Genomic DNA, 66,991 nt, shown 5'->3' with positions numbered 1-66,991 from the left:
GTTCTTCTTGTTACTCCTTCAGGTACGCAAAGGAACCTCACATTCTGTGAGTCATGCACCCGACGTCTGTTATTCAATTTTCTAATATGGTAACCGGGAATGCTACAGACCGAGTAAACCTCATGCGAGCAACCGTAGCTGAGAGAAACTCTCGCATAGGTAAAGATTGCAATCTATTCTACTGCAGTAGTGAGGTATCTTGAAAGATCACCTCGACCTCCCTAACTCCGAGTGACTGGAGGTCAAAGGACACTACAACTCCGATCAAAACAAGTGTCGTAATAATGACAAGTCACTCATGGTTGTACCATCCACCCTCTCCAAGGTGAACCGTCTGTGAATGGGGCGAAGCAAGTTTATCTTTCTTAGGCTCATAATTTAGTCATACTTCCTTTTGAGGAATTTGTGCCTCGTGGTCTCTGCGGGGTACGCAAACGCGGACTTAGCCTGCCCATCCACGTGGTCATCCTCACACGGCTAACAAGAGCACATCGCTCGTGAAAGCGATCATAACACCATATTATTTCTTTCATAATTAGGGTATAGACACGCGTGAGTTCACTCACGACCGAGGGGCCATTGCCTAGAGACTCCAACAGAGTCCAAACCAAATAATGCAACTCATACCCTATGGTGTTTAAGTTTTGTGTATCAGTCTTTTCATTTCATAAATAAGGTGTGCTTCATGCACTCCTCAATGCCTCAAGCATGGGTCTCATAATGTACCAGTCGAGGTACGCACTACACAGTACAAGTGTCAGGATGTGCTGCGCGCAAAGCGCGACTAGGTACCACATATTTTACGTCCATTGTACAACGTAAGAAACAGAGGCATGATACAACTGCATAATTGAGAAACATAATGCACTTATATGATAATGTGCGTGTGAGTGTACAATTCTTCAATTCCAAGAGGCATGCACATACTATGAACATATTTGCAAATTCATTAAGTCTGGAAATAGATGTCACAAATCTTTAACTCAATCTTTCAAGTAGTCGGAACTACACCATTAAGATCTTGACAATTCTTACGCAGAGGCCACTCACATCGAAAAGATCCATGATCTCGGTTCATTCAAATGTTAAGATGGAAATCAAAGTGATTTTCACACGTGTGTGACTCATATCATCGTTATACTGTGTGTCACCGCTCTGACAGATGAACCAAAGCATTTAAAATCACTAAAGATATGTGTAAGTATTTCACCTACGTATTTCGACACACTTACGTGTCAAATATGAATTCTGGAATATCCCATCTAATGGGGATTACATTAGCTTTTCCCGGTTTGGGTGCTGCTCCCACGGACCCGATACAACGATATGACACATCATCAACAACTTGTAACAAATGTAGGGCCTTATATACGTGGGGATTTGCAACAGTGCTCACCCGTTTACACATATAAAACTATTGAAACTGGAATCAAGGAAGTGTACGAGATTCACTACAAATTCGTAGTCGATTTTGGGCATCTGACTGAATGGTTACAAGGTATAACCCCTACGTGGCACAAACTCACACTGGAGTCTAAGGGTTATCGCGGGAATACTTGGACAAAGCACGAAGGTGCCATGTGTCTGGCTAGTTTCCCATAGGTAGTCGACCCGCATCGTCCAACCCTACTTTATATATATATATATATATATATATATATATATATATATATATATATCATACACATATATATATATACATATATATACTTAACATATATATGTATATATAATTTATATATTACACATGTATATGCATACATACACATGTGTGTGAGCTGATTGCTCGCCACCGCGATCCACACATACACAATACCTTAATCGGTTTGCAAATAAATGCGGAAAGAACGGGAGTTCGAGTATGGTCATTTGGGCCAAAACAAGGCTGCAGTTCAGCCATAATCGTAGGCCTTGACTTGGATCAAGTGGTCACTGAAGGTGACAACAGTCTAATGGGGCACCAAAACTACAAAGGACCCGGGTGCTGTTGACACCCGGTAGCCTATTGCAGTCATACTGCAACGGGCTAGGTGTGCAGGTCTGGTCCTCCAGACCAGACCACTAGGTCTGGTCCTCCAGACCAGACCACTAGGTCTGACAAGAGTCTTGGTCTGAACCCACGGTTCAGACCAGACTCTTAGATAGTTTGGCAAGCCCAAATCGGGCTACCAAAGTGGCCAGCACCCGGTAGGCCTCTCGGTGCCAGGGTACTGCTGGGGTCTAGTCGTGGGTCTGGTCCATAGGACCAGACCCCGCTGTCAAGGTTCACACAGGTCTAAACCCTTGGTTCAGACCTGAACAAAAGGGTTAGCTTGGGCGGCCAAGGTGCCTAGCACCCGATAGCTCGCACCCAGCTAAAAAGAAAAACTGGGCCAGGCCCAACACGCCACAGCCTGGTAGGGGTCTGGCCCCTAGGTCCAGACCACTTGGTCTGTCGTGGCACTGGTTTGAACCCATGGTTCAGACAAGTAGCCTAGGCCAAAACACAGGCCCGAATCTGGGCTACCAACATGAGCAACAGGTGACCCACAAAATGCCCAAACGCCAAAAAAAAAGGAAAATTATAAAGGGTTTGGTCGTTGGGTCTGGTCTGTTGGACCAGACCACCCTAACCCTAGAGCCTGAGCCCATGGGCTTGGATCAACATGCCAAAAGGGCTGGGTGCCTGCTACAGGCCCGCTCATCCGGCTAGACCATTCGGGTGCCTTTGGTACCCAGTGGTCGGCTACACGCCAAACACCAAAAGAATAAATATATATATATATATATATATATATATATATATATATATATATATATATATATATAATGTGAGGCCTCCCATGGCCAAGAAAACAGAGTGTCTCTGGTCGAGCTTAACTCAGACTAGGGAGCACTTAGTTGGTCGGTTCCAATAGGGGGACCGTCCAAGCGAAGAAACTAAAATCAAGGGCAACAACTAGTGACTAACCAAAACTCACTTCAGTGTGTGTGTGTGCACCAACTGCGATTAGGAGCAGACCCTCCATCATAAAAAAAAGAGATAAGGAAAAATTCTGGATGAGGCTTCTAAGCAACAAAAGAAAAAGAAATATCATCATGGACCCAGGCCAGCAACCCGCGGTTGGTTGAACACCCTTGATTCACATGGACTGGGAAGAGAAATGCTCCAAAAAAAATGAAAAACAAAAGTAAGAAATGAGCTATCTAACTCCGCCAAGGGATGTGCATGCATGGATGCCATCAACCCCTTGGCTTCATGCATTAATCGTATGCACAAGGAGGCATGCACTCCTTTTTCCAGCAAGAAACGAAATATGAAACAAGTTATTGGAGCTTCACCTTAGAAGCTTGAAAGAAAATGGATCGGCTGAAAAGGTCTTCCTCCAAAAATGGCTGAACCACACCTCACAACTAAAGAGTGTGAGAGAAGAGAGTGAGAGTGTGTGAGAGAAAAAAAATTGCCCTCTTTGGTCTCTCGATTTTTCCAAAGAGGGTTTTAATGGTGGTAGGTGGGATATGGACGGTGGGGATTCACTCTACCAAGATGAGGGGCTGAGAGTGGGTCACGATTCCCCACTGTCGCCCAGCTCCTCCAATCGTTTCTAAGAATTCGAAAATGCTCTTAAAATTTTCAAGGGTGCAATGGGGCTGCCGCCACATGCACCCAATGAGGTGTTTTAAATCCTCATAATGACCTTCCCCCTTGGGAAGTGTCATTGGGATTCTCTTGAATCCCAAGGAAAAGGCTCCCCAACGTCATCATGGTGCTCTCATGCACCCTCCAAGAAGGAAAAGGTCGACCCCTCCTCCTTCTCATAAATTCAATTTACTTTTTAGTTTTTTTTTGTTCTTGTTTTGTGTAGGGCCAATCGTGACACTCCCTTGAAATCCATCCTTTACATATTACAAAGCTGCCACCCTCCCAGCTGGTCAACTTGACCAGCTGGTCTCATGACCATGGTCGTCCCAAAACAAATCTCAAGTGGTCGACCATGGGCTTGGTCGACCCTTGACCATCTAAAAAAAAGAAAACGTTTTACAATTCTTTTTTTTAATGAATTTTAAATATACTTCATCATGTATATTTATTTTTATTTTATTTTTAATAAAATTAACATTTCAAAGCCTAATCAAGAGAAAAATCTCTTCTTCATACGAAATGGCTCTCGTTTGGGCCCTCGCTAAATCACTAAGCGGTCTCCCATAAATCACATGCACTGACCGGGGTTTTGAGTCGTTCGGGCCTCAAATTTTGGGACAACTCAAATATACGTATAATAAACTTTCCCTAAAAATTTTGGAGGTTATTTCGTCACAGATTTTGCTCAATTGCTAAAAATGAAAAGCTAGCAAATTAAACAAGAAATTTCCATTCACAACGACACTTCGCGTAATATTACTTCAAAATTATCGTGGACCTTACAGGAACTCTACATATATTTAAGAGAAAACTGTAAAAAATATATGCTAAAATTGCATATATATTTTTTAGATAATTGTCTCTGTTCTAAGGTCTATATCTCTCCACTCCAATGTCAAAAACCTATATTTTTGTAGTCGATAGAAAGCTTAGACATAAGCCTATAACTTTTCTGTTTTGAGTCAGAGAAAAAAACCCTTTAGGGTTCCCATTTTGAAGCTTCAAAATTAGAATAGAAGCATGCTTTGAAGACCGAAACAACCGAATAATCTAGTTTCCAAAGGATGTTTTTTTCTAACTGCTTATCAGATTAAGGTGATTTTAGTGACGTTGGAAAGCCAATGTCTTGATCTATCTCTATTATTATTTTTTATATTTTTTTTCACCCCATATGACTGAAAAATAGCATAGAACAAACATAAATGACAGAGTCACACCTGTTCAATTCTACAGAGCATGCTTCTATTTCATTTTTGAAACTCAGAAACGATGGTCATAAAGGAGTTTTAGGTTCTGACTTAAAACAAGAAAGTTGCCTATGTCTCAACTTTCTAGCGAGTATAAAAACAAATTTTTTTGCCATCGGGTCATAGAGATACAAATCTAAAAATAGAAATTGTTTTGCAAAAAACAGTTACATTTGAGAAAAAAATCACATATATTTAAGAAATCTTGTGTGCGAAGGGTAAAAATATCTTTTTAAAACACGATGTTTGTGATTTTGGACATTAAAAGAATATAAAAAATTGTAAGACATTTCAAAAAATGCATCATATTTGCTGTACAAAATAATTTTTTGTTTGTTATACTGAAATCAAATGGTTCCACACAATCTATACTGGAATAGTCCCAAACCCAAACCTACTCGAACATGAACCAAATATATACTCAAACCTAGTATGTATTTGAACTCACCTGAACCCAAATCCCACATGTACTCGAGACTGAACCGAGTATGTACTTAAACCCAGTATGTATTGAACCCACCTGAATCCAAACCCGTTTTCACATAAAACTATACCTTATCCAAACTAAAATCTGTTCGCTTTTGAACCATTTTGATAATGACACAACATTGATATCTTCATATTTTAACTTTGACATAATTGACTGGTTTAAAAATAATATTCTTTTTATATTTAGAATTTTACTTGCTTTAGAATAGTGAATAACCTTCTCGACTTGAGTGTTTATATCAAAATTTGTCTAGCATATAATCCTCCTAAAGAGTAGCTGACTTGGTGTATTTAAATTTTTACTAAGGGTACTTGAGTCTACAATATCAATCATATTTAGGCTAAAACTGAAATCCAAACCTGTTAAGACTCAACCGGATCGTAACCTAATTGGATAACTTATATGGGTTGATATTTTTCAGTTACACCCATACCTGAATCTGGACCCAAATCAAAATGGGTCGACTCTGGGTCTAATTCTTAAACCCCATTAAAACTGGTCTATTCAAGATCTGACCCATTTATACCTAACGGTCCTAACCCGATGTATACTCAAATCTGTTGACTTGTATGGGTATAATTTTTAAGCATACTAGACCATACCCGGATCATATTGCGTTGGGTTTGGGTCTAACTTTTAGACCCAATTCTCAATTGAGCTTGAAAGAACCCAAACCAAACCTGACTCAGTTACACCCCCAATCCATATATAAGTTTGAACTAGATCTCAAGGTACAAACGTATTGGCATTTTCCAAAATTTATATGGTAATATTGGATCTTCCAACCAATTCAGTTCGGATATACCCAACTCAGTTACACCCCTAGTGAATCCTCGAGTCTTCGTGTTAGAGAGCCGCACAGTAAATTTGTTGGTTTCCGTGGAAGGCATCCAAAAGCTACGCCCCACCACCGAAATGGACTTTCCACACGAACAACAAAAGGGACCCCACATTTGGTGCACTCACATCGCACACTTTGGTGTGCTGCCTCACCTGATACGCTATTCATCTTCTGTTGGGCCCCACAACTAACAAGTTTTTGTAGTTTGTACCCATTAGTTAGGCAGGGCAGTCAGGTGCAGCTGCACACTCAAAGTGTGCAATATGATTGCACCTGTTCTAAGCCCTCTTGTTTGCCTCTCCTTGGCCGGATCCTAGGAAATGCCTTCCACGGGATAGAAGCAGAAAACCATAAATTTCCCATGAGAAAAACTGCCACTAACATGCACCGTTCCGATAAAAGGAAGCTCCGCGCTCTTATCCTTGCAATGGGTTTCCTCCCAACGCTTCCCCTCTGGCTCAGTTCGTCTTTTTCTAGCAAGCTTGGTATATCAGTAGACGTCTTTGCGGTCACCCTGATCTCTGAATAAAAAACATCATATTTCAGAGGAAATAAGGTAGATGATGCTTCTCATGCCTACAGAGAAATTCATGTTCAGTTCTTTCTTTTCATCTTGTTCATAATTGATTATAACCAGTTATTGGTCTTTCTTCTTGTTACGATTCTTTCGTGTTTCATTATGATTAGCCTTGAACGTTGTTACGGTGTGACTCATTGGAGTAGCAGCTGGTTGAGTCAAAACGAAGGAGTTTGTGTCATAGTTCAATTCTTAAAGCCTATTTCTTGACGATGGTTCTTTGGAATCCCTAAAGTCTAAGTCTGTTTTGTAAAAACTTATGGGCTTCTTGATCTATTTGAGTGATTCCTCGTCAATAAATTAGTTCATCATCAGAAATAGCCCTGGCTAAACTTTGGCTGAACTGTAGCCTTATGTAAAACCCGTACCTAGCCAAACTAGGTGGGCTGGGAAAGTGGGGAGAGGAAGGGACTTCCCCTCCTGCTGTGAGCCACCCAATTCCTCTTCTCATGTACGGAGTGGTGGGGAAGAGGGAGAGCTCCCTTGTTAATGTTCGTTTAATGGGGGATGAAACCCCCATTTCCACGAGCCTATAAAAGGCCAGAAGGAGAGATCGAGAGGGAGGGAGTGCTATCCAGCAAAAGGTAAGCCTCCTCTTTCGTTTGTTTTGTTTTTCTTATTAAGGATCAGAGAAGAAGGAGGCGAGACAGAGGGTGGCTCCTCTGTCTCGGCCACCTCGATCAGCTTCCGGCAACCACCATGGTTGCTGGCAGGTTAAAAAAAAAAAGAGGCAGGGGCAAGGGGTGACACCATCCCTGCCGCCCTCCTGGAAGGGGAGGAGAGGGAGACGCCTCCTTCAGACCTCGCAGCCTGCAACCACCGTTGCCTGCAATACAATTATGTGAGAGAGGAGGGAGGCAGCCACCGGCAGGGGGTTGTGGGTGGCAGCCATTTCTGAGGAGGGACCACGGGCCCTGTCTCGGTTTTCTTAAAAGAGAGAGAGAGAGAGAGAGAGAGAGAGAGAGAGAGAGAGAGAGAGAGAGAGAGAGAGAGAGAGAGAGAGAGCGACTCAATCTGGGAACGTCAGACCGAGTTGAATCAGATGTCTCGGCCTGTTATCAAGACCGTCTCTGTCTGGGTTCACCAAGAAGGGCGAGACAGAGAAGGGCGCTGTTCACAAACGACCCAGACCGAGTCGGATCAATAAAGGGAACTCCTCGGTTTTTATAAAAAGCCCTAGACCAACTCGGTTCAGGTTCTAATCAGACCCAGTCAGCCAAAGTCTCTGGTCTGAGTTTGAACCAGAGCAAGTCAGGTGGGTCTGAGCCCAGACCAGCTTGGTCTGGGTGAGACTCCTATCAAGTGCGATAATAAAAATAATAATTATATAAAAAACAAAATAATTGGATATATATATATATATATATATACAGAGAGAGAGAGAGAGAGAGAGAGAGAGAGAGAGAGAGAGAGAGAGAGAGAGAGAGAGAGAAGGATTGTCTCAATTTTCCATCATGAACCGGATCTAGTTCAGATCCAGTAGTAGACCAAACCACAACAGGTCTGGACCAAACCGTATCATAATTTGTTTTTGATCCAGTAGGACCAAACCTGAGTGGATCAAGTTTGAGCCCAGTCTGGACCTAAACCCAAACTAGATAGATTGTGGGTTTCACTTTGTACCAAACTCAGAATGAATTAGGTTCGAATATGTGGTACCAAATCTAGATCCAGTGTGAGAATCAGAAACCCAATCTCTGTTCATTCTGAGATCCATATTAGGTTGGTTTTGGATCTGGAACCAAAAGTGAACCAGGGAGGTCCAGTGTGGATTAAACCTAGACCAGGCTGAGTCTGGGTTAGGTTTAATGTGAGGATAAGATTGAAACCTACTGAGGATGGGTTTGGGTTAGGTTCGATATTAGGTGGGTTCAGTTTAGAGGGTTTGGGCTAGGTTCAATAAGTCTAGAATTTGTTAAAAAGTAGATTGGATCTAGTGCGAGAATCGGAGACTAGATCTCTGTTCAGTTTGAGATCCATATTAGGTTGGATTTGGATTTGGACCCAAAACTGAACCAAAGAGGTCCAGTTTGGATTATACTTAGACCAGATTGAGTCTGGGTTAGGTTTAATGTGAGGATAGGATTGAACCCAGCTTAAGCTAGGTCTGGGTTAGGTTTTGTATTAAGTGAGTTCAGTTTGGTTAGAGCTTAGATCCGGCTAAGTCTGAGCTAGGTTCAATAAGTCCAGAATTTGTCAAAAAGTAGAGAAAGGGTAGGGTATGACAGGGTGTTTTTAGGGTTTTGAACCCCCCAACCTCTCATCTACAGGAAACTACTACTTACCAGTTGCCCAACTTGGGATAGTTTGTCAAAAAGCGCAAACAAAATGTATATATACTTGTTTCGGGTTGGATATTTAAGATTCAAATCCAGGTCAGATCTGATCCAGAATTTGAGAATAAGAGTAGAAAGTTAGTATGGATCTTTCAAGAGTTTTGTTATTCGAATCCCGATACGTTTGAGAGGTGAAAAGATCAATTTGCCTTTGTTATGCTCATTTAGTAAATTAGACATAATTCTTCACTCCAATATAGGATTCAGGTGATTTTTGGATCTCTGAACTTCTCTTCTCGAGAATGATCCATTGGCATGAGGCAAGATAACAAACTCTGAGAATGTGAGATAAGAGTTTGGCAATGAGGCTTAGGGGTATTTTCATAATTTTATATAAGATGGGACTTTAATGATATTTTAGTAATTATTGAGATTTCTGCTCATTTTAGATTAGGATTTGTAGGGAGACTAAGGTTGTTCCTTAGTTTGAGAATTGAGCGATTATGGTAAGTGAACATTTATAAATTTTTTCGTAGATAAATAAGATACATGCTTGTTCATATATGTATCTTGTCGTGCAATTTCATGTGTTATAAGAATGCTAGTTATTTCATGTTTTGAATAGATCAACTGAATGACATGCTTTGATTCTATATTTTTGATATTTTCAATAAGATGCATAAAGATTGTGACACATACTACATGCTTATTTTCAGTACTTGATTATGTTATGTAAATGTTATAAGATAATATGATTCATATCATAAATGTACCTTATTGTGGAAATGAGAATGATATTTTGAGACATGTAATATGATGCAAAAATGAATACTTGACTTTGAAAAAGAAAAGTAGAGTTTCAGGGGCTTTGTTTGAGGTGTGTATCTTGTTTGTACTCGAAATTGTTCGGAAATTTTTGGGTAACTCTTAAGGGTTGAAAATATTACCTATTAAACACATGTAGGATGTAACATAAACCACAAACCTTAGGGGCAAGCATAGCCTCTTGAGCTTTTCAGCTAGCTATTGATGGTCATTTTGGGGCTCTCGACTTGCAATCGATGAACAAATCTACAGCGATTGTGACTTCATAGTCTGGACTAGTTTGAACTATGTTGTTGTGAGTGGTTTATATGTCTGACTAACACCGTAGACTTTGAAGTTGTCTACATGGGTTCTTATACCCCACAAAGTTATTTTCGATATAGCTTATTGGTGTAGAGTACGCGATTGAGAATGATGAAAGATAATTGGTAGAGAGGGATAAAATACATAAACATGTGTGCTTAGTTAGCAAATTAAATTAAGAATAGAAACTTAGAGTTCACTACAATTGTAACGGTCGAGTCTTATTTGTATATAAAAACTTACAGAGTTGTAGACTCACCTTCACTTGGTTATAACTGTAAGTTCAGGAGCAACTGCAGACAAGAGGACTTGACTTGTGGACTTGGCATTGGCTACTGGTAGATTTAGAAGTATTTGGGGTACTTTGCTTTATTTCTATATTTTATTTGATGTTATTGACATGTAGTTTGATCCTTGAACTCGGATGGGCACTGATGATTATGTTGATGTTAAATAAATGAACTTAATGTTTATATAGACCATGTTATTAAATTTTTTTTTTGGCTTGGTGTTTGAGTTTGTTTTGGTAATTTTCATCAGGGAATTAATGTCCGTGAACTTGGGCTCGAGAGGGCCCGGTTCGGGTCGTTACTGTAAAAGTATCTTCAACAAGATACTTTAGTCGATAACACAATAACCTTGAGAATAAATGTGTGAACATACACACCCAAGAACACTTGTGCACAACAAGCACAACACACCGAATCACAAATGTGCAAATGCACTCGTAAGATTCATAAATCACTAAAGAGGTTGGGCTACAATCCCAAATCCCTTGAGAAAATACAAGAGAAGCTGCCCATATATATAGGGCTTGGAGAAGGCCTTGGGAGGGGCTCCACATAGTCGTTGGAGCCCCTCCAACGACTAGTGGGTTGGGCCCCTCCCAATGCAAGTACAGTGCATTAAATGTAAAAAGAAAAAGGAATAAAGAAAAAAGAAAAAGAAAATAAATACAAAAACATATTCTCGAAAAAGAATATGTGTAAAATTCCTAAACTACCCTTACTAGGAATATATATATTTTATATATATAATTGGTAAATACATATACATATATTATATATATGTATATGTATTACCTTATATATATAAAATATATATGCGAAGTTACAAGTTTGATTACATAATTTAACACCCCCCCTCAAACTTAGGGCAAGATGACCGAAAGTTTGCCAAGAAGGAAGTTGAACCGCGGAGCGCACAAGGCTTTAGTAAAGAAATCTGCCAACTGATATTCGGACGTGACATAAGGGAGATCAATAACTCCTCGGAGATATGCTTCACGAACATAGTGACAGTCCATTTCGATGTGTTTAGTCCGCTCATGAAAGGTGTGATTCTTTGCAATGTAGATTGCACTCTTGTTGTCGCAGCATAGCTTGGTGGGTCCTTCAATTTTGATCCCCATGTCTTCTAGCAGTTGATGAATCCAAACAATTTCCATAGTAGTAGTGGCCATGACACGATATTCAGCTTCAGTTGAGGAGAGCGACACTTTTTGTTGCTTCTTGCATCTCCACGAAATTAGTGAGTCTCCTAAGAACACACAGAAACCAGTGGTGGAGTGACGGTTATTTGGGTCACCTCCCCAATCTGAGTCAGTATAAGCAATCAATTTTAAGTCAGAAGAAGAGGATAGAAAAACTCCCTTATTTAGAGTACCCTTTATGTATCTTACAATTCGTAAGATGGCACTCATGTGAACGGATGTAGGCGCATGCTGAAACTGACTTACAGTGTGAACTGCATGGGATATATCTGGTCTGGTAATACTCAGATACATCAGAGATCCTACAAGCTGTCTGTAGGGTGTAGGATCCAAAAGGGGAACCCCGTCATCAATTTTCATCTTTGCTCCTACTACCGCAGGAGTTTCACAAAGCTTCTCATCTGTAATACCTGACCTGTCAATGATCTCAGAGGCAAACTTAGTTTGAGATAAAAAATATCCTCTAGGAGAGTATGCTACTTCAATTCCCAAAAAATAAGTTAGAAAACCCAAGTCAGACATTTCAAATTTATCTTTTAAGATAGATTTTATACGCTTAACCCCGTTAGAATCACTCCCAGTGATGAGCATGTCATCAACATACAAAAGTAAAATTACAATCCCTGCATTGGATTTTCTAACAAATAGAGCAGTGTCAGTAAAACAAGAGGAAAAACCATTCTCAATCATAACAGAGTTAAATCTATCATACCAAGCCTTGGGAGCTTGTTTTAGGCCATAGAGTGCTTTTTGAAGACGAAGCACCTTTCCCTTAGGAGTCTCCATTCCAGGAGGAACATCCATGTAAACTTCTTCACTTAAGTCGCCATTTAAAAATGCATTTTTCACATCCATTTGATAGATGTTCCATTTGTTGATAGAGGCAACGGTTATAAGACATCGAACAGTGACCATACGAGCTACAGGAGCAAAAGTTTCTTCATAGTCAATACCATATTCTTGACTATATCCTTTTGCAACCAAGCGAGCTTTATACCTTTCAAGGGATCCATCACTTTTAGTTTTTACTTTGAAGATCCATCTGCACCCTATTGTTTTCTTGCCTTTAGGAAGATTTTGAAATTCCCAGGTTTTGGCTTTTCTTAGAGCCTCAAGTTCATTGTCCATGGCATTAATCCATTCAGGGCACTTTCGTGCTTCTTCAAAATTTCTAGGTTCTATATAAGAGTGGATGACACTAAGGCAGACTCTATATCTTGGTGAAAAAGAGTCATAGGAAATGAACCTAGAAGGAGGCCTTCTACTTCTCTCAGTTCTACGAGGGATCACTTCATTCTGAGAGGCACTGGAACTGGCATCATTATATCTGTCAAGAGCACTCCTAAAGTTGTTTTGATCTCTATGAGAGTAGGTGATAGGGTCTCTAGGTAATTCAATCGGTTGATGTGACGAAAGAAGCAAGAAGATGTTTTCCTCGGTTTCAAATTCATTTGGGTTACTTTGATCTGACTCATTATCACTAGTATCATCGTCCTTATTCAGTAAATCAAATAAAAAAGAATAATCCATATTTTCATCATGGGGGTCACAACGTTCAAATCCACTAATATTTTCCAAAAAACTCACGTTTCTGGACACATACAATTTATCACTTTTGATATCATAACAACGAAACCCTTTTTGGGTTTCAGAATAGCCAAGAAAGGCACAAGGAATGGCTTTAGGAGAAAGTTTGTCATTCTTATCAGTGAGAACAAAACATTTACACCCAAAGACCCTTAACCTGCTATAATCAGGTTTTTTATCATACAGTTTTTCAAAAGGGGAAATTTTGTTTAAATTTTTCGATGGGAGTCGGTTTATGAGATAGACAGAAGTAAGGGTTGCCTCAGCCCAAAGATTTTTTTGAATGTTTTGAGAAATGAGCAGAGTCCTAGTTGTTTCAATGATGTGCTTGTGCTTTCGTTCGGCTAACCCATTTTGTTGAGGGGTTTTCGGACAAGATTTTTGGTGAAGAATACCAAAATTTTCAAGATAACTCTTAAATTCATTTGAGAGGTATTCTCCTCCAGAGTCAGACCTAAAGATTTTCAAACATCCATTGAATTGATTTGAAATCATCATGTGAAAATTTTTAAAGGTTGAAAAAACTTCATGTTTATGTTTAAGGAAATAGATCTAACAAAACCTAGTATAGTCATCCACAAAGATCACATAATATGAAAATCCTCCTTTTGACATTACCGGAGCCGGTCCCCATACATCGAAATGGACAATTTCAAATGGTTTTGTCGTAAACATGGATCTTTGAGGAAAAGGCAAACATTTCATTTTCCCAAGAATGCATTCATTACACAAAAAATCACTTTTACAAAGATGTTTAACAAAAGGCAAATAGGAGATTTTAACTATATTGGGATGACCCAATCTCTTATGCCATACATGAATATCTTTGTTTTGGACGACGTTGCAAAATTGACTCTTGGGAACTTGAAGAAAATCTACGTAGTAGAGGTCTCCTCTTCTAGAGCCTTCCCCAATCAATCTCCCGGACTGGCGATCCTGTATCCAACACTTATTAGAAGAAAATTTTATATCGCAACCATGGTCCGAGAGTTGGGAAACAGAAAGAAGATTTAGGTTAAGGTTTGAGATAAAGCGAATTTTTGGAACAAAGAAGTCTTGTTTTTCAAAATTACCTATTCCTTTAATCTCAAGAGATGTTCCGTCCGCGGTTGATACGAAGGATGAAAAAGAATTTTTAGAAAAATTTGAAAGAGAGCAATAGCTAGGGGTCATGTGAAAGGATGCCCCGGAATCTAAAAGCCAAGATGACTTACCGGGGGAAGAGGATGACATAGCGGCTCCGGAAGTACCTCCCTTGAGAAGAGGTTGTAGTGCTTCTACGATTTGTTGAAGAGAAAAAGACTCACTTGATGAAGAAGGTCGTTTTTCAACTTGGGATGTCATAGCCGTTGCAATCAATTTCTTCCATTTAGGACACAAAGGTTTGATATGTCCGGGTTCTTTACAATGATAGCAAGTCACTTTACTATAGTCTCTTTTGCCATACCGATCATTTCCTCCTTGACCTTGATTCTTGAAATGAGGAGGTCTATAGGTCCTCATGTTATTTTCCGGTCTTGACACGGCATTAGCCATTTCACCATCTTCTTGAGTAGAGGAAGTAACAAGAATGCTAGGATTATTTTTGCCAATCCCCATACAGGTTTCTTCACCACTTAGCTTGGTGATAACATCTTCAAGTGAGGGGGATGTGAAGGCGGAGAGAAGAGAGGACCGAACTTGTTCAAATTCGGGTCTAAGGCCATTTAAAAAATTGAAGAACCGGTCTTCTTCAAGTTGTTTGTGCCTTAATTCGATTGCCTCACCACTCCATTTAGGTTCAAGGATTGCGAGCTCGTCCCAAATAGAGGATAATTCGGCAAAGTACTCCCGAATGGTCATGTCATTTTGTTGGAGAGTCAAAGCCCTCTTTTGAAGAAAGTACTTGTGGGATATATCTCTTGAGGTGTATATTTTCTCAAGATATACCCAAGCTTCGGAAGCCCTTTTAAATTTGATGATATTGACGTTTATCTTGGTCTTAACGGATGAAAAAATCCAAGATAAGATCTTGAAGTTCTTCATTTCTCAATCATCATGTTTCTTAGAATACTCTTCAAGGGCCATTTGCCTTTCATCCCCTTCAAGGATCTTAATATCCCCTCCTTCAATAATGGTAATTTTGGGTTCCGGTTCCGGTATGGATGTAACGACCCCAACTCATCCCCTTTGAAAATGCGGATTTTTTTTTTCTAAAACAGTGCGGAAAACTTCCCAGAGACCCGGGGTCCTCACAGTTCCAATTCCAACTGGATAGCCATAAACCACAAAAGAACTTGCAATTAACATCCATAACTAACCATTACCTTTATTCATGAATTAAAAACTAATCTCAAAAATAAAGTGTCTGACTCAAGTAACCACTGATGACAATAAGCAAATAACAAGACACTAGACTGAAAAACTAAATAAAGAGCCACTCTGTCCACAAAGAAGACTGTCAAAACTCGTTGTGACTCCTGCGCCCTCCCAGTAGCTGTCGACTTCACTGATCACCTGTTCCTGCGAAAAACCAATGAAGTAGGGTGTCAGAATCGAAATCCTGAGCACAACTACTTCTTAATGAAACAAGTGAGATAAAGAGTAAGATGAGATATCATGCAACAATTGAGGGAAATACATACAAGACAGTTTATAGCATTTGGAAATTTATTCATGCAACAATCATAAATGCTAAGCATGCAAAAACAGTAAAGCAGTAGCATGTACTAAAACTTCAGCATGCAACAAGAGATAACCATTCAGCACCTACCATCATGTATTGATTAAGGGAATCATTAAAGGATGCATGATCTAATGCATAACAGGAAAATGCATGACTTTTGTGCAATGCATGAATCATTTTATTATCTTCCATTTAGTCTTTTGTTTCCTTATTCATGCCCTATTAAATGCATACAACTTTAAGTTTCTCTTTTTAATTATCGTTGCCCGCGGATACACCAAACGGGTACAAACCCCGAGGTTAAGTTAGGTTCTCAGGGTAGCTTAGCACACAATTTATATTTTATTACTGGGTTCCCAACTTAGCCCTCGACCGAATCACCTTCGGAACATTAGACCTCCACATCTAATGTCGGGGACACAAGGGACACCCCACGCCCACAAGTGCCACTTTCTTGGTACCAAAAACAACAGTTGTGTCAAACACACCACTCCCGGGTAAAGTGGCGGACTGTCCCTAAAACCGTGGCCAGGAGAAGGAACCTAAATATCGGGTTCAGGGGACTAAAATTAGCACACAGAGTTTTGTATCCTCACAGTCTCCCCAAGATCGGATTTCTAAGATCCCATTCTCCAGATGAGTGATCCCAGAAGGTTTATTACACTGTGCTTTATTATTACTTTTTATTAAGATTTATTTTCTTAAGTTTTGCAACATCATATGCAAAAAGAAAGACAAAAGCTCGCATCTACCTCGCGAGAGCCATCACAGGACTCCGGCCTGCGGAAACATATAGAACAGTGCAATAAAGCTGAAATATTTATGAAGCATGATCTTTGAAATGCATTGAAATGAGTAAGGGAAAATATTCCCACAGCTCGGGTTTACCAAACCCTCGATGATTCATTTTGATTACCGGGACAGTAATACAGGGATCACAAATTCAATACCATATTTAATTTCTAAGACATATCAGAATTAAACTATGGACGAATTATCATCTCATTCTAACCATTCAAGTTCAAATAAAAGATGCCTATTAACATGAAAATTTTGATGCAAGACTTTATTAAATAATATCAACGTTATTCTGACCATTCCAGTTCAATTAAAAGATATCTATCAACATGATAATGCTGATGCAAAACTTCATTAATCAATATCAACTTATTCTAACCATTCAAATTAAAATAAGAATGCCTATCAGCTTGATAAATCTGGTGCCAAATTCCATTAAACAATATCAATTTATTCTAACCATTCAAAATAATAAGAATGCCTATCAGCATGATAAATCTGATGCACCACTTTATTAAATAATATCCACAGTATTCTGACCATTCAAATTAAAATAAGAATGCCTATCAGCTTGACAAATCTGATGCCAATTCCATTTAAACAATATCAATTTATTCTAACCATTCAAAATAATAAGAATGCCTATCAGCATGATAAATCTAAATGTTTTTCCATAAAATTTCATATCGATATATGAAAACACAAAATGGGTCAACAAAGATGGATCAGAAGCTAAGAAAATATTTATGTTCATAATGGAAGATTAGGATAGATCACAAAGAGAGTTGACTTGATTTAAGTTGAAATAGAAACATACACTGTATGTATCACAGATACGTACATGCATCATAGTGATATATTCATGTATTAAGAAAAATACAATTGAGACTTGTTATTGCTAAAAAAAAAACATGATTAAACATGATGTGTAGAAAAACAAATCAGCCCAGAAGGCTTGTAACTTCAATCTCATCCTTCTCTTACTGTCCATATCTTAATCCAACAGCTTAAGCATCTTTTTTTTTTGTAAAGATGAAAACACCAAGCCCAACCCAGCCGACCCTGTCGGCTGGGTCCAAAAGCACGCACACAGGTCCAGTATGGACCTGTGTATGCTGTCAAAAGGACAGCAGAAGCTACCCCACCAAAACTGGGTTTTTTTATACTGCATAAAGCTCTATTTCATTTATTGAGAACACGAACCTGCCCAGCCGAGCCGACCTTGTTGGCTGGGCTTAACAGCATATACACAGGCCCAGTGTGGGCCTGTGTATGCTGTCAGTCACCAACAGCATAACTAATTTTTGCACAACTGAAATTTCTTCTTTTTTTTTTGTAAAAAGATACCCAGCCCAGCCGACTGCATACCTGGGCCCCAAACCATGCAGGAAAAGCTTTTTAAAATCTGTCTTTTTCTTCAATTCAACCAGAGCACAGAAGGTGCAAGGGAGTAACAGTGGAAACTATCCTCCATGAGATTTCCATCGACTGCTGCATGAAAATCAGACCTCCACCGATGCCCCATTTGAATCAAAAAGAGGTACCCGTACCTTTTTGAAGGGTATTCCGGCTATCGGATGCTGGGGACGCGAAGACACGGTCGGCTGGGGTTGCCCCTTGCTGATGCCGTGACAGGGAGCTCGCTGGAGGGCTTTTGGTGGCTGTCACAGCTTTCCGGCGTGTGCGCACAGAGCAAGCGAGAGAGATGGGGAAAGATGGGGAAGAGAGAGCCCGAGTGAAGAGGGCATAACCCTCTCTTCACCCCCCTTTTATCGACCCCAGGCCCCCTCCTTCCTCGCCGAGATGGGAGGGGGAGGTCGGTTACGCCCTGCGTAACGCCCCCTTTCCTTTCCTGTTAGGGTTTATCGGGCAACCCTTATCGGGTTGCCCTTTCTGTTTTAAAAAGGCTGTTAGTTGGGGTGGGGCTCGGGTCCGAACCCGGGACCCCCAACCCGGCCCCAAACAAAATGGGTCCACAAGTGGATCCTCGATTTAAATTAAAATTTTAAATTAGAAAAATTTTCATTTATTTATTAGTACCCTTTAAATCAAGATTTCAAATAATCAATCCTAATTACCCCCCCCCCCCCCCTTTATGGGTCCTGGATCCGTAATGTGGATCTAGGCCCAAATTGAAAAATTTGAAATATTTTCAAATAAAAATTCTCGGGTTTTACATCCCTACCCCCTTAAAAGAATTTCATCCTCGAAATTAGAACGTACCAAATAAAAGAGGATAGTGTTGACGCATATCCGCCTCAGGCTCCCAAGTGCATTCATCTAGCCCATGATGCTGCCAACGCACCTTTACAAATGGAATCGTCCTACTGCGTAGTACCCTTTCCTGGCGTTCCACAATCTCTATCGGCTTCTCGTCCATTGTTAAGTCTGGTTGTACCTTGATCGCCTCATAGTGAATTACGTGTGAGGGGTCAGGCACGTACTTTCTCAACATCGAGACATGAAAAACATCGTGAATCTGCGAAAACTGAGGAGGAAGGGCTACTCGATACGCAGTCTCTCCGACACGTCCAAGGACTTCGAAGGGTCCCACATACCTAGGACTCAACTTGCCTTTCTTCCCAAACCGGAAGATACTTTTCGTAGGCGAGATTCGAACGAACACGTGATCGCCTACCTCAAAACTGAGCTCTCTACGCCGCTGATCGGCATAACTCTTTTGCCTACTTTGAGCTGCAATCAACTTTTGTCGAATTAAACGCACCTGATCCGCATAGTGCTGGACGATTTCTGGAGACTCTACTGCTCTTACTCCAACCTCATCCCAACAAACCGGAGATCTACACGGTCGGCCATACAGTGCCTCATACGGGGCCATACCAATACTAGCATGAAAGCTATTGTTATAAGAAAACTCTGCAAGCTTCACATGTTTGTCCCAATCTCCTGCCCAATCCAAAGCGCACGCTCTCAACATATCCTCGAGCGTTTGAATCGTTCGTTCCGACTGCCCGTCTGTCTGTGGATGGAAAGCAGTACTAAACTTCAAGGTAGTGCCAAGGGCTTTCTGAAGCTGGCACCAAAATCGAGATGTGAACCTCAGATCCCGATCTGACACTATCGAACGAGGCACTCCGTGAAGCCTAACAATCTCCTCCACGTAGAGATCGGCCAAGCTTTCCAAGCTTTGACTAATCCTGATCGGAAGAAAATGAGCACTCTTTGTCAAACGATCCACAATCACCCATATGGCATCTCGTTGTCGTCGGGTCTTAGGCAGTCCTACGATGAAGTCCATCGAGATATCATCCCACTTCCACTCTGGAATCTCAAGAGGCTGCAAAAGTCCACCCGGTCTCTGGTGTTCAATCTTCACTTGCTGGCAAGTAAGACACCGAGATACGAACTCCGCGATATCCTGTTTCATCCCATTCCACCAACAAGTCCTTTGAAGATCTTTGAACATCTTGGTGGAACCAGGGTGAACGGAATACTTCGACCTGTGAGCTTCACTCATCAGCTCTTCCCGTAACGCTTTTGGAACCCACCATCGGTCCCCGAACATAATGGTTCCGCTCTCCTCCCGGCGAAACTGCGCTTCTGGCTTCTGAGCACTTTCGCACAACTTTCCAAAGTCCGGATCTTCTGATTGGAGTTCCTCAATTTGATCTATGATCTCTGGTCGGGCCTGCATCCCGGCACAAAGGATGCGCTCGGAGTCATCAGAAAAAGGTTGCCATCGTACGAACTCCTCGACCAGATTCCAACCGTGTCCAATCAAGCTAGCCGCTGTGACTGACGCCTTTCTACTAAGCGCATCCGCCACCACATTCGCCTTACCCAGATGGTAAGCGATGGAGAAGTCGTAATCCTTTAGGAATTCCAACCACCTACGTTGCCTCAAATTCAAGTCCCTCTGGGTGAAGATATATTTGAGGCTCTTGTGGTCAGACATGACCTCAAACGTTTCCCCATAAAGGTAGTGGCGCCAAATCTTCAGCGCGAACACTACTGCTGCTAACTCCAAGTCATGTGTGGGATAATTCTTCTCATGCACCTTTAGCTGTCGGGAAGCGTATGCTATGACCTTTCCATGCTGCATAAGAACGCAACCCAGTCCAGTCCCCGACGCATCACTGTATACCACAAAACCACCTGTCCCGGAAGGCAATGTCAAAACCGGCGCTGTGGTCAACCTCTTCTTTAACTCTTGGAAACTGTCTTCGCAGCGAGAGGACCACTCGAACTTCACTCCTTTCTGCAACAACCGAGTCATCGGAGCAGCTATACGCGAGAAATCTTGAATGAATCGACGATAATAACCCGCCAGTCCCAAGAAACTTCTAATGTCTGTCACCGTCTTCGGTTGTTCCCATGACAAAACGGCTTCCACCTTGGCTGGATCAACCTCTACACCTCTCTCGGATATCACGTGACCAAGAAACATCACCCTATCGATCCAAAACTCACACTTTGAGAATTTAGCATAAAGTTGATGTTCTCTCAGTGTCTGCAGCACGAGTCGCAAATGCTCTCGGTGATCTTCCACACTCTCCGAATATATCAGGATGTCATCTATGAACACGATGACAAAAGAATCCAGCCACAACTTGAAAACCCGGTTCATCAGATCCATAAATGCCGCAGGGGCATTTGTAAGTCCAAATGACATCACTAGAAATTCATAATGCCCATATCTGGACCTGAACGCTGTCTTAGGAATATCTTCGGTTTTAATCCTCAGCTGATGATATCCTAAACGAAGATCGATTTTCGAGAACACCTTGGCCTCTCTCAACTGATCAAACAAATCATCGATCCTAGGCAAAGGGTATTTGTTCTTCACCGTTACTTGATTCAACATGCGGTAGTCAATACAAAGTCGCATTGAACCATCCTTCTTCTTAACAAAGAGGACCGGGGCACCCCAAGGGGATACACTCGGTCTAATAAATCCTTTGTCAAGAAGCTCCTACAACTGCTTTTTCAGTTCCCCTAACTCAGCAGGTGCCATGCGATACGGAGCGCGAGAAACTGGTGCTGTACCAGGCACTAGCTCGATCGAGAACTCAATTTCTCGATGCGGAGGCAAACCCGACAAATCCTCGGAAAAAACATCCGGGAATTCGCAGACAACGTCTAACTGCTCCAAGGACGGCGCCCGACTGTCTTGAGCAGAAACACTAGCCAAGAATACCATGCAACCCTTCTTGTGGTACTTGGAGACCTTCAAAGCTGACACGATTTTCACCCCATCGGTTGGTCTCGTCGAATGGCACAACAATGCAGACAATTTGGGGTGCTCCAAGATTACCTTCCTGCCCCGACACTGGAGGGTCGCATTATGCTTGGACAACCAATCCATGCCCAAGATGACATCATAGAATGTCATATCCAAAATGACCAAATCGGCCGACAACTCATGGCCTTCTATCACCACGCATACGGACGGAAAATACTTCCCGCAGGAAGAGGATGCACCCATTGGTGACATCACATCGAGAGCCCTTTCGAGGCTAGATGAAACTAAATCGAGCAACTTTGCAAACGAGGAAGAAATAAAGCTGTGTGTTGCACCCAAATCAAACATAACACGTGCAAAGTGTTCGGCAACTAAAAATATACCTTCGATCAGATCAGCCTGATCATCCTGGGAGGTTGCTGTTGCTGCGTAGACCCGTCCATTAGTCTTGCGCTGACCCTGCTGCTGTTGAGGCCTCTGCTGCTGTGGTTGTTGCGGCTGTCCACCCGGAACCGCAGGCTTGTTCGGACAGAAGGGGGCAATGTGCCCTGGCTGCTGGCACTGGTAGCAGACCCCCTTGAACGATGGGCAAAAACCTAGTGGATGGTTCTTGCCACACCTGCGACATGCCGGCTGAGCCTTCCCCTGTTGTCTCCGCGGCTGAGGTCGGCCCTGTTGCGCGCCCTGCTGTCGCCCGTCCCAGGTCCGCTGCTTCTTCCCGTTCTGCACTCCCCCTCCTGTTGGAGGATTCTTTCTGGTCCCGCCTGAAGAACCTCCTCCGCTGCCACCCTTCTTCTGAAAACCACCTTTGGATCGTTCCCAGTCCTCGGTCAGTACGGTGGCCGACTCGATCGCCTCGGCCAGGGTAGAAGGACGACCCCTGAGCACACGAGTCCGTAACCCGTCCTTCAGTCCACACACGAATCTAGCCACCCTTGCCTTCTCATTCTTGAAGAGGTTTGGGCTATACTTCTCAAGACTCCGGAACCTGGTAGTGTATTCCACGAGACTCATGGTCCCCTGAGTCAGATCGAGGAACTTTTGTTGCATCTGCTCCTCGGCGTAAGGGGGAAAGTAGGCATCCAGAAACTCCTCCCTAAACGTCTCCCAAGGAATCTCATCCCAATCAACAAATTTCACCCTTCGCAGGGTGTCTCACCAGTTCATGGCATCGCCCTTTAAGCGGTACGTACCAAAGGGTGTCTTTCTCTTCTCAGGGACAAGTAAGACGTCAAACACCCGCTCAATCTCCTCGACCCACCTCGCAGCAGCCTCTGGGTCTGCCTTTCATGAAAAGGAAGGCGGGTCCAACTTCAGAAACCGCTCGAACGAAACGCCACCTGCGTTGGGAACAATATTGACTGGAGGGTCACGAGTCGCTGCCTGCGCGACTGCCTGTGCAGCCTGTGCCGCTTGGGCCGTTTGTGCAGCTTGTGCCGCCTGAAGATTCTGAGTCGCTTGTAGCGCCTGCGCTGTCTGTGTCGCTTGAGCCGTCATAGTCTCTGTCAGGGTATGGATGGCCTCCATCATGAAATCTCTTTGCTCCTGCCAGTTCGTGGGAGCAGCAGTAGAAGACGAAGTGCCTCTACGGGTATAGTGCGACATCTACAATGCACCACCTTTTTCAAATTAGACTATTATTGATACTACCCCCTTTTGAATGGTCATGTCATTTTGTTGGAGAGTCAAAGCCCTCTTTTGAAGAAAGTACTTGTGGGATATATCTCTTGAGGTGTATATTTTCTCAAGATATACCCAAGCTTCGGAAGCCCTTTTAAATTTGATGATATTGACGTTTATCTTGGTCTCAACGGATGAAAAAATCCAAGATAAGATCTTGAAGTTCTTCATTTCTCAATCATCATGTTTCTTAGAATACTCTTCAAGGGCCATTTGCCTTTCATCCCCTTCAAGGATCTTAATATCCCCTCCTTCAATAATGGTAATTTTGGGTTCCGGTTCCGGTATGGATGTAACGACCCCAACTCATCCCCTTTGAAAATGCGGATTTTTTTTTTCTAAAACAGTGCGGAAAACTTCCCAGAGACCCGGGGTCCTCACAGTTCCAATTCCAACTGGATAGCCATAAACCACAAAAGAACTTGCAATTAACATCCATAACTAACCATTACCTTTATTCATGAATTAAAAACTAATCTCAAAAATAAAGTGTCTGACTCAAGTAACCACTGATGACAATAAGCAAATAACAAGACACTAGACTGAAAAACTAAATAAAGAGCCACTCTGTCCACAAAGAAGACTGTCAAAACTCGTTGTGACTCCTGCGCCCTCCCAGTAGCTGTCGACTTCACTGATCACCTGTTCCTGCGAAAACCAATGAAGTAGGGTGTCAGAATCGAAATCCTGAGCACAACTACTTCTTAATGAAACAAGTGAGATAAAGAGTAAGATGAGATATCATGCAACAATTGAGGGAAATACATACAAGACAGTTTATAGCATTTGGAAATTTATTCATGCAACAATCATAAATGCTAAGCATGCAAAAACAGTAAAGCAGTAGCATGTACTAAAACTTCAGCATGCAACAAGAGATAACCATTCAGCACCTACCATCATGTATTGATTAAGGGAATCATTAAAGGATGCATGATCTAATGCATAACAGGAAAATGCATGACTTTTGTGCAATGCATGAATCATTTTATTATCTTCCATTTAGTCTTTTGTTTCCTTATTCATGCCCTATTAAATGCATACAACTTTAAGTTTCTCTTTTTAATTATCGTTGCCCGCGGATACACCAAACGGGTACAAACCCCGAGGTTAAGTTAGGTTCTCAGGGTAGCTTAGCACACAATTTATATTTTATTACTGGGTTCCCAACTTAGCCCTCGACCGAATCACCTTCGGAACATTAGACCTCCACATCTAATGTCGGGGACACAAGGGACACCCCACGCCCACAAGTGCCACTTTCTTGGTACCAAAAACAACAGTTGTGTCAAACACACCACTCCCGGGTAAAGTGGCGGACTGTCCCTAAAACCGTGGCCAGGAGAAGGAACCTAAATATCGGGTTCAGGGGACCAAAATTAGCACACAGAGTTTTGTATCCTCACAGTCTCCCCAAGATCGGATTTCTAAGATCCCATTCTCCAGATGAGTGATCCCAGAAGGTTTATTACACTGTGCTTTATTATTACTTTTTATTAAGATTTATTTTCTTAAGTTTTGCAACATCATATGCAAAAAGAAAGACAAAAGCTCGCATCTACCTCGCGAGAGCCATCACAGGACTCCGGCCTGCGGAAACATATAGAACAGTGCAATAAAGCTGAAATATTTATGAAGCATGATCTTTGAAATGCATTGAAATGAGTAAGGGAAAATATTCCCACAGCTCGGGTTTACCAAACCCTCGATGATTCATTTTGATTACCGGGACAGTAATACAGGGATCACAAATTCAATACCATATTTAATTTCTAAGACATATCAGAATTAAACTATGGACGAATTATCATCTCATTCTAACCATTCAAGTTCAAATAAAAGATGCCTATTAACATGAAAATTTTGATGCAAGACTTTATTAAATAATATCAACGTTATTCTGACCATTCCAGTTCAATTAAAAGATATCTATCAACATGATAATGCTGATGCAAAACTTCATTAATCAATATCAACTTATTCTAACCATTCAAATTAAAATAAGAATGCCTATCAGCTTGATAAATCTGGTGCCAAATTCCATTAAACAATATCAATTTATTCTAACCATTCAAAATAATAAGAATGCCTATCAGCATGATAAATCTGATGCACCACTTTATTAAATAATATCCACAGTATTCTGACCATTCAAATTAAAATAAGAATGCCTATCAACTTGACAAATCTGATGCCAATTTCATTTAAACAATATCAATTTATTCTAACCATTCAAAATAATAAGAATGCCTATCAGCATGATAAATCTAAATGTTTTTCCATAAAATTTCATATCGATATATGAAAACACAAAATGGGTCAACAAAGATGGATCAGAAGCTAAGAAAATATTTATGTTCATAATGGAAGATTAGGATAGATCACAAAGAGAGTTGACTTGATTTAAGTTGAAATAGAAACATACACTGTATGTATCACAGATACGTACATGCATCATAGTGATATATTCATGTATTAAGAAAAATACAATTGAGACTTGTTATTGCTAAAAAAAAAACATGATTAAACATGATGTGTAGAAAAACAAATCAGCCCAGAAGGCTTGTAACTTCAATCTCATCCTTCTCTTACTGTCCATATCTTAATCCAACAGCTTAAGCATCTTTTTTTTTTGTAAAGATGAAAACACCAAGCCCAACCCAGCCGACCCTGTCGGCTGGGTCCAAAAGCACGCACACAGGTCCAGTATGGACCTGTGTATGCTGTCAAAAGGACAGCAGAAGCTACCCCACCAAAACTGGGTTTTTTTATACTGCATAAAGCTCTATTTCATTTATTGAGAACACGAACCTGCCCAGCCGAGCCGACCTTGTTGGCTGGGCTTAACAGCATATACACAGGCCCAGTGTGGGCCTGTGTATGCTGTCAGTCACCAACAGCATAACTAATTTTTGCACAACTGAAATTTCTTCTTTTTTTTTTGTAAAAAGATACCCAGCCCAGCCGACTGCATACCTGGGCCCCAAACCATGCAGGAAAAGCTTTTTAAAATCTGTCTTTTTCTTCAATTCAACCAGAGCACAGAAGGTGCAAGGGAGTAACAGTGGAAACTATCCTCCATGAGATTTCCATCGACTGCTGCATGAAAATCAGACCTCCACCGATGCCCCATTTGAATCAAAAAGAGGTACCCGCACCTTTTTGAAGGGTATTCCGGCTATCGGATGCTGGGGACGCGAAGACACGGTCGGCTGGGGTTGCCCCTTGCTGATGCCGTGACAGGGAGCTCGCTGGAGGGCTTTTGGTGGCTGTCGCAGCTTTCCGGCGTGTGCTCACCGAGCAAGCGAGAGAGATGGGGAAAGATGGGGAAGAGAGAGCCCGAGTGAAGAGGGCATAACCCTCTCTTCACCCCCCTTTTATCGACCCCAGGCCCCCTCCTTCCTCGCCGAGATGGGAGGGGGAGGTCGGTTACGCCCTGCGTAACGCCCCCTTCCCCCCTTTCCTTTCCTGTTAGGGTTTATCGGGCAACCCTTATCGGGTTGCCCTTTCTGTTTTAAAAAGGCTGTTAGTTGGGGTGGGGCTCGGGTCCGAACCCGGGACCCGCAACCCGGCCCCAAACAAAATGGGTCCACAAGTGGATCCAAATGGATCCACTGTGGATCCTCGAATTAAATTAAAATTTTAAATTAGAAAAATTTTCATTTATTTATTAGTACCCTTTAAATCAAGATTTCAAATAATCAATCCTAATTACCCCCCCTTTATGGGTCCTGGATCCGTAATGTGGATCTAGGCCCAAATTGAAAAATTTGAAATATTTTCAAATAAAAATTCTCGGGTTTTACAATGGATCCATGAACGTAACCCCAAAACCCCTTTCCTTTAATATGGGCTTCCATATTACCGTCCCAAACATGATAGTTTGAGCCATTAAGCTTAAACCCAAGAGAGAAATGAGAGTCTTTTTCGCTCATTAGAGAGGAAAGAATGCAAGGGATAGTACGTACCTTAATTACTTTTCGCGTCTTTCTTGACAATAGAGGCTCCTAAAATATTGCTCGAAGAAGGTGATCCTCTTTGATTTAAAAAAACTTGAAGGCACGTTTTTCGAGGAATGCAAGAGAAGGCGAATCGCAATTCTTCTTTTTCAACGAGGCTCTGATACCATGTAAAAGTATCTTCAACAAGATACTTTAGTCGATAACACAATAACCTTGAGAATAAATGTGTGAACATACACACCCAAGAACACTTGTGCACAACAAGCACAACACACCGAATCACAAATGTGCAAATGCACTCATAAGATTCATAAACCACTAAAGATGTTGGGCTACAATCCCAAATCCCTTGAGAAAATACAAGAGAAGCTGCCCATATATATAGGGCTTGGAGAAGGCCTTGGGAGGGGCTCCACATAGTCGTTGGAGCCCCTCCAACGGTCACAAATGTGACCGTTGGAGGGGTCCAACGACTAGTGGGTTGGGCTCCTCCCAATGCAAGTACAGTGCATTAAATGTAAAAAGAAAAAAGAATAAAGAAAAAAGAAAAAAGAAAAAGAAAATAAATACAAAAACATATTCTCGAAAAAGAATGTGTAAAATTCCTAAACTACCCTTACTAGGAATATATATATTTTATATATATAATTGGTAAATACATATACATATATTATATATATGTATATGTATTACCTTATATATATAAAATATATATGCGAAGTTACAAGTTTGATTACATAATTTAACAGTTACACCGTACCTCTTTGGTCGGATGTGAGGCACAAGTTTGGTATATATGAGTAATAAAACTCATTTTTACTGCAACTTTAAGCAAATATGACCACACAGATGGATCTATCATCGTTCATTCACTTTACTGCATACTCCGAACCAACAAATTTTAGTGCTACAATATGTTTTTAATGAGGAAAAATGAACCATTTAGAAGGCACCAAAACATGACTAAGAGAAAATATTTTTTTATGTCCAATTTGTCAGATGATAGAAAACATGATCTATGATAAACCCATCCATGAGACCAGCCAACTCGAAAATGCATGAATATGTATGTGAGATTTTACTCATATACAAGGTTTGCACATCCATGCCATAGAATTATCAGAATTATAAAAGATACTTAACTATCACTTTTTTGTCTACCCATCAAATGTTGTATTGTTAGATTTGAATGCCTAACCTCTCCAAATTTATCCTGAACACCTGCATGAACCATAAAATTATTGTTTGCCCATTGATAACATTTTAAACACATAATTGTCACTAATAAATAAATGTTAAAGGCAGTATAGTCATTGTATAGCTAAACGAGACATTGCATGATTTGCAGAAAAGTTCAACCAATTAGATTGAAAAGTTTGGCTGTTAACATACAACTAGATGATATTTGGAGGTATTATATATAGGGTAATGTTTTAGTAATGGTGTCACTATGTACAAATGCCTGGATCTCTATGGTGTGAGTTGTTTTGATCTAATCTGACCACATGGATGGATTAAGCATGCTCAAAGTAGTGGGAACCGACTTTTGGATAATGTTTTTGACGAAAAAACATGATTTTATGACCTAAAAATGTATCACACATTGTAGGCTGTTGATTTTTTAACCCTTACAGAAACTTATCTATGTGCAGCAAGCCGATTTCCACTAAAGAAAACACATAGATCACATCTGTAAGGCTGCTTCCATGAAAAACAACAAAATAAAAAAAATGAAAAAGGGGCATTCTAAGGTCGCAAATAAAGGCCCTATATATGTATGTATGTATGAAGGTCATAATATATTCTGCTTGTCCAGATCATGCATCAATAACCCGTGTATGAACAAGGATCAAATATGGGCTGGTAATGTTACTTGAAGCTCTATTGTATCCCACATTTGGACCTACAAGATTTGAACATAGATCAAAATCAATTTTCTATAAATATGGAAATGGGATTTTCAATATGATGCTCCGGTTTGAGTTTTGATTTGGCTTTTAATCAAATCTGGGAGTGACCCAAGCCTAGACCTGGGATTAAAAAAAATTAAGACCAGATCTGCTAGATTCAAAATAAGAAGTAAAATTTAAGTCATATATGGACCCAAGAGTAACCAACAAACTGGTGATCCAAATTTCTGCATTATCTTGTCACACAAACAAAATATGACTTTATTTTTTGCAACTACACCAACTGTGATTAAATTGAAGTGGTAAACTTCTCCATATTGTTGTTTTTGTTCTTCTCATATGGTTTGGTGGATTAAATCCTTTGCTCAGCGAACTACACTTTAGAGCACTATGATACCGCTTCTTGCTATTTGGAGTCTAACTCAAAGTGCTATTACGTCCCACATCATAGAATTTCAGTCGAACTATTATCATAGCCTATGATCAGCGAAAATTCTGCAATAAAGTAATACCCTATGCTTGATCTAGCTCAATACATAGACTTAGGCATTTATTAAGTGTTTCAGGTGTTTCGAAGGCTCCACCGTAAATGGTTTTATGCATCATTTGGCAAGATTGGAGCCCCTAAAAGTAGAGAGGTGTTGGAAGGAGAAACCACTAGAGTGGGTTCCTTATGTCTCTGATGTTTGAGCCTTGTATTGGTATATTCTTTATCCTTGTACCGGTGAGCCCCAACTTCCCACCCCCCCCCCCCACCCACACCACCACCCACCCAAAAAAAAAAAATCACTCACTGCAAAGTCACATCTTGGAAGCTTTTTGATCCGATAAAAATTACAAGTTAAACGTTGGCTTGCATGTCCCGCACCAGCTTCAAGATTGTTAGCCTTTCAGGGCCCACCTTCAGAAAAAACAACATAATAATAGCAAAACTGATGTTCATGTCAGTATTGCACCTTTTTTTTCGTTTTTAATAGGGGAGCTTGGGATAACACTCGTGAAATTTGAAACCAACACCCTTCAGTTATGAGTCATGACAGAGCAACCTAACAATCCAGCTATCTTGTTCGACCCCAAGTCAATATTGCACTTAGCATTGTCGATGCCTATCTCACATGGGTGCTTTGTTTTCATGTATGTATTATATCACTTTGTGCGTTATACATATCCAAACATCATGAAAACGGACATATCCATACCATATAAGTGAACACCTTGTTCATACAGGACACTCAAGCTTCACTAGATAAAGTTTGTGCATTGATCCATTTGAGTACACAATGTTTTTAGATTTACTGCTTTTAGTGAAAATAACTTGCAGTCCACGGTGTGGGGAATGTGTTCCATAATCTTTTTGATCCATAACATCAAGGCATGTTTGTTCTTAGGAATTTAATTTTCATTTGTCTGGTGCTCTTGAAATCAGAAACTAATTTGTGGCCTTGTTTCATATTTGTTGGATTATTCCTTGATGGGAAGAAGAGTGGTTGAGTGTGGTTAAGGGAGGGTTGAAAGATATCACAGTTCTTGCAATTCATAAAGCTTTGTGTAGTTTGCAACGGTGCTATTGGATTGAGGGGAGACTACCGACATTCTAGTTCAAGATTAGAGTAGAAAAGGGAAGCAAGTAAAATGGAGATTGGTACTGTTGATGCATCAAAGCCATCCAAGTCATCAACAACATCATCGTTGGAGATTACAAAGTTCCAATATGATGTATTTTTGAGCTTCAAGGGTTTCACAGGTCATCTTTACAGAGGGCTAGTAGACCATGGCATTCATGCATTCATGGATAGTAAAGATTTCAAAAGGGGCAGACGGATTGTGGAACTCTTTGATGTTATTGACAGATCACAGATTTTTCTGCTCATCTTTTCAAAAGGATATGCTGATTCTAGGCAGTGTCTTATGAAGATTTCTAGGATGGTTAAGTGTAGGAGGCTGATCATACCAATATTTTTTGACGTTGATCCTTCAAATGTCCGACATCAAAAGGAATCACATGAAAAAGCTTTTAAAAAACATCAAATTAATAGGGAGTTGGATAAGAAGAGATAAATTGAGGTGTGTTGGTGAGATTTTTGGCTATGATTCTTACCACAGAAACTAGCAGGTGTGTAGATTATACTCTCTCTCTTTCTCTCTCCCTATATATATATATATATATATATATATATATATATATATATATATATATATATATATATATATATATATATAGGGAAATGAAAACCCTCCAAAACCTCTCCAATGGATGTTTTATTGGATTTTTGGTATTTTTTTAAAATTTTTGACCATATAGATGTAATCTATATGCTTGTTTTTATAGAAATCAGTTCTTGGAACATTTGATTCCGATGCATGGATAGGTTTTTATAAGTTTCAAAATCAACAACATACAATTTTCCTAAATTTTTGAGGATCCGATTACCATTTTTTCTATCCAAAATTCATGATCAAAGTGTTGATTTATAGTAAATCAATCATGCAGAATACATCTGTACTGTCAGAATTTTGAAAAAAATACCAAAAAAATTCCATTGGGGACGTTTAAGAGGGCTACCCTCATGGGTAAGGAAATCCCTAGTAAAAATTTGTAATATTTTTTATTTTGTTTTCAGTTTTTTTGCACGTCAGACCCTCCAAATGTGATCTACATATTAGGTTTAGTAGAAACTGACTTTTGTATCATGTTCTAACATATATATCAGATTTTAAGAGCATTGAAAAAACAACCTATAATGTACCAAATTTTCAAACCTCAAAAAAACATATTTTTATATTGAAATACTGTGATCCAAGGGTCAATATATATTTATTTATGTATGTATGTTTGTGTATGCAAAGCTGATCTTTTTATTGAAACTTAGCAGGCATGAGGCAAAGTTGATCATAATTATTGTTAAAAGTGTTCTTGGTCATTTGAATAAGGTTGCCTTTGATGTAGCAAAACACCCAATTGGAATTGATTCTCATGTGGAAGATATGATGAAGCGGTTAGACATGAAAGCAACCAATAGTGTTTGCATGGTTGGAATCAGTGTGGAGAAGGCGGTATAGGAAAAACAACTATTGCTAAGACTATTTATAACAAGTTATTTTGTGATTTTGAAGTAGCTTCATTTTTTATATTAGAGAAACTTCAAAGCAATGAGGACTTGCCTCTCTGCAGACCCGGCTCATTCAAGATGTTTTGAATAATAAAGATGTAATCATACATAATGTTGAAGGAGTTAGTCTAATGAAGCAAGGACTTGGCTGTAAGAAGGTTCTGTTTGTTGTAGATGATATAGATCATAAAAACAGATGGATGCATTGGCTGGGAATCCAAAAGAATGGTTTGGTGCAGGGAACAGAATTATCGTCACTACAAGAGATAAGGGTGTTTTGATATTACATCATATGAAGGAGCATCAAATATATATTCCTGAAGAGTTGGACCTATGCCAATCACTTCAGTTATTCAGTTATCATGCTTTTGCAAGTGATCAACCAGCAATGGGCTTCATTCAGCTATCTAGAGCAGTCATACAAGTTACAGGGGGGAGTACCACTAGTCCTTGAGGTATTTGGATCACTTTTTTCTAATATAAGAACTTTAGATGAATGAAAAAATGTTGAAAAAATTGAAGAACAATCCTTAAAGATGTGTATGAAAGACTGAAAATAGGTTATGATGGACTAGAATATGAAATGAGGTGCATATTTTTAGACATTGCATGCTTTTTCATTGGATGCGGTAAAGAATATGCAATGTACATGTGGGACAATTGTGGATATTTCCCAGATATTACAACTAAAGTCCTGCTTCACAAGTGCCTTATCAAGATGGATAGCAACAACGGGGAGTTCAGGATGCACTATCAAATTAGAGATATGGGAAGAGAGATAATTCGGCCAGAAAGCATTCCAGATCCTGCGAAACACAACAGATTGTGGGATCATTATCAAATACTTCATGTGCTGTAGAATCAAACAGTAAGACTCCATTTCTTTGCATTCCTACATTACTGTCAAGAAACACTATGAAAATCAAATTTTCCCCAACTGATTTACTGATCCCATTAGATTAGGACTATGTTCATCAAGTTTTTTTCTGGAAATAAAATAGATTAGTTGGTTAGATTTGGACAAAGCTGACTATGTTTGATTGAAGCAAATCCAATCTTATTTTAGCAATCTTCTGCCAATTTATGGGCATTTCTATCTAGAGCTAGAATCAATCGAGCTCAAATTGATACTCCGAAAGATGATTCAACCAATCATGGTCTGATTTTTAAATTCTCTAGAAAACTTTCATGATCTGACAAGTACATGGGGGATGTGGTCTAGAACAAGCAAATCTATAATAGTTGGGACCTTGGTAGTTCTTTAAATGAATATTTTCTTAATTTATTTAGAGTAGCATGTTACTTTGATAATCATAATTAGGATAGACTTGTTTTTGGTTAGTTTATGCAATTTGATTAGGTCAAGTAAGTTTGTTAATTTGTATTAGCTTTTATAGTGCATATTATTTTGATAATCATAACTAGGTTATTTTTTATTATTTGAGCGGTTCAAGTAAGTTTATTAATTTTTATTAGCTTTACCTTTAGAAGAGATTACAAATTCTTTTGCAAGTTTAAGTTTGGCTACTAAACAAATTATTTTCTCCTATACTTTACAACAACAACAACAACAACTACGCCTTCATCCCAAAACAATTGGGGTCGGCGATATGAACCAAAAAAGAAAATCATTCTGGGTCTTCCACATGAATCCTTCTCCTCCAATCATTTCTATCCAATGCCATGTCCTCGATGAGGTTCAAAGCATTCATATCCTTTCCTATCACTTCCATCGATGTCTTCCTAGGCCTACCCCGACCTCTTTTAACTAATATAATTTTCTCCTATACTTTAAAAACTCAAAATTTCTCTTTTTCTTGTGGATTCTTTGGATTTGTGAAAAGATGATTATGATTACATTCTCATGAAAAATGTCTTCTTTGAAAATGAAAGATGTGAGAAACAGTGGTATATAATGTTCCTTTCCCTTTGGAAAGGGGTCCCTTTAGCAAACAAGCGAGCTCCATTAGGAAATCTTGGCCACACAGGTAGAATCTTTCAACCCTTGATGGTAGATAACCCCATCAACGTTGGGGAAAATCACGACAAAATAGGAAATATAGTTAAGAAATCTGTTAAAAAATAAAAGAGCAGAATTGCAAAATAAAAATCAAAATGAATAAAAAAAAAATACAAGAGGAGGTGTTCACCTGAGGACTAGGACCCTTCTACAGTTGATGTTTCTGCAGTAGTTTCAGCTAGCTTTTGTAGTTCTAAGAAGATTAACAAAAGTGTGGGAGCAACTGTGTCAACTAGAGTGTTTTCAAGCACAAGGTGTGGAATGGGCAGTTTGTCAGAGCTAGCAGACATCTCGAAAAGACTAGGACATCGAAGGCCAGGTAGGTTCAAGGTAGATTGACTGTGTTAAAGGTATAGGTGATCCAGAATGAGAGGAGATGGCGACCTATATTTACAGGTTTTTAAGCTGAATCTTTTAAATTTAGGTGCTAGATCTAGGATGATTCAGTAAGCTACTCCCGAGTGGCCATATTTCTTTGTAAATGAACTGATCTAGCATTAAAATCCACCTCCCTCTCTGGGGAAACATGGTCCAAATATGGTTGGTAGGAAGAAGCTAATGTCTGGTTTTTTACCATATTTTTCAACAGTAGGCTAAAATGCTAAACTGCTATTAAACATGTTACCTCTATTATGCTTAAAAAGCTTTGATTTCAGTATGCAAAGATCCTCAAACAACTTTTGTCATTTTATTTATTAAATTTTTTAAACTGTATCATGTCATTTTGAATATCCCACTCAATTGATTCTAAACTATTGACGAGCTAACATCTTTACTTTATCTTATGTGGAAGTTTCTTTTTAAAAAAAAAATTATCTTATGTCGAAGTAAACAATATATAGTAAGTTTTGAGAGTCAGATTTGCTCCAAAATGATTAACTACCTTGTTTTCATACTCTAAGACCTTATTTTGAATTAAAGTTCCTTAAAATCAATTCCAAATTGGTCAAAATTAGGAAATTTACAAAGTTCAGTACACTACAAGAAGACAATTGTTCTCTTCCAATTCTACTTTGCTACATCACCAACTCAAGTTTATTAGTGGGTATATATTGGTTGACTGCCAACTAATTGTCAATAATCAATTTGACAATGCCTATTTAAATGTCAATAATGAATCTCTTAGTTGCTATATGATCGTCATGTTTTCAGTAGTCACATGAGTATTTAGTATCTTTATCATGCACATGAGTCATGACTGTTTTAAAATGCTGAGTTTAATTGCTTTTGTTTGTTTTATCTTCTTCAAGGAGCGAGGAATGAACATGTCCAAGGTATTGTTCTCAAGCAAGAACAAAAGAACGAGACCCAAGTGAGTTCTGAGGCTATTGCTAAAATGCATGAACTGAGAATACTGCATGTCAATCCTGATGAGTCTGAGTCTGATTATTATCAAAAAAGAAAATCAAAAGTTCAGTGGTGATGTTAAATTTCCACGCCTGCCTAAGTTGAAATGGTTGGAATAGAGACAAAGCCCCTTTAAGTGCCTCCCGTTTGATGGCTGCAACGAGCTTGCTATCCTCAACTTATCTGGCAGTGACAAGATCCAATAAGTGATGAATGAGCAGGCTCTTCAGGGTTTCAAAATATTGAAGATCCTTGAACTATCTCAATGTTCTAATATCAAAGAATCTCCCGTTTTCTCTGCCATGCCATGCCAACTGAAGTTGGTCCTTGATCATTCTCGTAGGTTCTTTCTGTCCAGGTGCAAGTAGTATGCATCTTTACAAACACTTCTGAGCTGCTCTCCGCCTTTCTTGCAGGTTTAAACTTACCCAACAAGGAATTTTGCTACCTTAGAACCGTTCTAATTACGGTCGTCGTACAGTGGGGGCTTCGATCACCGACTTTCCTGTCATCATTCCCACGATTAGGTTTTCATGCCAATCTCACCCACCATAAATGCTTGGCCCCGGTGAAGTGTTAATCGTGCTCAACTATTTATTAATTTTGACCAAATCAATCTGTAGTTGTTCGGACGAGAAGGTGATGAGAGAAGTGTATAAGAGCAAAGTTAAGCTCCATTCTAGGGTTTTAAGGTTGGTTTTGATCATATTTATCTGTTTAATGATCTGTACGACACAAAGTAGATAATAATTGTCACTGACATGCACTTGGACAAAATTCAATGTATCTATAAATAAATAAAGAAAGAAAAAATTTATTTATGTTACAACCTTTTGCCCCTAACTTCAAACAATGCTACACTTTTCTAAAATTTTAAATATGGGTTAAACTTTTCATGAAAAGGTCAAATAAGGATCTTAAGGCAACACCTAGCATTGGTCAATGGGTCAGGTAGCTTGATAAGCCAAATTGATTCGACCTTCCATGGGGCATGTTTGGGTCAAGGATTTAGGCTTGGGTCTGTTAGCTTTCAGGTTAAAACTCGGCTCCTTATATACATGGGATGGGTTTAGGTCGATCTGCCAATTACCAGGTCAATTTGACAAGTTTGAGCTATTTATTAATTATTAATAATATAAATTTTTTAAAAATTAATTAATTGCATAGTAACTTGGTAATTATTATTATTTACCTAATTATGTACATTAATTTTATGGAAAGCAGAAAATTAATTAGTTGGGTACATGAGAACTAATTAATTATTTACAATTTATTTGTTTATTATTTTAGTTTGGTTATGAATTCACCAAAAGAGTTGAATGATGATACATATTAAAACTTTTAGTGAAAGGACAAAATTATTGTAGTTTGTAATTTTAATTAAAATAACTATAATTATTTTTAAATATTTTTGCTTTGCTTTTTTTTAAGGTTATTCTACGTAATGGGTTAAACAATATCAATGGATTGAAGAAACTATGTTGGGTTTCATAGGAGGATTGTAATTCAAGATCATACTTTATGTTATTTTAGAAAATTGATGTTGATTTATTAATTCAAATGCTTTGTCATGAACGAAATATTGTTATGAACTTTTAATTTTTAGTATGTTAAAAATTAATTTATTAATTTTATTAAAAACTAGCCTACAAATAAGTTTGGACCGATTTGGGTCATGCTCGACCTGCTTCACATTGTCCCATTACACTGGGTCCTGGGTTGCTCTTCAAAATTCAAGCTCATTAAAAACCAAGCCATCTCCAAGTCGGGTTGCACTTAAAGCCTGGTGGGCCAAGTTCCAAATGGGCTTGGGCCGCAATGCCCATCAACACTTGTCATCTTGAAAAAAACATGATTCCTTCTTGGTATCATGTAATGTGCTTTGAAAATTGAAAACATGCTTTAAAAAATGCCCTTTAATTTATTAAATTCGTCAAATGGACAATACTGCATGTTCTAAATTATTTCTGGATGCTTTTACCTCTCGTAAATGTAAATTTCTAATTTTCTCATGTCATAACATTAAAATAATACACCTACAAAACTCATCAACATAATTGTATTAGAGGTTGCGATATTTCAAAAAAGATTACAAAATTCCAAAAAAAATATAAAACTCGTGACGAGTTTCGCACAATCAATTACAAAAATCATAAAATTTATGAATGTCTGATAATTGCAAAATAGAGGACGAGTATAGCAAGGTACAATGCAAAACTCCGTTTAAGTGTTGTGAAAGTTTGTACATTGCAAAATTTTGAACGGGCATCACATGAAGTATTGTGAAATTATGAAATATTTTCAAAAGTCCAATATTGTAAAATTGTGACGAGTATCGAACATCTTGTTGCGAAAATACCTTTAAGTGTTCTAAAAGTTCGTAATTTGCAAACTTTTGAAAGGGTATCACAAAACATATTATGAAATTACAAAAAAATTATGAAAGTCTGATATTACAAAATTTCTTATTCCCATCACACCAATATTGTAATTTTTTTTTTCTTGTGAATTTTCATCTCACGTAAAAGACATTTTGTTTCTGATCAACACTTTTTTTGCATCTAGATGCCTTATGTTTACAACTTTAGGGTTCTTGTAGTCTCCAACCAATGGTTTTCAATCCTTTTGGCGATCTTTCGATGATATTCAAGTGAATATTTTGCAGGGCATTGACTTTGCAAAAATCTCTCATTGATGGTGGTTCACCAGTGGTGGAAAATCTTGAATTTCAGTCTTCGATGGGTTTTTTGGTGAATCATCGGTGAATATTTCAATAAAACCATTAGCAGCGATTTCATCGGTGTCTCTCGTCTGAGTGATGTATTGACTAAATTTTATGTGGATGACTATTTAGATTTTTGACATATGAATATAGACATGATATTATGTATTGACTATGGATGTTAAAGTTTAAACAAAAAAATTTAAATTTATGTGGATGCCTAAGCTTGTTTTTTCCTATAAATGTGGATGATTATGCAGATTTTTTATTATGTAGAGTTAATAATTTTGCATGTACCTTCTTAAATTCTTTTAAGATTTAAAAAGAATGAACAAAAATTTGCATGTACCTTGAAAAATCTTTCTTGGTGTTAAAAATCACCAATTACAAACACATGTTTATTTTTTTAAATTAGAAAGGAATTTTGCAAGGTATGTGTGAAATTATCAAATTTGCATAGTAAAAAATTAACAATTTTGCAATATCAAACTTTCGTAATATATTTTTGAATTTCACAAAAATTCCTGCGATACTCGCTCAAAATTTTGCAATATACAAATTTTCTCAATACTTAAAACGAATTTCGCAATGTGCCTTGCGTTACTCAGTATGCAATTTCACAATTATCAAACTTTTGCAAATTTTATGATTTTCTGAGGTGATTGCACGAAACTCATCACGGAATTCATAAATTTTTTTGGCAAAGGGCTCCGCTTACCACATGGGATACCACCTCGGTGGCCAATATGCATGATCTTATCCATAACAAAAGGTTATTCTAAAGTTAAAAGCGGCAAATGCTCACAAGTTAAAAGGTTGGGCCCCAAATAAGTCAAGGTATAGGTCAACTTTTGAGTAGATATTGAAATGCGGTGTACAATGTGGGCATCAAGTTAAGATGCTCAATCCAGAAAACTAGTGCATGTTTGCTTGCACCGTTCTTCTCCAGACAGAACGATTCTTAGGATAACCATTTTCTCGTGATTGTAAAGAATCAACCACGAGGTTTGTTAACCACGTCTCATTTATCAAACCTGAGCCAGAGGTGTCAATTTTAATATAATAAATAAGACAATTGGATTCAACTTGGATTGGGTTTTCGTCTTGGCTAGGGGTGGACATCGGTATGGGCAGGGCTGGCCCAATTACGGCCAGATAAGGACTCGACTCAGCTACAATCGGGCTTCGCTCGGAACAAGTCGAGCCATGAAGAACTTGGTTTGTTTATCAGACTTAATCATCCATTGTTTAATCAGGCCATGGGACCAGATTTAAACACAAAATCTGATCCAGATCCAATCACAGTGAGCCTGAGTGCGATGATCTATCTAAAGAAGAAAAGCAACTTGTCTAGATAGGGCAGTCCATAAGGTCAAGTGACAGTTGGACATTTACATCCAAAATGAGTCATTTTATTTCATCAGTCATCACATCTCATGTAAAAGTCCAATAGGACCCAAACAAACTGGATAGCAGCGATGTATCTAGGGGTGGGAAAATCTGACACGACCCGCCAACCCACTTCTTAGCCGGGTTCGGGTTTGGCTTAAAGGGGTCGACCCACCTAACCTGTTTATTAAACGGGTTGGGTTCGTGTTAGGGGTATGCCAACCCGTCTGACCCGTTTAATAAACGGGTTAGGCAGGCGGGTCAACCCGTTTACCCGAACCCAACCTGCCCACCAACCCGTTTACCCGACCCAACCCGCCTGCCAACCCGTTTACCCGAACCCGACCCTCCAACCCACCCGCCAACCCGTTTACCTGACCCGCCAACCTGTTTACCCATTTACCCGAACCCGACCCGCCAATCTCTTTACCTAATCCGACCGGTTTATTAAACGGTTTAACCATGTGAGGTCGGGTTACCCATTTAATAAATGGGTCAGATTCATGTTTGCCACAGCTGACCCGTTTAATAAATGGGTCGGGTTCGTGTTAGGTATGCTGACCCCCCACCACCCCACCACCCACCAACCCAACCCTATTGCCACCCCTAGATGTACCGACCTGAACTTTGAGAAACTTAATTATGAGCAACTGGCTGCAATAAAAACAATGAAATTATATGTGCCACTAAATCAACCAACAAATATCTTTATTAAGAAAAGGACGCAGATTTTAGGACAGCTGGCTAGTTGGTGGCATTCAAGCATCCTCAGATCGGAATCTGAACATACCTCACGCATCTGGTCGATTGAGGTGGACCTTAAGCTGACAGGCTTATCAAAACTTGCATATCTGGTCCATCCTTAGCCGATAAGCTTGTTGAAACTTCTTGATAAGACTAAGCAATGAACACACCTGTGAGGTCTGATTTGCACCACTTTAGGTTTCTCAAAAAAGATAAAAAATAGCACTTTCCACACTGTGTGGCTGTATGGACTGTAAAAAAAAAACAATTCTTATATATATATATATATATATATATATATATATATATATATATATATATATATATATATATAACCATCCCAGCTACAGATTCTAAACAGGCCCTACATTGTTAGGTGGCAGTTGGATCATCTCATTATTGTATGGACTGTATGGACTTATTGGCCTGGCCCCAGGCATGTAAGAGTTGAACTTTTCAAATCTCAGATATAAGTTATTTTCCTGGATACATTAAGCTCAAGATTTATTCCAAGTTTCCAGCTGTATGATTTATACGATTCATTCATAAGATGTGACCAAGGTTTTGTAGCTAGTTTCGACTAGGGCTGGTAAAAGAGCAGAAAAGAACCGAACAGGCCATATTCAGGCTCGTTTACCAGTGGATTGAGATTGTGACTCAACTCATGTTTGTGTTTAGCCAAGCCGAGCTCGTGCTCATATCGTTTCTAAATGAGATGTGTCGAACACAAGATGGCGCATTTAAAAACATTTCATATTATTTACATATGAAATATATATATATATATATATATATATATATATATATATATATATATATATTATACTTAAAATATATAATTTTTATATATTGTACCTAATAGTTCAAATTTTATGTATATATTTTGTGCATCCTTCTATCTGAATATATATTTTATACAAGCTGCTTTTTCTATATTACACTTAAAATATATATTTTTTATCTATACGAGCTCTCTCCAGTTGAGCTGAACCGAACACAGGTGTTTGGGCTCGACTCATTTAAGCTAAACAATCTGCTCATGGCTCAGCTCACCAGCTATACGAACCGATCATGAACGAGATCGTGACAAGCCGAACCGAGCTAAGTCACACGTTCCTTAGTTCATTTACCAGCCCTAGTTGCGCGACTAAGTCCAATCCTTATTTTTCTAAGATTGGGATTGGATGATCATACTTAACTGGTGGAGTTAAATATGGGCCACCGAACTCAATAAATAATATATAATGTCCTAGCAATTAGTTGAATAGAGGTGAAATGTGATTATTGAGAGTCGAGGTAAAATGTCACTGACAGTGTAGTTGTTGAAAGATGAGTGCAATTTTTATAAAAAAGAGTGAAAGTACATGTAGTTTTGTGCTTTCTAAGCAAACTTGAAATAGTTTTAAGAAGTTTCTCATAACTATGACTCACATATTATAAATTTATTTATTTAAGCATAAGGTAGAGTGAAATAAAGGTTTTATCGCTGGGAAAGGTTGAAAAGAGAAGTTTTTTTGGCTGCGTAAAAAGGAGTAGAAGCAACTTGGGAGTGGATTTGATGGGGATTCATTGGATCTTTTATCCGTGCTGCTCCTTTGGGGAGCCAGGACTTAAGCTGATCACCCATTTTCATCTCCACTCTTATCACCTCTCTCATCTCTAATATCCAACACCATCTCCCAAGTTGAGACCAATAGTTACTGTTGGTCTGATAAAAGAAAAAGAAGAGTCCCTCTTCCATGGTCCAAATGTTAAAGTTTGCCAGAACTCAAACTGATGATTAACGAGAACATGGATTTCGTTGGGCGGTAAAATATTTTCAGTTTAACCAAAGGATACGGTTGATTTCTCTCAAGCGTTTCTAACCAATAAAGTAAAAATTCCTTCATGGCTAAGAGGACGGAAGAATGACCAAGTTGGTCCCAAATATTACCCTAATTGGGTTCACCGGGTTGGTTGTTGTTTCTTGCAAGTAGGACTGTTTTTAAGTCCAAGTCAAATCACTCGCTATTCAAGTCCCCTTCCCACGGTTAGGTTTTCATGCCAATCTCACCTACCATCAATGCCGGGACCGGGTGAAGCGTCAGTCATGCTCAATTATTGGTTAATTTTGGCCTAATCAATTAGTAGTTGTCTGGATGAGAGGTTATTGAGAGAAGTGTATAAGAGCCAAGTCAAGCTCCATTCTAGGGTTTTAAGGCTGACTTTGATCATATTTAACTGTTTAATGATCATCACGACACACTACACAAAGTAGATACTAATTGTCCATGACATGCAATTGGACATAGTTCAATGTATCGGTAAATTAAGAAAAAGAAAAAAAATATATTATTCTGCAACCTTTTGCCCCTAATTTTAAATACACAGCTACACTTTCCTAAAATTTTCAATATGGGCTAAACTTTTCATGAAAAAGGTCAAATAAGAATCTCAAGTCAACACCTAGGGTTGGGCAATGGGTCGGGCAGCCTGAAAGGCCAAACCGACCTGGCCTGCTATGGGTCGTGTTTGGGTCAAGATTTTAGGCTTGGGCCGTTAAACCCGGCTCATTATATACATCGGCTGGGTTCAAGTCGGCCTGCGAGTTACTAGACCGGTCCGACGAGCCTAAACTATTTATTAATTTTTAATAATATAAAATTAAAAATGTTTTTTGCAATGTGCCTTGGGTTACTTCTATGCAAATAAGTCAAGGTATGGGTCCAACTTTTGAGTAGATATGAGAATGCGTTGTACAATGTGGGCATCAAGTTAAGAAGCTCAATCCTGAAAAAATGGTTTCCTAATTAATGATCTAGTGCATGTTGGATTGCACCGTTCTTCTTCACACGGAATGATTCTCAGGACAACCATTTTCTCATGCTATTGTAAAGAATCAACCATGAAATTTCTGTGTGTGTGCGGAACAAGTTTTTGGTGTACTTATAAATGTCGATTTTTGCATCGCTGCAAAATCATGCTCTCACGTTAACCTACAACTAATGAGAGCAGTTCATAGATTTATTAACCACTTATCATTTATCAAACCTGAGCCAGATATGTCAATTTTAATATAATGAATAAGACAATTGGATTCAACTTGGATTGGATTTTCATGTTGGCTAGGGGTGGACATCGGTCGGGGCAGGGCTCAATTACGGCTAGATAAGGGCATGACTCAGCTACAATCGGGCTTCGGTCGGACCAAGTCGAGCCATGAAAAACTTGGTTTGTTTATCAGACTTAATCATGCATTGTTTAATCAGGCCATTGGACCAGATTTAAACACAAAATCTGATCCAGATCCTATCGCAGTGAGCCCGAGTGCGATGATCTATCTAACAAAGAAGAAAAGCAACTTGTCTAGATAGGGCAGTCCAATTATGCCAAGATAAGGTCAAGTGGTAGTTGGACATTTACATCCAGAATGAGTCTTTTCATTTCATCAGTGGACCCAAACAAACTGGATAGCATCTATGTATCGAACTGATCTTTGAGAAACTCAATTATGAGAAACTGACTGAAATAAAAACATTGAAATTATATGTGCCACTAAATCAACTGACAAATATCTTTATTGAGAAAAGGACGCAGATTTTAGGGCAGCTGGCTCGTTGGTGGCATTCGAGTTAGTCAAGTTGGAGCTCGGATATCATAAGCATCCGAGGATCCGAATCTGAACATACCTCGCGCATCTGGTCAATTAAGTTGGACCCTAAGCTGACAGGCTTATCAAAACTTGCACATCTGGTCCATCCCTAGTTGATAAGCTTGTTGAAACTTCTTGATAAGACTAAGCAATTGATGCACATCTGTGAGGTCTGATTTGCAAAACATAACTTAGAATATTGAAATCCGGCACTTGGTGATGTTGTTTGGAATCCGGCGCTTGGATGGGCGTTTATGCGTTTAGGATGGGAAGCAAGGCTCTTTCTCCTTTGTATTTACGCTAAATCATGGATCTGGTATATCAACCAAATCTAGGATTTGGCAGCTGCGACTTCTTCAAATGCATAAATTCCATAAATGCTGATCCCTGCTACAGATTCCAAACAAGCCCTACATTGTTAGGTGGCATTTGGATCATCTCATTTCATTATTATAATGCCCAATTTGGACATTGACATCTTGGCCCCCGGCATGTAATTAAGAGTGAACTTTTCAAATCTTATTATTCTGGATACGATCCAAACACCCTGTGTTCGGGCTCGACTCATGGCTCAACTTTCCAGCCATACAAACAGATCATGAATGAGAACCAGCCCTAGTTGCGACTAAGTCCAATCCTTCTTTTCCAAAGATTGGGATTGAATGATCATACTTAACTGGTGGAGTTAAATATGGGCCACAGAATTCAATAAATAATATATAATATCCTATCAACCAGTTGAATAGAGGGGAAATGTGATTATTGAGAGTCGAGGTGGGAATCGAGCTGTATTCAATTAGGTTGGGGCCAGGATATATTGCAGGTACCGGGACAGGTCTACATCTTATCCTACCACAACCCGCATAGGTGGGTCCCATGGATAAGGGCCATGGCTAGCGCTGGAAAATGAGCAGAACATGGGTTGTTCTGGCTTGGTTCCTTTACATCCAGGTACTGCTTGCGCTCATGTGAACTGAGCAGAGCTCGAGCTTGTACGAGCCTGAGCCAAACGAGCCAAAGCTTCATTTGGCTCATTTAAATTATCAAAAAAAGAGAAAACTTTAGCTAAAGGGTTCACAGTGAGAATGGAAACCCAGATGATCTCTTGCTTATAATAAAGCTCATCCGACTATACTGCTAGATGGCTTTCTACTTAACCATATATATATACGTTTCCTTGTAGTCCAATTTCATGCAACTTTAATGGATTTTTTTTCCAATCTGCTGATTTGGTTTGCTCTCTCTCTCTCTCTCTCTCTCTCTCTCTCTCTCTCTCTCTCTCTCGGGCCAGTAAACAAGCCAAATGAACCCAGCAGCACTGCTCGGACAGGCTCGTCCAGCTGGTGCGAGCCCAACCTGAGGTGGCGTGTAAAAAGAAAAAAAAGAGAACCTCTCTTTTTCATATGTTCTGTGTTCACACTAGAACCAAACTCATTGATATTTGCACTCTCTAAGCAAAGCCTAGATGAGCCACTTGCCACATTCAATATGATAGGTGAAGTGTCCTTATTAAGAGTCAAGTCAAGAGGATACCAGATTTTATGGCAGTTGGTGAACCGGTGGTGTTCAAGCTGTATCCAGTAAGATTGACGCCTACCTTACAAGTCCACATCTGTCCATGACTTAAGTGATTGGGTCCATATCCCGTGACACTTTCTCTTTCAGCAGCGACACCGATAGCCACACTTCTTTTTTAGCACTTCTCAATATCTTCGGTGTTCGTTATTACCGACTGCTACTGGCGATTCACAATCTCTTTAAGTCATCGTTACCGACTGCTACTGGTAACGGCATTTCTTTTAACTTTTGAATATCCTGGATACTCATCATCTATCGATAGTGACACTGCTCTTTCGATAATAAAATATTTTTTTAAGGACTTTTCAACGTTGATGGTTCTTGTTATTTACACTCATGAACACTGCTATTGGTAATTGATTCGCACTACTCTTTAGTCATCATCGCTAAAGAGTGGTTGATTATTGCCTCTAGTAATTGTCTTTTCAGGCAAAGACACCATCCGCGACATTGCTCATTATTTCAATAATGCCTCCGACAACACTCTTTTTAGAGGATTTTTCAATGTCTTGGATACAAAGTGTACATATCGATAGTCATTTCTACCGTTGGTAACAAGAAAAACGTTAATTATCCACAAAAATTGGTGTCAAAAATAATTTATCATAAATTTATGGTGAATTAACTAGAGAAAATGAGTCATTTTTAAAATTAAAATTAGTTGCAGAATTAGCGATAAAAAATTCTATTTCAACATCCATCGCTAACTTATGATGGACGAAAATTTTTTGTCTCAAACTCTATCGTAACTTCGTGATGGATGAGCGATTAAATTTTTTTGTCGCTACTTAATCGCTAATTGGTGATAGATTTTGAGACAGATTTTTTCCGTTGCTAATCCATCGCTAATTGATGATAGATTTTGAGACAGATTTTTTTCGTTGCTAATCTCTCCTATAAAACCCTACTGCGAGTCCCTTTCTTTCTCTTTTTGATTCATCTGTCGCCCATCGCCCGTCGTACGTCTCCCAATTTCTCTCCATCACCTCTTTCTTCTTCCCTCACTCCATCTCTCTTATCGTCGTATGCCACCATCGACCACCGCAGTGTGTCATCATTGCCTGTCGCCCATCGCTTGATTTCTCTCCATCACCTCCTCCTTCTTCCCTCACTCCATCTCTCTCACCGCCGTGTGCCACCGCGGACCACTACCGTGTGCCGACTTCCTCTTCTTCCTCTCCCTCACCGAGTCCTCTCTTTACCACCTTCCTTTCTCATATGCAGGCCGTCGAAGCGACGCCATCGTTGACTTCCTCTTCTTCCTCGCTCTATCCAAATACTCTCCTCACCTCCTTCATTTTCCATCCATAGGCCATCGGAGCAGCACCATCATCGACCTCCTCTTCTTCCTCCCCCTTCCCGAGTCATGCCCAATACATCGCAAGCCGACCATCGATGTCGCTATTGTCGACCTAATCAAAGTATGATTATGAGAACATGCAAAATGGATCTCATTGGGCGATAAAATATTTTTAGTTTAACCAAAGGATATGGTTGATTCCTCTCAATCTTTTCTAACCAATAAAGTAAAAAATCCTTCATGGCTAAGAGGATGAAAGAATGACCAAGTTTGTCACAAAGATTACTCTAATTGGGTTCACCGGGTTGGCTGTTGTTTCTTGCAAGTATGGCTATTCTTAATTCGAGTTTGAGTCTGGTTAAGTCGAAGTCAAATGACTCTCTATTCAAGTCAAGCTTCATAGGGCCAATCTGTCCAAGTGTAAGTAGTATGAATCTTTACAAACATGCATGTTCACTAAGCCTCTTCTCGTGACAATGCCCAAATCAATGCCTTTTCTGCAAGTTTAAACTTACCAAACAAGAAATTTTGATACCTTAAGACCATTATAATTACGACCACCGTTCACCAGACCTTTTCTGCAACTTTGAATGTTATGTTTTCATGCCAATCTCATTCACCATCAATGTCGGGCTCCAGTGAAGTGTCAATCATGCTCAACTATTGATTATTTTTTACCTAATCAATTAGTAGTTGTCTCGACGAGAAGGCGATGAGAGAAGGTACAAGAGTTGGACAACATTCAATGTATATGGAAATAAAAAAAATTATTTATGGTGCAACCTTTTGCTTTTAATTTAAAACACTGCCACACACTTCTTAAATTTTGAAAATGAGCTAAACTTTTCATGAAAAGGTCAAATAAGGATCTCAAGGCAACAACTAGGGTTGGGCATCGGGTCATGGGTTGTGTTTAGGTCAAGGTTTTAGGCCTGGGCCCGTTAGCTGACAAATAGCTTTCAGAAACTCAATTATTAGCAACTGGCTGCAATAAAAAACATTGAAATTATATGTGCCACTAAATCAACTGACAAATATCTTTATTGAGAAAAGGACACAGATTTTAGAGCTGCTGGCTAGTTGGTGGCATTCAAGTTAGTCAAGTTGGAGCTCGGATATCATAAGCTATCCGAGGATCCGAATCTGAACATACCTTGGTGATCATGTTTGGAATCCGACACTTAGATGAGCGTTTATGCATTTGGGATGGGAAGCGAGGCTATTTGTCCTTTGTATTTACGCTAATAACACATTTTTTTAAGGACTTTTCAATGTGGATGGTGCTTGTCATTTCCAGTCATGATCGCTAAATTTTCAATATTCCCGGAACTCGTCGTAACCAATGATGATAATTGCAATTTAAAAAAAAATAGAGCGAAAGAAGTACATGTAGTTTTGTGCTTCAATCACCTTGAAAAGGTTTTAAGAAGTTTAGCATAACTATGATTCAAATATTATAAATTAATTCATTTAGGCATAAAGTAGAGTTAAATAAAGGTTTAATGTTTGGGAAAGGTTGAAAAGTAAAGTTTTTTGGCTGCCTAAAAAAGAGTAGAAGCAATTTGGGGGTGGACTTGATAGCGAGATGGGGATTCATTGGATTTTCTATCAGTGCTGCTCCTTGGGGAGCCATGACTTAAGCTGATCTCCCATTTTCATCTCCACTCTTATCACCTTTCTCATCTCTAATATCCTACACCATCTCCCAAGTTGAGACCAATAGTTACAATTGGTCTGATAAAAGAAAAAGAAGACTCCCCCCTTCCATGGTCCAAATGTTAAAGTCTGTCAGACCTGATGATTATGAGAACATGCACATTGGATCTCGTTTAACCAAAGGACATGGTTGATTCTTCTCATTCATTTCTAACCAATAAAGTAAAAATTCCTTCATGGCAAAGAGGATGGAAGAATGACCAAGTTAGTCCCAAAGATTACCCTAATTGGGTTCACCGGGTTGGTTGTTGTATCTTGCAAGTAGGGCTATTCATAATACGAGTTTGAATCATGATTAAGTTAAAGTCAAATCACTCTCTATTCAAGTCAAGCTTCATAGGGTCTTTCTGTCCAGGTGCAGGTAGTCCGCATCTTCCATGTCTATTTCACTGAGCCTCTCTCCCGGACAGTGCCCAGATCATTATGTCTTTTGTGCGGGTGTAAACTAACCCAACAAGAAATTTTGCTAGCTTAGGACCATTATAGTTAAAGCTGCCTTTCACCTGCAGGTCTTTGATCACTGACTCCCCTATCATCATTCCCACAATTAGGTTTTCATGTCAATCTCACTCACCATCAATGTCTGGCCCGGGTGAAGTGTCAATAGTGCTCAACTATTGATTAATTTTGACCAAATCAATTCGATGAGAAGGTGATGAGAGAAGTGTATAAGACCCAAGTCAAGCTTCATTCTAGGGTTTTAAGGCTAACTTTGATTATATTTTATTGTTTAATGATATTCATGACACAAAGTATATATTAATTGTCCCTCACGTGCACTTAGGACATAATTCAATGTATCTGTAAATAAAAAAAATGATTTTTTTTATTTATAGTGCAACCTTTTGCCCCTAATTCCAAACACTGCCACACTTTTCTTAAATTTTAAATATAAGCTAAACATTTCATGAAAAGGTCAAATAAGGATCTCAAGGCAACACCTAGGGTTGGGCAACTGGTCGGGCAACCCGCTAGAACAAGTCGACCCAACCTGCCATGGTCGTGTTTGGGTAAAGGTTTTAGGCCTGGGCTCGTTAGCTACAACGCGACCCGTTATATACGTTGGCTGGGTCCTAGTTGGCCCAGGAGTTACCAGGTCAGTTCGATGAGTTTGAGCTATTTATTAATTTTTATTAATGTAATTTTTTTAAATTTCAATTAATTGTATAGTGACTTGGTAATTATTATTATTTACCTAATTAGGTACATTAATTTATGGAAATCAGAAAAAAAATTTGTTTGGTACATGGTAACTTATTAATTATTTATTTGTTTATTGTTTTAGTTTGGTTATGGATTCACTAAAAGAATTGGATGATGATAAAGATTGATACTTTTAGTGAAAGGATACATTTGTTGTGGTTTGTAATTTTAATTAGAATAACTATAATTATTTTTAAACATTTTTTGCTTGTCTTTTTCTGTAGGTTATTCTTCATAATGGGTTAAACCATATCAATGGATTGAAGAAACCATGTTGGGTTGCATAAGAGGACTATAATTCAAGATTGTATGCTATGTTATTTTAGAAAATTGATGTTGATTTATTAATTTAAATGCTATGCCATGGACAAAATATTGTTATAAACTTTAAATTTTGGTATTTTAAATATTATCATATATAAAATTTTGAATTATATATTTTTATTTAATTTAATTTTTAGTATGCTAAAAATTAATTTATTAATTTTATTAAAAAATAACCTATAAATAAGTTTGGACCGATTTGGGCCAGGCTCGGCCTACATCACATTGACTTATTAGGCCGGGTCATGGGCAGCTCTTCAAAATTTAAGCCCATTAAAAACCAAGCCGAGCTACAATTAAAGCTTGGTGGGCCAAGCTCTAAATGGGTTGGGCCACGATGCCCACCCCTATCAACACTTATCATCTTGAAAAAACATGATTTCTTTTTTGTATCCTATAATGTCCTTTGAAAATTACTCATCCATTTTCATAAAAAGAAAAAAGTAAATTGTTTGAACGCTTAACGAAAAATGATCGTATTATGTGGCAAAAGTCCGTTATTGTGAAATTATGATGAGTATCGAACATCTTGTTGTGAAAATACCTTTAAGTGTTTCGAAAGTTCATAATTTGCAGAATTTCAAAAGAGTATCACACAACGTATTGCGAAATTACAAAAAAATTGTGAAAGTCTGACATTACAAAATTTTTTATTCGCATCACACGGATATTGTGATTTTTTTTCCTGCTAATTTTTGTCCCACATAAATGATATTTTATTTCTCAACCCCTTTTTTGCATTTGAATTCCCTATTTTTGCAACCCTAAGGTTCTTATGGTCCCCATTTAGTGGTCTCCAATCCTTTAGAAGATCTTTTAGCAACATTTAGGTGAATATTTTGGCGAGCATTGACTTTGCAAAAATCTTTTATCGGTGGTGGTTCACCAGCGGTGGAAAACCCCAAATTTTAGCCATCCTCGTACGATTTTTTTTGGTGAATCTCTAGTGAATATTTTGATAAAACCATAAGTTGGGATTTCATCAGCGTCCCTCATTTGAGTGATGTATTGACTAAATTTTATGTGTATGACTATGTAGATTTTTGGCACACGAATGTAGACATGATATTGTGTATTGACTACGGATGTTAAAGTTTGCTCATACAATTTTAAATTTATGTGGATGACTATACTAATTTTTTACTATGAATATGGATGACTGTTGTTTTATTACTATGCAAAGTTAAGAATTTTGCACGTACCTTACGAAATTCCTTTATGATTTTAAAAGAATGAACAAAAATTCTCATTTACCTTGAAAACATCTTTCTTGGTGTGAAAAATCATGAGTTACAAACACATGTTTATTTTTTTTTAAATCAGAAAGCAATTTTGCAATGTACGTTTGAAATTCTCAAATTTGCATAGTAAAAAATTAGCAATTTTAAAATATTGATTTTTTGCAAATATTTTGGAATTTTGCAACGTATGTGTGAAATTCTTGAATTTGTATAGTAAAAAATTAGGAATTTTGAAATAATGAACTTTTGCAAATATTTTAGAATTTCACAATACACTACAAGAAAATTGTTAATTAGCGACTGAAATTTGCGACGGATTTTTTCCGTCACGAATTAGCGACATATTAGCTAGAGAAACAATCTGGCGCTAATTCGCGATGGATTAGCGAGGAAACAACTTTTATCGCTAATCCGTCGCTACTTAGCGACAGATTAGCGACTGTAATTTTTTGTCGCTAATTCTTATTACAAGAACACCATTTTAGCGATGGATTTAGAGAGGGAACTCTGTCGTCGCTAATCCGTCGCTAATTAGCGACGGCGTAGCGACATACTATATTCCGTCGTTGTTTTGGTATTTTGATTTACGACGGCTTAGCGACAGAATAATTCCGTCGCTAAGCCGTCGCTAAATGTCGCGTAAATCCCTAATCCCATCCCTCTTTCTCTTTTTCCTGTTTCGCTGTCTTGCTCCCTCCCGCCGCCCGTCGGCTCTCGCCACCGCCCGGCCGCCGCCGCTCGCCAGCCGCCGCTCCCCGTCCACCGCTCGCCAGCCGCCGCTCCCCTTTCCTGGCTGCGCCCTCTCCCCACTGTTGCTCCTCCATCGCCAGACCACCGTCATCCTTCGCAAACCCTGCTACCTGCGAACCATCTTCCTCAAAACCCTCTCACCTTCTCCTATCCACCTGATCCCTTCACCACCATCTTCCTTGAAACCCTCGAATACCCAAAAGGACGATCCCGTACATGATGCAAGATCGTCGGGGTTCAAGTTTTGCTCGATAGGGGTTTGAGCGACGGAGTTAGATCGTCAGGTTTCTATAGTTCTTGATCGACAGGGGTCTGAGCGATGGGGTTTGATCGATAGGTTTCGTCTGGGTACTACAACGAGCATCCAGTGTTGCCTTAGCGAGGTAAAGAATTCTGTCAGCTCCCTTCCTTCTGTAGCTTCCTCTTTCCCAATCTCTATCGCCTTCTCTTTTTTAACCTAGCCGTTGTGCTCTTTCAATCCCTCAAACACTACTTTTCCAAGTGTTTGTTGGGTACCATATAAAATAGTAGCCATTATAATAAAAAACCTCTATGAGTTCTCAGTATGTTGCACCAGCTTGTTCTCGTGTGTTATCTGTATGCCGTGTAACTATTGGACAAAAGATTGAAACAAACCGAAATTTTAACTGTTGTGGAAATTCTTGTATTCTCCTGTATTGTAGCAATGTTTTGCAATAGCACATCAACTTATTTCTTTGATGTTATGTGTAGATTTAACCTCAGTTCCAATTAATGGATGAGATTGCAATTCCTTTGCAACACATTGACATTTCTTTGCCTGTTGTCTAATTGAGACATTTTAACCCTGATTCATTGTGAACTTGGGAGTGCTGTATGAACTTTATGATGCTTATAACTGAGACATCATAAACTCTTGATTCATTCCTGATTTGGTAGTGTTGCATGAACTTTATGTTGCTTTTCGTATTTTCAATGCCTTTCAATATGGCCAGGAAAAAAAGATTCATCATGCAGGATATTGAAATTTTGAGATTTGTTGATTGTATCTGCTCATTGTTAGGTGCCTTCTAATTGTATTTGTGCTATATTTAAGATAAGTCTGCTTCTGCTACAATTCGTGTGTTTTTCACTTTAACATCACATTGCTATATCATGCAATTGTGGCATGATTATGATTTAAGCAATTTGTTTGTATCTGTTATAAGCAATCTTACAATGGGCACCCATTCCCATTGTCTTCTTCATCTTGATAGGCATCATTTCAGCCTTCACATTGTAACAGATTTGAGCACCGCATGCATATTTATTGTTTGAACTGAGGGTTTGTCCATTTTTTTCTAGCACTCTAGTTTGTATCTTTGGCATTTCAGACAAGTTATCTTGGTGGTTTTAATTTCTTCAAAAGAGTGTAAAGAAAGTAGCAGTGATCATAATCATCCCTTTAAAGTTCAAGTTTTGATATTGGGAACATAATTGTCATTTGTACAGTTTGATTGAGGTCTGAGTACCAAACAACTAGATATAGATTGAATATGGTATCTGGGAGTGTACGCAGGGGAAGCATTGTGAGCTTTGAAAAATATTCATTTTAACACAGTGTTTTTTGCAGATTTCTCAACGGAACTCGCTTGTGCCCCGCCACCCGTGGTAAGTAAGTGACAAAAACAATGCAAATCAGGTAAATACCCGTGGTGAGTAAGTGATGCAAGCGCATCACATGTTATTTAATTTATTGAATGTAACACTTTATTGTTCACACACTCACTTAGTTGTTGATATCTAGGACTGCTTTGTTGGAGTTCGGAGATCATGCTGAGCATGATTTTAATGTATGAATATGGAAGTATTCTTATTTTTGGAGTATGGAGTCCATGCTAGGCATGGTAGTAGTTAGTGGGATATTGAAGTGTGTTTGCTGCAGGTACATGTTTGACATTTGTTTGATATGAATTATTTCGATGTATTGCAATGTTTGATGTGATTGTATCCATGCTTACATGTAGTTACTTTCAATTTGATTATGTCTTCCATGTGAAATTGTATACTGAAAGCATGCTTCAAATGAATGTATCGTGTCATGAATAGTTTGCACATGAAAATATTAAGTTATCAATACATGCATCATAATTCTTATGATTGTATGACATCATATATTGCATGATAAATTTGATATTTTCTTCATCATAGCATTCTGATGGTTCTCTTTTAACTGGTTAGGATACTATTCGTAACATCATACGACAAAATGACTGCAAACCGTGAATGGATGTACCGTAGGATAGTGGACAATGAGTTATCGCATGAATATATAGATGGTGTTGACATTTTTATTGAATTTGCAACGGCAAGTGTCAGTACAGTAGATCCCACAGGTCGGATTAGGTGTCCCTGCAAGATTTGTAAGAATAATCGATTTGTAGAACCTCATGGCATTAGACATCACCTATACAAGAAGGGTTTTGTGAGTGATTATTAGAACTGGACGTTTCATGGAGAAGAATTTAGATGCTTGAAGCCCATCTACACACAGATGGATCTAGGACATTTGGAAGCCACCTGAAGAAAATGGTAACTCATTAATATATAATATTAATTTTATAAGTATTGTTGCAAACTTGTGTACTAAATCTTTTGTTATTTAACTTCGCAGGAAGCAGAAAAAGGAGGCAGTGTACCATATAAGGATGTGTTTGTTGAAACACATAAACGGAAGACCATGGGAGTCTTCGTATCAGAGAAGGCGAGAACGACAACGGTATGTATTAATTCTATTAATAATCATTGCAATATATATGCAAGTTATCATAACGGTATCATTAATTATTAATGAATACTTTAAACATTATTTTGTAGGAGGCATATGAGCAACAGATGGTAGAGCGATATGGCGATGACGCTACTCAGCATCCATCATTTGATCCTACAGCATAGGTTACTGCAGCAGGTGAACCCAAAAAAGGTCGCGTGTTCGGGTTTGGGAGTAATATGAACACTTCACAAGTTATTGGTTCTTCCAGTTACGGCTCACCAACTTCTTGCGCCGACATAAGCTCCAAGCAACCGACTATTCTTTCCGGTGATGATGTACGCCAGATCGTTAATGAATCACTGAATAACTACTTCCAATACACCTTCGCCCCCTTTCTTCAAAATGAGATCAACAATCTTGTTCTGAACAGGGGATCTTCGATTCCAGGCCCCTCTCAGGTATAATCATATATTCAGTTTTTTGTCTACCTTAGAACACATATGAGCATAATCGAATCACATATATAACTTTTTGTCTGCCTTAGAGCACATATGAGCATGATAGAATCACATAGAGTTTTTTGCCTGCCTTAGAGCACATATGAGCATGCTATAATAACATATAGAGTTTTTTTATTGCCTTAGAGCACATATGAGCATGCTATAATCACATATAGAGTTTTTTTGACTGCCTTAGAGCACATATGAGCATGCTATAATCACATATTCAGTTTTTTGACTGCCTAAGAACACATATGAGCATGATAGAATCATATATAAAGTTTTTTTGACTGCCTTAGAACACATATGAGCATGATAGAATCACATATAAAGTTTTTTTGACTGCCTAAGAACACATATGAGCATGCTATAATCACATATTCAGTTTTTTGACTGCCTAAGAACACATATGAGCATGTTATAATCACATATTTAGATTTTTGACCGCCTTAGCACACATATGAGCATGATAGAATCACATATAGAGTTTTTTTATTGCCTTAGAGCACATATGAGCATGCTATAATCACATATAAAGTTTTTTTGCCTGCCTTAGAGCACATATGAGCATGTTATAATCACATATTCAGTTTTTTGACTGCCTAAGAACACATATGAGCATGTTATAATCACATATTCAGTTTTTTGACTACCTTAAAACACATATGAGCATGCACAAATCACATATAGAGTTTTTTTACTGCCTTAGAACATATATCATTTATGATAGAATCACATATAATTTTTTTTGCTTTGCCTGCCTTAGAGCACATATGAGCATGCTATAATCACATATTCAATTTTTTGACTGCCTTAGCACACATACGAGCATGATCGAATCACATATATAGTTTTTTGCCTGCCTTAAAGCACATCTGAGCATGGTAGAATCACATATAGAGTTTTTCTAGCTGCCCTAGAACACATATGAACATGCTATAATCACATATTCAATTTTTTGACTGCCTTAGCACACATATGAGCATGATAGAATCACATATATATAACTTTTTGTCTGCCTTAGAGCACATATGAGCATGATAGAATCACATATAGAAATTTTTTATTGCCTTAGATCACACATGAGCACATGATAGAATCACATATAGTGTGTAATTTATTTTATTATATTTTGTTTATCAATACTGACTGTTCTTTTCTTGTGTAGGCTGCTAGCGATAATTAGCGTAGTGGAGCTGAAGGGACAGATAAAAACAATGAACAAGAAGACACACAAAATCTTGGCGATGATTAAAGAACTGTGTTGAAGAAGTTCTATTTTTTTATGTTTCCTAATTGTAATTGTTGAATTGTAAATAATTAAACTTGTTAATTTTAAGGTGGAACGATTAATTGTTGTAGATTCTTGTTATATGGAATTTTTTGTGTGGTTTATTTTTTATTTACAGGAAATATAAATTGTACAGGAAATATAAATTGTACCGTTCTCGGTATTTAATTTTCAAATAATTTTTTTTTGAATTTTTTTTCGTGTTTGCGACGGATTAGCGACGGAACCATCCGTCACTATTCATATAAATCTAGCGACGGCATAGCGACGAAAGTAAATCCGTCGTCAAGCCGTGGTCGCCGTTTAGTACCGGCGGATTGGCAACGGAATATAGCGCTCGTTAGTCCGTCACAATTAGCGACGGACCTGGCGACAGAATAAATCCGTCGCCAGTTAGCGTCGAAATATTCGCGACGTAAGCATACCGTCGCCTCGTTGTCGCTAATCCGTCGCTAACATGCGTAGCGACGGATTAGCGACAGAATGTGGTCGTCGCTAATCTACTGCTTTGTTGTAGTGATACTTTATGCGATACTCATTCAAAATTTTGCAAGGTACGAACTTTCGCAATACTTAAATAGATTTTTGCAACGTGCCTTGTGTTACTTGTCCACAATTTTGCAATTATCGAACATCTGCAAATTTTATGATTTTAGCAGGTGAATATTGAAGTCTTTTTTGAAATATTGCAACTGTCGATGCAATTTTGTTGATGAGTTTCATAGGTGTATTATTTTAACATCATAACATGCAAAAAACAGAAATCCATATTTATAAAGGGTAAACGTGTTTAAAATTTTTTGAAAATTTACCAATTTTATCGTAATGTATATTTATTTTTTAAACTCTTAATGACAAAGGATATGGATATAATTCTGCTTGTGACCTGAGTAATAGTACATATATGTACGTATGTATGAAGGTCATAATATATTCTACTTGTCCAAATCATGCATCAATAACCCGTGTATGAAGCAAGGATCAAATGTGGGCTGGTAATGTTACTTGAAGCTCTATTGTATCCCACATTTGGACCTACAAGATTTTAACAAACTTCCCCAATACTTAAACAGATTTTTATAATGTGTTTTGTGCTAATTGTCTGTAATTTCACAATTATCAAACGTTTGCAAATTTTATGATTTTATCTGGTGATTACGCAACACTTATCACGAGTTTCATAAATTTTTCTGAATTTTGAAGTCTTTTTTTGAAATATTGCAACCTCTAATGCAATTTTGTTGATGAGTTTCATAAGTGTATTATTTTAACGTCATAACGCGCCAAAATTATAAATTTGCATTTACAAGGGGTAAACGTGTTTAAAAAAATTAAAAGTTTTTTGAAATATTGCAACCTCTAATGCAATTTCGTTGATGAAAGTGTATTATTTTAACGTCATAACACCCAAAAATCATAAATTTGCATTTACAAGGGGTAAACGTGTTTAAAAAAATTAAAAGTTTTCGGTATTATCCATTCTACGGATTTGATAAATTCTGAACATTTTTTTGAAACAAGACAATTTTATGATAAAGAACATTTATTTTTTAAACTCTTAAGGACAAAGGTTACTGCTGTAATTCTACTTGTCACCTGAGTAAAAGGACACTAATAAATGTTGGTCCTTGTCCAACAGTTTTGGGAAAAACAGAGGCCCATATTTGAAATTAAGTACAAAAGGTATCACCTAAATTAATTTTTCCCTAAAATTTAATTTTAGCCAACGAATTCAACGAGCTTTTAATAGGCGGCTTGAGTTTGGTAGTTGTAGCTCTCATACGTGGGACCAACAAGCATCAAACTCCGATATTCTCATCCAATAATTTGTCAAAATATAACAAAAGGGCGAGACGGGTAACAAGAGGAGGAGCTTCATGCACTTAATTGGGTTAGCTTCTCTCTCTCTCTCTCTTATTTTTTACTTTCATTTCTCAAATTTAAGGTACATTCTTAGAATTATAAACTTGCCTTGTCTTTTAACATTTCTTTTTCATTTTTCCAAAAAAAAAAAAGTTAAATAATCTTCATGTGGTCTCTATACAGAGCCGGACCTGTAAAGAGGCCAATGAGGCTTGTGCCTCAGGGCCCCTGGGCCCAAAAATTTTTTAGGGGCCCATTTTTAAGGCCTAAGCTCCCCATTTGTTTAGAAAAGGTTCGGGTAAAGTATTAGAGCCAGATCCTTTACCTGACCCGGATTCGATTAAACATTAAAAACCCATGCGCCCCCTCGTCTTCTTCAATCTAAAACCCCTGCGCCCTCTCGTCTTCTTCAATCTAAAACCCCTGTGCTGGCCCCTTCTTCTTCAATCTAATTCTCCTGTGCTAGCCTCTCTTCTTCTTTAATCTAATTCAGAAAGCTCCAAAGGAAATGCTGGCACATTTGATTGAGGCAGATAAGTAGAGGGAGGTGAATACATGCCCAATAGGCAAAAAAAAAAAAAAAAACTTCTTGCTGAATGAGCGTGTCAGTTCCTTCAGGTTTTCAATTTTCGTGTCCTGAAATCATGGTTTTCAATCTTCATTGCAGGCACCTAAAAGTTTTCTGAGAGGCAGATACAAGCTTATCCAAAAACTATTGTTTTCGATGTGAGATAGTTGAGGTTCAAAAATCTGTTGCGGTAAGAGGTGTTGAGGCCATTTTCATCTTCACGAATTGCATCTGGACCCAAAAGAGTGTCTGTTTTCCATTATCCTTTGCTGGAGACAAACAGTGAGTACATTGGATTTTCACACAAACCACATAGGATGTTATTTTTGTTTAGATGAATAGGCACTAATTATAAGTTCTTTTTTTTTTTGAGGATTTTTTTGAAGGAAAGTTTAGAAAATTGTTATTGTATATGAAAAATATTCCTTTAATATTAGCTTGGTGTGCCTTTTTCTTTTTGAAAGTGTTTTTTTTTTTTGGTCAAAGGTCATAATACTTGTCATGTGCACATAGTAATGTTGTTCTTTGGATATTCAAGTTTGTGACCAGCACTGTTTTGATTCTTGAATCTTATAAACAAAGTTTGTCATCAAGACTGTTTTAAATGGTTAACATGTCCTACCAAATCTGAAAGCTTTTTGGCACAACTACTTTAGGAAATGGGGAGAATGTTCTTTGTCTGTTAATCTTAGATCAACTATGTCTCAGGACAGACTGAATGGATTGGCTATGTTTTCAATTGAGAAAGAAATTGTTGAACAACTTGATTATACTGATTTGATAAATATTTTTGCATCTAAAACAACTAGACAAGTAGTGTTTAAGTAGTTTATATAAATATTTTAGACATTGTTATTTGATATAATATAAATATTTAGAATATCATATTTGTTTAGTAAAAATATAAATCTTGTCGTTATTTGAATGATGATACTATCAAATTGTGTCTTATTCTCTTGACTTTCTTGTTTCACTGCAATTTCTGATTTCTAATTTCTGTTAGCAGTTAATTTTTGTTAGTTAATTACTATTAATTATTGTTAGTTAATTTTCTATTAATTGATGTTACTGCTAGTTAAATCTAAAAATAATATAAATATTTGTATTAGTTAATCTCTCTTAATTAATGTTGAACAACTTGATTAAACTGATTTGATAACTATTTTTGCCTCTAAAACAATCAAACGAGTATTGTTTAGGTAGTTTATATAAATATTTTATATATTTTTATTTAATATAATATAAATATTTAAAATATTACATTTGTTTAATGTGAATGCAAATTTTATTGCTATTTTGATTCTTTAGAAAAAATTTGGAGGCGCCGAACTCCTAATATTAATAAGAGGCCCATTTTTTCCCTCCGCCTCAGGCCCCATAAAACACCGGTACGGCTCTGTCTCTATATATATGCTCCCATATAGCTCCTTATCGGGCATACAAAGGCATCCTGTTTACGAAAAAAATTTGGAGTACCGAGAGTGGGAAGCCTTTCCACCACATTCTTTTGAGATGGAGGCCCAAGAAAGTCGCCCAAAAGCTGAAAAGGAAAATAAGGAGAAGGAGGCCATGGGAGATAATAAGGCAGGGCCATCAACGGCACCACCAAAAGAGATAATAAGGCATGGTGGCTTTGATTTTGACGTTTTCTTAAGTTTTACAGGAGCTGACACACGCAACAACTTCACTAGTCATCTCCACCAGTCACTGTTGGGGCGTGGCATAAAAGCCTTCATCGACAGCGAGAACTTGGAGAGGGGTGAGAGAATCACTGAGCTGCTCAACTACATTGAGAAATCCAAGATTTTTATACCCATTTTCTCGGAGAAATACGCCCATTCTAAATGGTGTCTCAAGGAGATTGCCAAGATGGTGGAGATTAACAATGAGGATCAGCAAAAGAGGCCCATAATTCCTGTATTTTATCATGTTGAGCCTTCTGACGTCAGAAACCAGAAAGGATCATTCGAAGATGCTTTCAGCAATCACCAACACCAAGACAGGAAGAAAGAGGAATTGGACGAGTGGAGGAACGCGTTGAGAAGTGCAGGGGATCTTTCTGGTTATACTGTCTCCAAGGCACATGGGTCAGTAACAAAATCTCTCTCTCTCTCTCTCTCTTTCGGCTCTCTCTCTCTCGGCATGCAAGAATATGGTGTGAAGTAGGGGGCTCTAATAGTCTAACCAACGGGTTATTTTATCTCCTCTTTTTATAGATAGATTACAGTCCTACGATGGGAGGATAACAAATAAATTGATTTTATCCTTCTATCTTTACAAAAACAAAAAACAAAAAACAAATAGACAGATACAGTCATAGACGACCCTGCCTCTTTGGTCAATAGTGATTACCTTATCCTGATCACAATAGCATATCAGGATTGCCTAACACTCCTCCTCAGACTGGACAGAAGACTTGAGAAATGATCTTTGCTTAGAGATTTGATAAATAAATCCACAATTTGATGTTTAGAACTCACATATAGGGGGCCAAGAAGGTCAGCTGCAATCTTTTCAGGAATCAAATCACTGACAGTCAATGTCAATATGATTTGTACCTTCATGATAACGAATATCCTAACAGAGTATGAACAGAGGAAGCTTGGATCAGCTCTGCTCGTGTATACTTGTTCTATGAATTATATATATATATATATATATATATATATATATATATATATTAGAGTAATGAGTTAGTGATAACTCCATTTGGTGTTAAACAGCGAGTTTTTTTTTTTTTTTAAATTCTGATCATACTGATGTGATCTATGTAGATTTTTTAGGGATCTGATCTTGAAGCGTGCATCGCGTAGGTGGGTTTTTATAAAGTTTAAAAAATCAACGGTCCAAAATCTTTATAAATTTTGGAGGCTTTATACAATATTTTTTTCATTGAAAACACATGACCCAGGTATATATAACTTTCTTGATCTGGAATTCTGCTTGTACTTTCCTTTTAAAATTTGCCTCTAATATTACAGATACATCAACTTTTTCTGTGAATTGTAATAGACCTGAAGTTGGTTCTATCAACAAGGAGTGGACTCGGCCTACATTTTATCCCCGACCCAAATGGTTCCAAATAAAGCTGAACTGACCCGAACTGGTACCTATTTCGTACTCAAACCATCCCAAACCTGTTTTATATGTGAACAGAACTCTTTGAAACCTGACCCACAATTAAAACCTGGCCAAACCCGTTTTTTTAATATAATACATCGTTAATGTTTTTTTATTTCAACTTGAAATGATTGTTTGGTATCGAGATATTCTTTTTATATTTAGATTTTGGCTTTATTTAGAATTGTTATTAAACTACTCATTTGTTAGTATATAATTTTTTAATGAATAGTCGATTCTATTAATTTACGTATTTTTTATTGGTTCTAAAATAAATATCATATCAATAACCGATCTGAAACCCAAATCCATTAAAACCTGAATCAGTCATACCAGAACCCTTTAACCTATGTGGATTTACATTTTTCAGCTGTATCTAAACCAGAATCAAATGGGTAGGGTTTGGATCTAGTTCTTAGATTCGATAAAAATAATTGGGTCTATTGAAAACCTGATCAGATTATACCTGACGCGGTATTTACCTGAACCTGTTAACCCGTATGGGTCTACAATTTCCAGCCATACCTGGATCTGGACCCGAACTCTAATTAGATTGGGTGAGGTTTGGGTCTAATTTTATACTCAATCCAGAATTATGTCAGATAAGATCTGACCCGATAACAACCTTAGTGAGAATCCAGTTACTAACGAATTGAAACACGATCCAAATAGACCATCTCTCTCTCTCTCTCTCTCTCTCTAAATATACACTATATATATATAGTGTATATTTTATTTGGTGCTATTGATGAAAAAAACAATGAAATGGAAATCATAGGTTCAAGTTTTATCGACTCAATCTGACCATGTGGATGGTGTTGATAATCAAGCACGAACTCGTCTAGGGCATGCCCTACTCAGGCTTAGCTCATGAACCGTCACCAGGCTGTGACAGTCTGACTCATTTTCTAAAAAGGTTAATTTTTTAAGTGCCTTTAAAGCTTGATAATATATAAAATATATATTTAACAATATAATATATGTATAGTAAATGTATAGAACACCTACAGTATACATTTTATGGATATATATAATATATGTATAAAATATGTAATACATAAATTTATAATATATAAAACGAGCCTATAAGAGCTGAGCCGAGCTTGTCATTTTCGTACTTGGCTCATTTACCTAAACAAGGTGCTCATAGCTCAGCCCCCCGAGCTCAACTTAAGAGTCAAAACGAGCCCAATGGCTAGCTGCTGGTGTCGTTTTCCAGCCCTACACACAGATAAAACCCTTGGATTGTGTTATGTTGATCTAAAAGTATGATTTTTTTGAGTTGTGAAACTTTAGTGCATTATGGACTGTTGATTTTTGAAGCCTTAAAAAGCTTACCAATGCACATTATTCAAAACTCATTTTCTATTAAACAAACATTGTAGCTGGCATTCATAAGGTCTGATCTAAGAAAGTAAAAACATAAAAAAGGAGAGTTGATTTGGATTTTTGGTTGTCAACAAATTAAAGTACTCTTGGTATTGGCACATTGCAGAAACGAAGCAGAGCTAGTCACGAAGATAGTCCAACAGGTGTTTGACATGTTAAAGAAGGTCCCATTTGACATAGCGCATATCGGGATCGATCCTTGCATAGATGATGTGAAGAACAAGTTGGAGACAGAAGCAAATGGTGTCTGCATTGTTGGAATCTACGGGCCTGGCGGGATTGGAAAGACGACAATTGCATTGGCCATCTATAACAAGCTATCTCCTGACTTTGAAGGTACTAGCTTCATCTCGGATGTCCGGGAAAATGCAGAAAAGCTTGGACTTCCTTCGTTACAAGCCAAACTTCTACGTGACATTTTAAAGAAAGAGATACCCATATCTAGAGTTGAAGAAGGAAAAAGTTTGATCAAGGAAAGACTTGGACACAAGAGGGTTCTCATAATCCTCGATGATGTAGATCATGTGGATCAACTTCAGGCGTTCACAGCTGAACAAAAGTTTCAGGAGGAGGAATGGTTTGGTGAAGGAAGTAAGATTCTTGTCACAACAAGAGACAGGGCGGTACTTGATATGCACGGAGTGAAAAAAGAAAAAATTTATATCCACCTGGAGCTGGACTATACGCATTCGCTTCAGCTATTCTGTCGCCATGCTTTCTCGGGTGGCAGGTCGCCCCCTGAGTTCGATCATCTATCTAAAGAAGCCGTCCAAGTAACAGGGAGACTACCACTGGCGCTTAAAGTATTTGGCCCACTCTTCTATGGCCAAAATGAAGATCAATGGAAAAAATTGTTGGAAAAGTTGAAAAAAGATCAGCATAAGGACATCCATGAAAGGCTGATAATAAGTTACCAAGGGCTAGAACCAAATGAGAAGTGCATCTTTTTAGACATAGCATGTTTCTTTATTGGAGAGGATAAACAATATCCGACCTACATTTGGGAGGATTATTCCCCAGAGGTCGCACTGAATGTTCTCGAAAACAGGTCTCTTGTTAGTATCGACACAGAAAATAGGTTTACAATGCATGATGTAATTCGAGATATGGGGAGAAAGATAGTTGAGGAACAAGGCCGTTCTGACCATGAAAAACGGAGCAGGCTCTGGAACGCAGATGACGTATCGAGGGCGTTGAGCAATGTAAAGGTAAGGCCTAAATTATCGATAGACCCACAGAAAATTAAAAGTTTTACACTTTGAAATCTCCCCCAAAAGGTTGGTCACGGTGATGCAAACAGCACAGGTCTCAAATATCTTTAGGTCTGCTATGAGTTTAACTTTTACTCGAAACGTGAAAGTTACTATTTTTTTCCTTACAAAAAAAAATAGACATCTTGTTCTTCATCTTCTTTTAAATTAAATTATTTGTTTTGGCTTCTAAGAAGGTAAAGATCTCTTTCATAATTTTTGCTTATGGAATAAAGGTTTTGTTTTCCCCTAATGTCTTCCTAATGACATTTTTCTTTTAGCTCATGATGCATTTGAATGATCGGCATCCATTGGTTGTGAGTACTCTCTTGTTTCCTTTTATTTTTTTGGCTGTTTTCATTAATGTGGCCTTTTCATCATTTCATATAGCATTCTTTCTAATGAAAAGTGGATTTCAACCATAGCTTTTAGAGGTGGGCCACGTAATGCAGGTGGTCGTGGGGCCCCCTCACCCAGGGTTTTTCTAGCTTCGGTGAGGGTTCCTCGTCATAAAAAAAAATATGTGGAGGCGCATTATGCTAAGAATAAGTTTTATGGAAAAGAAAGAAACTTTCCAGCTATGAATAAGTTTGATGATGCTAGCTAGGATTATTTGTTTAGCCCACCCAGAAGGTTTGATGCACATATTAAAAAGTGTAAAACCTTCGTTCTCTGAAATTATTTAAAGGAGAAATGTGGTGGGTCTTAAGATTTCAACAAAATATTTGGCACAACCACCATTAATGAAAAAATGAAACTATATATTTGAACCATGCTTTTAGCCTTAAGGCTTACTTTCTCATTCTTAACCGTTTTCTAATAAATTCGCCTTTTCTCAGTGACGGGTCACAAAAATTAAACAAAAAAGACTTTTTAGGTTTCAATATGTAATGAAACCCAAAATGAGTTTTTTTAAATTAATTTTTCACTTTTTGGCCATAAAGACTTCCTATATATATATATATATATATATATATATATATATATATATAGAGAGAGAGAGAGAGAGAGAGAGAGAGAGAGAGAGAGAGAGAGAGAGAGAGAGAGAGAGAGAGAGAGAGAGAGAGAGATGAAAACTGTCCCAAACCTACCCAATGGAAAATTTTAGTAGAATTTTGATATTTTTTTAAAATTCTGACACATGTGATCTATATGCTTGTTTTTATAGGAATTGGTTCTTGGAGCATTTGATCTTGAAGCATGAATAGTTTTTTTATAAGGTTTAAAAAATCAAAATTCATGTTCCAAGTGTCGGTTTCTAGTAAATCAATCATGCTGAACACATCTATATGATCTGAATTTTGAAAAAACACCAAAAATCAAATAAAATTTCTCATTGGATAGGTTTGGCAGCGTTTTCTTTGGGGAGGTTTTTAAAATCACACACACACACACACACACACACACACACACATATATATATATATATATATATATATATATATATATATATATATATATATATATATATAGAGAGAGAGAGAGAGAGAGAGAGAGAGAGAGAGAGAGGTCCGTGTTAAATGAAACATGATAAATAAGGTTTTATGCTCTTTCGCTGTTTTTTTTTTTGTAGTTTCGACTCCATAAATGTGTTGGGCATTGACTAGGAATCCACACCTGGATCACGTGTTTTCGATGAAAAAGTGATACTTTGAGCCTCAAAAATTTATAAAGATTGTAGATTGTTGATTTTTTTAATGTTATAAAAACTCAGTCATGTGTTGAA

General features: G+C 38.2%; 1 protein-coding gene and 1 long non-coding RNA gene across 2 annotated transcripts in view; both read left to right on the top strand.

Moving 5' to 3' along the window:
• The first annotated feature begins 6,645 nt into the window (after window positions 1-6,645).
• LOC149815690 (uncharacterized) lies at window positions 6,646-36,786 on the top strand. The gene is made up of 3 exons (XR_016427830.1): window positions 6,646-6,756; window positions 35,859-36,294; window positions 36,372-36,786. It is a non-coding gene; the product is annotated as an uncharacterized LOC149815690 (long non-coding RNA).
• A 24,098-nt stretch (window positions 36,787-60,884) lies between these two features.
• LOC149815689 (TMV resistance protein N-like) overlaps window positions 60,885-66,991 on the top strand; it is a 10,539-nt gene continuing 4,432 nt past the window's right edge. The window contains exons 1-2 of the mRNA XM_089988425.1: window positions 60,885-61,593; window positions 64,122-65,223. Coding sequence (XP_089844551.1) covers window positions 60,917-61,593; window positions 64,122-65,223 — 1,779 coding nt within the window. The 5' untranslated portion in view covers window positions 60,885-60,916. The remainder of the gene's footprint in view (window positions 61,594-64,121; window positions 65,224-66,991) is intronic.

This window comes from Nuphar pumila, chromosome 15, assembly GCF_984573655.1.
Source record: "Nuphar pumila chromosome 15, dmNupPumi1.hap1.1, whole genome shotgun sequence".
Taxonomy (NCBI): domain Eukaryota; kingdom Viridiplantae; phylum Streptophyta; class Magnoliopsida; order Nymphaeales; family Nymphaeaceae; genus Nuphar; species Nuphar pumila.
This window is presented reverse-complemented; position numbering and strand designations above follow the sequence as displayed.